This window comes from Cebus imitator, unplaced genomic scaffold (assembly GCF_001604975.1).
Source record: "Cebus imitator isolate Cc_AM_T3 unplaced genomic scaffold, Cebus_imitator-1.0 Scaffold259, whole genome shotgun sequence".
In the NCBI taxonomy this organism is placed as follows: Eukaryota; Metazoa; Chordata; class Mammalia; order Primates; family Cebidae; genus Cebus; species Cebus imitator.
This window is the reverse complement of record NW_016107574.1, coordinates 64341-136429: the sequence shown is the minus strand read 5'-3', so window position 1 is coordinate 136429 and position 72089 is coordinate 64341.

Here is a 72089-nt window from a genome sequence, read left to right as displayed (position 1 = left end):
AACCAAAATCAGGCAAGGACACAACAACAACAAAAAGCTAAGGCCAATATCCTTGATAAACTTAGCTGCAAAAATTCTCAACAGAATACTAGCAAACTGAATGCAACAGCTCATCAAAAAGATCACAATCAAGTGGATTTTACTCCAGGCTTGCAAGGATGGTTCAACGTATGCAAATTAATAAACATAATTCACTGCATAAACAGGACTAGAAACAAAAATCATATGATCATCGCAGTACATTCAGAAGACATTCAGTAAAATCCAACATCTCTTTATAATAAAAAAGCCCTCAACAAACTAGGCATCAAAGGAACATAGTTCGGAGTAATGAATGCCATAATTAACAAGCCCATAGCCAGCATCATTACCAATGGGGAAAAGTCAAAAGCATTATCCCTAAGAACTCAAATGAGACAACGATATCCTGTTTGACCATTGCTCTTCAACATGATACTGGAAATCCTAGCCAGAGCAATCAGTCAAAAAAAGAAATAAAAGGCATCCAAATTGCAAAAGAGGTAGTCAAATGATCTCTATTTGCTGATGAAATTGTGTAGGTAAAAAACGCTAAAGACTTCCAAAGATTCCTAAATTTGATAAGCAACTTGAGCAAGGATACAAAATCAACATATAAAACTCAGTAGCATTTCTATACTTCACTATTCACGCTGAGAACCAGATTAAGAACTCAGTCCCATTTACAACAGCCACAAAAAAATATAAAAACCTGGGAATACATTTAACCAAGGAGGTAAAAGATCTCGACAAAGAAAACTACGAAACACTAATGAAAGAAATGGTATATGGCATGAAAAAAGTGGAAAAACATCCCATATTAATGGATTGGAAGAATTAATATTGTTAAAATGACCATAATGTCCAAAGTAATCTACAGACTCACTGTAATCCCTATCAAATTATCAGCATCTTCTTCTTTTTTTTTATAGAATTAGAAAAAATAATAGTACAGTTCATATGGAACCAAAAAAAAAAAGCCTGAATAGAGAAAGCAATCCTAAGCAATAAGAACAAATCTGAAAGCATCACATTGCCTGACTTCAAATTATACTACAAGCTTATAGTAACTAAAATATCATGGTACTGGTACAAAAATTGACACATATATCCATGGAATGGAATAGAGAACCAAGAAATGAAGAACCTGGAAATAAAGCCACATACCTACTACCAACTGATCTTGTACCCATCGTTTACAAAATAACATATGGAGAAAGGATAAAATAAAAATATGGAGAAAGGATGCCCTATTTAATAAATGGTGCTGAGAAAATTGGCTAGCCATATGCAAAAGAATGAAACTGGACTCCTATCTCTTACTATATAAAAAATTAAGATGGATTAAAGACTTACATGTATGACCTGAAACTATAAAAATCATAGAAATAAACCTAGGAAAAACTCTTCTGGACATTGGCCCCAGCAAAGAATTTATGATGAAGACCCCAAAAACAAATACAACAAAACAAAAATATACAAATGGAACTTAATTAAATTTCAAAGCTCTGCACAGCAAAAGAAGCAGTCAACAGAATAAACAGAAAGGGAGAAAATATTTGCAAACTATGTGTCTGACAAAGGTCTAGTATCCAGAATCTGTGAGAAACTTAAATTTACAAGCAAAAGCCAACAACCCCATTAAAAATTGGGCAAAGGATATGAATAGATATTTCTCAAGACACGCAAGCAGCCAACGAACATATTGAATAAATGCCAAACATCACTAATCATTAAAAAATGCAAATTATTTCCACAATAAGATATCTTAGTCAGGATGGCTATTATTAAAAAGTCAAAAAACAGCAGATGTTGGTGAGGATGTGAAGAAAAGAGAACATTGATATACTATTGGTGGAAATGAAAATTAGTTTAACCTATATGGAAAACAGTATGGAGATTTCTCCATGAACTGAATTACCTGGCAATCCTACTAGTAGGTGTCTACCCAAAGGAAAAGAACTCATTGTATCAAAAAGACACTGCACTTGTGTGTTCATCCCAACACTACTCACAATAGTAAAGTCATGTAACCAACTTAAGTGTTTATCAAGAGTTGACTTGATAAAGAAAAGATGGAGGCCAGGTATGGTGGCTCATGCCTGTAATCCTAGCACTTTGGGAGGCCAAGACAGGCGGATCACTTGAGGTCAGAAGTTTGAGACCAGCCTGCCAAACATGGTGAAACCTCGTCTCTACTAAAAATCCAAAAATTAGCTGGATGTGGTGGTGTGTGCCTATAATCCCAGGTACTTGGGAGGCTGAGACAGGAGAATCACTTGAACCTGAGAGGTGGTGGTTGCAGTGAGCCCAGCTTGTACCACTGCACTCCAGCCTGGGAGACAAAGTGAGACTGCATCTCAAAAAAAANAAAAAAAAAAAAGGTGGTATATGTATCGTATGGAATATTATACAACCATAAAAAATGAATGAATATCATTTGCAGCAACATGGATGCAGCTGGAGCCCATTATCCTAAGTAAACTAACTCAGAAACAGAAAATCAAGTGCTCCAAGTTGTCACTTATAAGTGGGAGCTAAACAATATGTTCATATGAACACAAAGTTGGAAATAGACATTGGAGAGTCCAGCGAGAGTAGGGAGAGCTGAAAAAACTATGGTGTACAATGTTTGCTATTTGCATAATGGTTACACTAGAAGCCCAGTTGCCACCAGTATGCAATGTACTCATGTATATTGCACACTTGTGCCCCCAAAAGTACAATAAAATAAAATTAAAGCAAAACAAAGTATACGTAACTTAAAGGTACCAATATTCTTTTTTTTTTTTTTTTTTTGAGATGGAGTCTCACTGTCACCAGGCTGGAATGCAGTGGCATGCTCTCAGCTCACTGCAACCTCTGCCTCACATGTTCAAGCGATTCTCCTGCCTCAGCCTCCCAAGTAGCTGGGACTACAGGGGTGAGCTGCCATGCACAGCTAATTTTTGTATTTTTAGTAGAGATGGTGTTTTACCATGTTGGCCAGTATGGTCTCCGTCTTTTGACTTTGTGATCTTCCTGCCTCGGCCTCCCAAAGTGCTGGGATTACAGGCGTAAGCCACTGTGCCTGGCACCAATATTCATTTTAATGTGGGTTTCATTTCTCAGGAGCAGATGACTCATGGAAAATAATAATTAAAAAACCTTTCCCTCTCTTTCCCTCAAGAAAAAAAATAAATAAAAGAGAAAAGAAAATACACTTTCCATTTTGTTACAGAATGTAAAGTATAGATTATCTTTTATTAACACTGGTACATATTTTAAGAACCTGCTTGAGCAATAATAGCAACCTGAAACCAATACTTGCAATATTCATTTTACAAACTAACTTTGCTGAGTGTTCCAAATTCCTACTGTACAAGGTGGTCAGGGCCTTGGTTGATTATAGTCCCAGACTTTGCTGTCCTGTAAGTCCCAAATAAGCACCACTTATGCAGTAGATAATGCATGGTCAATTCTCATTAACAGTAATAATATGAATGACTGTAAGTCATTAATTTTGATAAGATGGGATTTGTATCACTTCAAAGATTCAATGGAAGTCACAGGAGACATAGAAGTATTCCTACTTTGGTTTTTTTAATGAATAAAAATGTTAACACACTTACAGTCCAGCTGACAACCAGGCACCACAGGCCCAGGAGAAAAATATAATGAAGTGCTGAAATTCAAGCCATAGATATTGATAAAATGCTTGAAAACCTACATCTGATGAAGAACTGTCTCTAAAATTTATAGAGATATTTTACAGTTCATAAATGGAAAACGAGTCTATTAAAATGGGAAAACTGTAACAGAAATTTCCTCCAAAGACTTTTTATGAAAGTCCAATAAGCACATTAAAAGATGTTCAACATCATTAGTCATTGCAGGAAGACATTGTAAATCTATGATGAGACACTATTATGCACTCACCAGGAGGGCTAAAATTTTAACAGACTGACAATACCAAGTGTTAACTACGATTTGGAGCAACTAGAACTCTCCTACATTGCTGGTGCTTATTTATGGTACAATAGTTGCTTATGGTGCTTGTGATACAGTTATTGGTACAATAATCTTGAGAAAGCGTTTGGTAGTTCTTTTTAATAATGCTAAACATGTACATTTGTTATATGATCCAACAATCCCGTGTCTATGTATTTGCCCAAGAGAAGTAAAAATACATGTCCGTAGAAAGACTTTACTTAGATGTTCTTTGAAACTTTATTCATTATCATAAAAAACTGATATACTATTGCTGGAAATGTAAATTAGTTCAACCTCTATGGAAAACAACCATTAATAAAATAACCAAAATAACCATTAATAGGTAAATGGATAGAGAGATTGTTGTATATCTGTACTGTGATATACTATTCAGCAATAAAAAGAGCAACAACTTATACATCTAACAACATAGATATCCCTTAATAGTCATTATAAATTAAGAAAAAACTAGACAGAAAAGACTGCATACCACATGATCTCATTTATGTGATTGTCTATAAAAGGCAAAAGTATACCAATAGAAAGAAAGAAAACGGTTACCTGGGGCCGGGTTTGGCCTGAGAGAATTGACTCAAATGGGTATGAGGGAGCTTCTTGAGGGTGACAGAATTGTTCTATATCTTGACTATCCATAACTCTAGACACCTTTAAACATTCATCAGACTACACAATAAAAGTTGTGAATTTTATTGTAAGTACCTCAGTATATCCAATTTGAAATAAATCATTCATGTTGCCTAAGTGTTATCTGGTTTGGTGACCTCCCTTCACAGTGTTACCTCTTGACTCTTTATCTCAGTTTCTTAGGAGAAATTCTATAGTTTCCTTTCAACCCTTAGGCTTAAATTTATGGAGACCTTCATGATTTGAAGAATAAATTATTTAGGAGCATAAGATCCTGGGGGTTGTGGGTGGTGAGTTCAGAAGTGTCAGAACAAAGCTGGGGTACATTTAAGAATATTCTCATATTTTAAATGTTTATTAAAATCCAATAATAACTGCACCCTAAAGAATATATCAATGATATTTTGTACATGCTGAATGGTTAATAAATTTCCCTTCATTATCACTTGCTTATTAGGAAAATTTCAAGATCCTTTTCTCTTGTAGTTTAATGAGATATTTGTAAATTTATCTAGCTTTGTGGCAGAAAACATTCATGTTATATAATTTTTAGGAGTCTAGTTCTTCAGGTGGTTGTGCAATGCTATAGTATACTATAATTTGGAGGCATTAATTCCTACCTCCTAGAAGCTCCCTCCTAGAGTTCAATAGTCCCATAAGGACAGTGACATGGATTCTTGAGACAAAAAATCTTTGGCTATTTATGGCAGCTTTACTAGTTAGGTCTTTCTACAGCTGCTCTTTAAGCAGTTAGGGAGATCATTTTGTCTTGGTTTTTCTTATTCATTTATTTTTCCATCCACTTATTCTTTCAAAATATATCAAGCGCCTACCTTGTGTCAGATACTGAGGTAGGACTATGATGGTGAGTGAAACAGACAAGGACCCTGACTTCATGAAAGTCACATGGCAAGAGGAAAAACAGACCTTAAACAACTATTTGCACAACTTTTAAAATGGGTCAAGAATGACAAGAAAGATGCTTTGAGATCACACAGGAGTGAACTGGACCAAGTCTGGGGTGCCATGAAAGTCATGGATAAGATGTTAAACTTGAGATATAATGTGGAAGAAGGAAAGGAGCTGCTCTCATGACCCAAATATTTCTTGTTAAGTTCCATGGCCAAGCAATTGGGGATCAACTTTAACGTTAGTTTTGGCAGTGACAGATCACATCAAAACCATAGTACCAACCAAAACTGAGGTGTTTTTTTTTTTTTTTCCAGAGTGAAAATTCTTCTGCTAAAATATAGGCATACCATGTTTTATTGAGCTTTGTTTTATTTTGCTTTGGAAATATTGCAATTTTTCAAATTGAAGGTTTGTGACAATCCTGAGTCCAGAAATCCTATTGACACCATTTTTTCGATAGCATGTACTCATTTTATCTCTCTGTGCCACATTTTGATAATTCTCACAATATGTCAAACTTTTACATTAGTGTTATATCTTTTATAGTGATTTGACTATTTACTGTTAATATTGTGATTGTTTTGGGGCACCATGAACTACACCCATATAAGACAGTGAACTTAATAGATAAATATGTGTCTGGCTGCTCCATCAACTAGCTGTTCCCCTGTCTCTTTCCATGTCCTCAGGCCTTGCCATTCCCAGAGACGCAGGATATTGAAATTAGATCAACTAATAACCCTTCAGTGGCCTCCAAGTGTTCAAGTGAAAGGAAGAGTTGCATGTCTCTTACTTTAAATCAAAAGCTAAAGATGGTTGAGTTTAGTGAGGAAGGCATGTTGAAAGCTGAGACAGGCCCAAAGCAAGACCTCTTGTGCCAAACAGCCAAGTTGTGAATACAAAGGAAAAGTTCTTGAAGGAAATTTAAAGTGCTACTTCAGTGAACACACCAGTGACAAGAGTGCAAAAGAGTCTTCATGTTGGTAAGGAGAAAATTTGAGTGGTCTGGATAGAAAATCAAACTAGTCCCAACATACCCTTAAGCCAAAGCCTAATCCAGATTAAGACCCTGACTTTCTCCAATTCTGTGTGAAGGCTGAGAGAAGTGAGGAAGCTGAGAAAGAAAAGGTTCAAGTTAGCAGAGGTTGTTTCATGAGGTTAAAGGAAAGAAGCCACGTTATAACAAAAAAGTGCAAGGTGAAGCCACGAGTGCTAATCTAGAAGCTGCAGCAAGTTATCTGGAGGAGGGAGCTAAGATGATTGATGGAGGTGGCTACAATAAGCAACAGATGTTCAACTTATGTGAAATAGTCTTCTGTTGGAAGAAGAGGATTTTCCCAGCTAGAGATAAGTAAATGCCTGACTGCAAATCTTGAAACGACAGGTTGACTCTCTTGTTAGGGGCTAATGCAGCTGGTGACTTTAAGTTAAAGCCATTGTTCATTTACCATTTCAAAAATCCTAAGGCCTTTGAAAATTATGCTAAATCTTCCCTGCCTGTGCTCTATAAATGGAACAACAAAGCCTGGATGACAGCACATCTGTTTATAGCATGGTTTACCGAATATTTTAAGCCCTACTCAGAAAAAAAAAAGATTCCTCCCAAAATATTACTTCTCATTGACAATGTGCCTGGTCACCCAAGAGCTCTGATGAAGACATACAAGGAGATGAATGTTGTTTTCATGCCTGTTAACATCCATTCTGAAGTCCATGGATCAAGGAGTAATTTTGACTTTCAAGTCTTATTGAAAAAACACATTTTGTAAGGCTATTGCTGTCACAGACAGTGAGTCCTCTGATGGATCTGGGAAAGGAAAATGGAAAACCTTCTGAAAAGAATTCACTATCCTAGATGTCACTAAAAACATTTATGATTTATGGGCAGAGGTCAAAAGGTCAACATTAACAGCAGTTTGGAAGAATTGGATTTCAGCCCTAATGGATGACCCCAAGGGGTGTAAGACTTCACTAGAGAAAGTAACCGCACATGTGGTGGAAATCGAGGGAGATACAGAATTAGAAGTGCAGCCTGAAATTGTGACTGAATTGCTATAATCTCATGACAAAACCTGAACAGATGAGGTATTGCTTTTTATAAATGAGCAAAGAAAGTAGTTTCTTGAAAGGTAGCCTACTCTTGGTGAAGGTGCTGTGAATATTGAAATGACAGCAGAAGACACAGAATGTGACATAAACTTACTTGATAAAGCAGTAGCAGGATTTAAGAGGATTAACTCTAATTTTGAAAGAAGTTCTCCTGTGGGTCAAATGTTATCAAACAGTATCACATGATACAGAGAAATATTTCATGAGAGGAAGAGTCAATCAGTGTTTTAGATTTTATTTTTGTCTTATTTTAAGGAATTTCCACAGCTATGACCACCCTCATCAATCTGTAGCCATCAACACTGAGGCAAGATGCTCAGAAAAAGTTTATGACTCAGTGAAGGCTCAGATAATCTTTAGAATTTTTTAACATTTAAAGTATTTTAAAAATTAATGTATATACAGCTTTTATTAGACACAATGCTATTGAACATTTATCATGTACTAGATTGTAGTATAGTACAAATATTACTCTAGTACAAAGGTTACTTTTATATGCACTGGGGAACAAAAAAACTTGTGTAACTTGCTTTATTGCAATCTTCACTTTATTGCAGTGGTCTGGAACAGAACTCACAATATTACCAAGGTATGCCTCTATCTACTCAGACTCCCTTGCAGCTAAGGAATGCCATGTGACACAAATCTGACCAATGAGACATAACCTGAAATATGCTGAAGATTTCTGATCAAGTTTTGCCTCTCCTAATGTAGATGCCACTTGTTCCTTCTTTACGTTTCCCTTCTTTTGTGAATAAAAGAACACGAACCCAAGACTATAGGTAGAGCAACCATCTTACATCCACAGTGGAGCAAGAACAAGAAAAAAGCCCTACATGGAGGCACCCAGTGGGTTCTTGGCACACTGAGAACATTTCAGATTACGTCTCACCCTACATAGCTTACCTCTAGACTCTATTTATTGAAAAATAGAGACCTTTCTTTGGTTAAGCCATGTAATTGTGTTTCTATGGCAAGGAACCAAATGCTTTAGGTTAAAGCAGTTTAGGAGAGAGAAAATAATATCCTGGGTTAGGATGGCCACTGTGGAAATGGGGAGGAGCAAAGAAGTTCCAGAGCCATTTAGGAGACAAAATCCAAACCTTCACAGGAGACCTCTGCTTTTCTCCTTTCCTTATAGAAACTTCTGGAAGGCTAGTTTAAGGCCTGCCTCATTCTCCCCACTTCAATTGATTTCTTACAAGGCTTTATTTCCCAAACTTCTCCATCTGCTACACTTCATTTTCTTTTTCAATTCCCGACCCCTAATTCCCTCTTTTTCTAAATATCTCCAACAGGGATATTTACATATCTCTACTGGGGACAGATATCTAAATACCTCCAGAGCAGGTAAACATTTGGGGTCAAACAAACACCGGTTTGAGTCATTTTGGACAAATGTCTTAACCACCAAGATACTAGCTTCTGATCTGTAAAATGGGATTTAGCGTATTGACCTGATATGATTTGAATGAGATAATAACATTTTTCCTGACGCCAAGGCCACACCCCACATTGGTTAAGTCAGAGTCTTTGAAGGTAGGATCCAGGCATCGGTATTTAAAAAACTTCCAGGTAATTAAAAAGTGTAACTGAAATTAAGACCCACTGGTTCCTAGAGGGTTTGCTTCATGACAGACCTTGTGTTAAGCATTTTATACATATCATTATTACTCATTTGGACTGGCAGTTCACATAGCCTGAATCCAAAATCCTCCAAAAATATTCATAAGTGAAACCACATGTGCTCAGATTTCCTTTGCCTACACAGACACCACCAGATTGCCACTCTTCTTTTGCATGTAACTGTCACAAGAAATGTTGCTTTGGTTTCTTCCTTCTTTGCTTGGTGTGAAGATCTGTTAGGACAGCTTTGAAGGAGAAATCATTTTCCTGCCATTTCTCATGAGTTAGTTGCAACGGGAACCTCAAAACAAAGAGAGAGTGGTTTGATCCAGTAAATTGATGGAGACTTAGAAGATGGCTGCTGGAGTCCTTGGGAGTCATCTTGGCATCCCTCTAACCTCCTCCTCCTCTCCCAGAGCCTGTGGAGAACTTCCACAGTTGTTCCCACCATTACATGAGCCTCCTGGGGACTTGCCTCATTTAAGGCCAAAGCCCAAAAGGCACTCCATACAGCAGCAAACCAACAGTGGCATCTGCTAACCACAGACCTACCCTGTGGGGCTTCCACTTGGCCTCTGGCTTGGCCGTCATGTTCTTAGTGCAAATATTTTCTTAGCTGCAGGCTCAGGGACTGACCTTTCCCATATCACAGGACATCTTCATCAAAGAGATGAGACTGGGGACTTGAGTGTTTAAATTGGTAGAAATGAGAACAGGGGGTGGAGGAGATGTTTTCTTGTTTCCTCATGGTGACAGGTCCTCTGGTTTATTTTGTTTGGTTTCTTAAGAGAAATACTTCTAAGTTACCCTAATGGTGCTTGGCCTTTTTACATGACCTTTTCAGATCATTCTTGGCAGTGGTCCTCTTGCATGAAGAAGCACTCATGCATGGATGATCACAAACGTGGTCTGAGGACCATTAGTGCCAGAATTACTGGCATGGGCAGGAAGGCTGTTAAAATGCAGATTCTTAGGGGAGGCCCCAGACATACAGATGCAGAGCTTCTGTGTGTAGGTTCGGGGAGGCCCAGGAGTTTCCATTTTTAATCAGCATCCTGAGTGACTCTGAAGCGCAATACCGCTTAGGAACCACTGGTTCTAAATAAGCTTGATATTCTGACCTTGGTGAGGTATTTTAGCTCTTGGGTTAATATTGTCTTTCATCCTTTTCTCTTTGGGGAAAAGTATTCCAGGCATGAAGCAAGAAGTGGATAAAGTTCTTCAGGGCTTGTATCTCCCACTGCCCCCAGCTCATCACAACCCATGAAAGATGCTTGGTGGATACTGCCCTGCATTGACTGTAGTTGCAGCCCATCTTAAGCTTGCTTAGGGTCAGTTTCCACTTGGGAACCTAGTGTTTGGAAAGTGCTGAGCTGAGGCCAGGTCAGGGGACTGGCACAATCTAATGATGCCAAGAACAAAGTTTCCTTTGAAAAGAAGATTTTTAAAAAACAGATTAAGGGCAGCAGGCTTACTGGGCTGCAGCCAAGCTCTAGCTTAGCCTTATTTTAGCTTAAATGGTTGAATTATTTCTCATAATTTTTGATACATTTGAAACAGTGAATGGTAATAAGGGCCTCTTTTTTCCCCTTTCTTTTTCTATGCTGACTTTGAATTCAAATTACTGCAAATAAAAATAATTTCATTTGTCCTGAGATGGAAAAAACATCTATTTGCTCAGAACATTTTCTTGGTATTTGTTGCTGACCACGATAAGTTACAGCTGATAGTCGAGGCAAAGTTCTAGTTCTAGGCTTGTCGGCCAGATCAATATGGGGCTAATTGCAGCAGAAGACGGTTGTGTGTTGCTGTGCGCACTGCTGCCTGAGATTGGCTAGATTCTGCTCTGTGACTGCTCAGGGTGGATGGGACAAAAAGCCTTGGTTTACCCAAATATTTGGCTGGATTTTGAATACTGCCTCTTCTTGCCAGCTGTGATCTCTGCAGCTGGGTCCCTTGAAGGTTGAACCCTGACCTCTCCCAGGAGGAGTTAATCCCTTTGAGCCTCTGTTCTGCAAGAAGAAGCCTGTCTGAAAAGTTTTCCATGCAGTTTTTTTTTTTTTGAGTAGGGTTTCTTTCACCTGGTGTGATACATCTGAGATTCATCCATGCTGTCATGTGTATCAGTACTGCCTTTCTTCTTACTGTTGAGTAGGATTCCATGGTAAGAATGCAATGCAGTATAGTTTTTCACTAGTTTGCTATTTGAATAATTTTTTTTTTGACAAAGTTTCACTCTTGTACAGGCTGGAGTGCAGTAGCACAATCTCAGCTTACTGCAACCTCCACCTCCTGGGTTCAAGCAATTCTCCTGCCTCAGCCTCCCGAGTAGCTGAGATTACATGTACACACACACACACACACACACACACACACACACACACACACAGAGCCAGGCATGGTGGTACATGTGTATTTCTAGTAGAGACTGCATTTCACCATGTTGGCCAGGCTGGTCTTGAACTCCTGACCTCAAGTGCTCCACCGGCCTTAGCCTCCCAAAGTGCTGGGATTACAGGCGTGAGCCACTGCACCCAGCCTGTTTTTGTTTTTTGTTGCTAAATATTTGTCATAATTATTTTGTGAGCTGCATTTTCATTTGAGAGTGGGATTCCTGAGGAGCATTTGTGAGGATGTTGTTGGTTGAGTGCTTCTTCCATTAACTTAAGTGGAAGAGAATAGGGCTTCAGCAGGACCAGTTGGAGGGTTTGACACACATCTCTGAGGTTGAGGGAACACAATGATGTTTAGTGAAAGTATTTGGCTGAGGTATGGGTAAGAAAAGATATGGTAAGCTCCTTTGGTTGTTAGTGTTTCTTAGAATGCCATTGCCCTCTTTCTGTGTGCAAAGCAAGTTCTGGTTCAAATGGGAAGTGTAGGTTCTCAGGGTTGTCAATGCATCTGCTTACTTTCTCATAGGTACAACAAACTTCCTTTGTGTTTGTTTTTAGTCTTACTGAACTGTGCAGCCATCTGTGCTCATGAGGTATGTGTGCATTGAGATGCTATATGTATGTGGGACAGTAGGAAGGGTGGATGAGTGTATAGCACACATCTCCTCTACTCACTCGCCTGCTCCTTGGACCTACTGAATGGAAGAAACAGCATTTCCAACTATGGGGATTTGCTAATGCTGAGATACATCTTTGTGGCTCCTGTGGCTGTCATGTTTTGGAGGAAATAAAGCAGGTTTGGGTGCATGCTCACAATCTTTATTTCTTCCATGTGTCTTTTGCAATTTTCATTATAGACTTGACTAGCAGCTATAAAGTAGAGCATCTTCCTGGTTTCTTGGAACAAAAATAAAATTTCTGGTGTAAACATGGCGTAGAAAACCCAGGATCTGAGCTCAGACACTGCTCACACATTGTGTGGTTTTGGGCAAATCACTTCTCTCTGAGGCTCAGTTTTCTTCCCCTCAGTATATAAATTAAATGGTATTTACTCGCAGGGCAATTAGGAGGATTCTGACAAGGTGAATGAACCTGGCACAGAAGAAACATAATTGTTAAAACCCTGGAGAAGCCTGCATGACACACGCCTGCCATCTGCTTCGTCTCTTTTTCTTGCTGGGATTTTTCTCTCTTCTTGCCTACCTGTCCTCCCCAATGGGCCCTGAGGGCGTGGTACTTAGTGGTCCCTCAGTCACAGCTTCTATAGGTGTCATCTGCTCAGAAGGCTGGAGATGAGTGTGTGGGTTCTTGATAGAGCAGGTGCAAAGCACTTCATCTACAATTAAAAAAAAAAAAAACCTTTATGTAGATCAGAGAAGTGTTAGCTGACATTATTTGGTGAGCTGAAGACCCACTCCCAGGCCCATGTCCCCTTTGACTTTGCCACTGCTGCCACCTCTACAGAGGCACCGTGCTAAGTACCAGGGGACCTGGTTCTGCTCTGTCTCTGCACCAGCTTGTTTCATATTTCGGTGCAAGTCATATGACCCTCTGAACTTCAATTTCCATATGTGTAAAATTCCACTTCCAGGGAATTTGGAAGCTATAATGTACTATATCAACATAAAACATTATTATTACTATTACATAACCCTGTATAACTTTAGTGTTTCATTTCATTCAAAATACCTCCTTCCTCCTCCTTTTAAAAATAGAGAAAATAAATCCAAAAATGTTAATTTCTAATTGTGAAATTTCTAGTACCTTAGCACTAGGATAATCTAGCTACTTGAGAATGGGGAGAACTTCTTGATTCCCTAAAAGGGTGTCATTTAGACAGTTGAGTATTTTGCTTATGTCTCAGGCTGTCTCTGAATCACACTCCTGGAGACTCGCTTCAGGCCTGTGGGCGGCTTAGAAATTTGTTTTAGAAATAAGGTTTATGTGTCGATTGCACTTCCTCTGTGGCTCTCGCATTGTCTATTTTTGACAATATTTGCATGAAACCAGATATTTGATTTTGAGAACATCTGTTCTCACAGTTCATTTCCCACCTGAATCAATGCTCTTCCGCCTGGGCTGAAAGAGCTGCTTCACTCAGCAGTATTGGTGCTGCAGGGCAGAGAGAGGGGAGTGGCATGGTAGGGCAAGAGGTGTTGTGAATACAAACAATTTTGCTGGGGCATCCAGCCTTAGAGGAAGGCTGACGAGTGTGGAAGCCTTGGGGAATAAATGTTGTTTGCCCAAAACTTGAAAATAGGCTCTTATTCTTTTTGAGAACCCTGACTTAAGATGATTCAGCTATTTTGGTTAAAAATCTTTCTTAAATGTGGCATCCTTCCTGGCTCCCTAAATTAGAGTGTATGGAATTTATTGAGTGCCTTTTGTATACCGGGCTTTGTTTTTATTTTTTGCCTTCTAAAAAGGAAGGTTGGGAGCACAGAGGCTGATATCTGAACTTGAACACTGATACTACATTATGCTGTTTGTGATGCTTTTGGGTTTGTCAAGGGCCAGTAGCTTTATCCTAATACTGAATGTCCTGTCCCAAGGACCATAGCTAGAGGGAGCTGGCTCTGGAGAAGTGGTCGAAAAAGAGGCTCTGTGGCATTCACTGGGCCATACAGAGGCTGGGGCATTCCTTGCAGGGTTCCATAGCCTGGACTGAAGTCTTCACAGCAATAGGAAATCACTCAAGGGTTTTAAGGAATATGACATGATCAGATATATGTTTTGAAGGATCACTCAGACTGCAAGTAAAGAAGGTGTTGTGGGGATAGAGGCAGATCCTGCTGTTCTGACCTAGCCAGGAGGATGTGTGAATTTCCTTGTGACCCTGTGTCTGTCCTTTCTACCTTTCATGATTATTGTTTACCCTTTTGCTCCCGATGGATGACTATGTATGTGCCTGGGCAGGCCGTACTGAGACCTTCCAGTCAGACTTTGTTCTTCTACTTTTCCATGGAAACTCCCTTTTACCTTTATGAGGCGCTTTCCATCTTGCTTTGAGTCAGGGTCAATAGTTGACAATCCCGCATTCCCAGTGGATTACCATTTCCTTGAGGGTAGGGGCAGCAGTCTGACTCATCTTTGTCTTTCCCACGGAGGTCAGCTCACGTTCATGGCAGTATTAATTAGATTGTGAATGGTCCTATAGACATTGAGTGGCATTTTAAACCACAGGAGTCAATGGGTAAATTTGAAATGTGCAATTAGTCTGTTTTCACTGCTATAAAGAACTACCTGAGATTCAGTAATTTATAAAGAAAAGTTTAATTGACTCACAGTTCTGCATGGCTGGGGACGCCTTAGGAAACTTGCTATCATGGCAGAAGGTGAAGGAGAAACAAGGCACATCTTACCTGGGGACAGGAGTGAGAGATTGAGGGGGAACTGCCAAACACTTTTAAACTATCAGATCTTGTGAGAACTCACTTTCATGAGAACAGCATGGATACAACTGTCCCCATGATCCAGTCACTTCCCATCAGTTCCCTGCCTCAACATGTGGGGATTACAATTCAAGATGAGATTTGGGTGGGGACACAGAGCCAAATCATATCAGAGTGAAATGAATAAATGAATGAATATGTGATAAATGAATGGGTGAAGTTAATGAGAACATTTTTATAAATTCGTTATTAATAAGCTATTATGAGGCAGATAGAACTGTGTGTAAATTTAGAGTAAATTGCCTAGATGTAAATTCCTTATACTCTAGCATGTTGGATTGGTAATACCATTTTGTGGCTGCCTGGAAGTCTTGGTTTACCTCCTGCCTTTTAGATATGTTCTTGGCTAATGAAACTGTTAGAGAACTGAATGCTTCTATTTTGGAGGTTGATTGGTAGGATATTGAAGGATGCTTGTTAGTAAGTTACTCCCAGGACTGTTCTCGTATGCAGGATTAAAGAAAGCAACCATCTGCTTGATGTAACATGAGGGAACTCTGGAGGAAACTCTACCTTCTCCACAAAACAAGGCCCCACATTTTTACTACTGCATTCTTTAGTGACGTCTCTGATTTTTAAATGCATGGCCTAATTTTTTCCTGGAAGAGGTCACACTGTACCTCAGACATGTTTCCCAAGGTACAAATGGCTGATATAAAATCATTTCTTGAGAGAACTGAGGGCCCACTGGAGTGGGGAGCACAGAGAGAAGGAGATTATTGAGTATGGATGATGAACTCCTCAAAGGGATCATCCTGCGTGACTTCCCGATTTGAATAGTGTTTCGGTTAGGATTGTCTAGGTTAGGGGTCAGGAAATATTTTCTGTAAAGGGCAAAGTAGTGAATATTTTTAGGCTCTGTTAACCATGTGGTGTCTGTCACAACTACTCAACACTGTCCTTGTCATGTGAAAGAGGCCATGGACAATAAATAAATGAATGCAGGTAGCTGTGTTCCAATACAGAATTAGTTATTAATACAAAAGCAGACTAGGGACTGGATTTGGCCTGATAGAAGTAGTTTGTTCACCCTGGTCTAAGTTATTCTTCGTTAAAAAACAAATAAGGAAAAAACCCTCATCTCTCATAGATTAACCCCAAAAAAGATTATTTCTGGCTGTACTAAAAGTCTGCTTTAGGTCAAAGAATGACTCTTCTCTCATGCTACTCAGGGCCCTAGACTGACAGGGCCTCCATATCAACAGTGCTTCCATAATCACCCTGCAGAGAGACAAGAGATAGTTGCACTGCACATTGGCTCTTAAATTTCCACTTGGAAGTGACGCATGTCACTTTCATTCACTTTTCATTGGGCAATGCAAGTCAAAGGGTCATATAGAATTTCAGGAAGGGGCAGGGAAGGGTAATCTTACTGTGTGCACAAAGGGAAAACCGGAATTCTAGGGTAGGTGAATTGTATTAATTACTACCACAGATGGGAACCCCAAAATTCGCAAGAACACCCATATTCTCTTCTTGCTCCAACTGAGGGGGCAACTGTTTCATCCTGTCCTTTATTCAGCATCCTTAGGTCAGCTTATCTCCCTCAGGCCTGGCAAGAGTCAGCATTTCCACAACATTCCCATGGCTTTCTGAATGCTTAGATATTCAGGATTATATCCGACCCTATTCAGGTATTATCCAAGCCAAAGCTTGCCTGGCATTCTCAATTCCCAGAGCCCATTAGAATTAGAGGATAAGTTACCCCACTGTTAAGCACACTAACCTATCTAAAAACCTTCACTTCCCAGTTTCTTAAATGGTGACTCACAACTCAAATTTCAGACCCTTAGAAAGGAATAGGGCAGAAGGATTTTTTCGGCCTTTCTGGCCTTTCAGTATTTCTCCAATGAAAAGTCTGAGATCTATCTATGTCTATATATATCTATATGTGCACTATATAGCAATGTTTGGGCAAGGCCTTCTATAATCAGGTACCAGAATCCCTCTCCTTGTATGTTTCTTAGTATGTCCCATACTTTACTGCACACTTCAGCCATGCTCTGAGATATACAATGCCCTACCTGTCTTCATGTTATTGCCCATGATGTTCCTTCTTCCTAGAAGGCCACCCTATCCTGGTGAACTCATGCTTACCAGACCTAGGTCAGATATGTTAATGATATTTCAGGTTTTGGGTGGGTGGTGAGTTTATTAGTGTTCATTATATTACTAAAATTAATAACACTGATAAAAGAAGGCTATTATCAACCAATGGTGATAGCATATTATGAATTTAGCATTATGATTAATCTAATTCTCAGAACCTGAGGTCAAATAAAAAATAAATACATGAATAAAATTCTATAGAGCTGGGATTGGCAAACTGTGGCCTGAGGGCTAAGTTATACACACGTACATACACACACACACACACACACACACACACACACACACACACACCTGAGGGGTGGGGGAATTAGCTCACATGATTATAGAGGTTCCATGATCTCCCACCTACAAACTAGAGACCCAGGAAGGATGGAGATACAGTTCTAGTCTGAATTCATAGGCCTGAGAACTGGAAGAGCTGTTAGTGTAAGTCTTACTCCAAAGGCAGGGGAAGACTGATATTCCAGCTCAGCAGTGACGCAGAGAGAGTGGTTTCCCTTCCCCATCTTTTTCTTCTATTCAGGCCCTCAATGGGATTGGATGACATCTACCATGTTGGGGAGGGCAATGCGATTTACCCAGTCCACCTATTTAAATGCTAATCTTGTCTGAAAACACTCTCAAATACACACCCAGAAATAGTGTTTAACAAGATATCTTGGCACCCTATAATCTGGTCAAATTGACACTTGAAGTTGATCATCAGACAGTGAAGGTAGGGTGCCTAAAATTCACAAGGAGAAGGCAGGAGGGGAACTCCCAGGTAAAACAACAAAAGTCATTGCAGGAAGCACACAGATCCATCTCTCCCAATAAAGCTCCCTTTGATCTTCCCTGCTCCCATCCTGTCTTACAGTGATGTGTGAGGAGGGAATAGAAATTTAGTAGGATATTGAGGAAGTTTTAGCTGAGAGAGCAACTTTCAATGTTTTATGAGTGAAGCTTGGAACAGCATACCCCTGGGCTCTCATATTTAACCCAAATATTACTTCTTAAATCATTTGCTAACTCTTTCCATCTTAAATTATCACAGAACCCCTGAATGATTGCAATAACTTGAAAAATAGGACATACATAGCAGGTAACTCAAAAGTTAAAAAGATGCCAGAAGTAGGTGAGAGTTTTACAATTATCTTTCCTTTACCTATAAATGCATTTTTACTAGTATGGGAAATTACACTCAAATGCTGAAACTTGAATTTAAATAAGTCCAATGACTTATACACAACATATCAAGAGAGGAAAGGACAGGCCTTCATCTTGTCAGCTTTGGTTTTTTAGTGATGCAACGGTCCTCCCAGAGGAGATACCCCTGCCCTTACAGCCAGACAGAATTATGCTCCTATAGCTTGATCTACTCTCTCACACACAGAAAGCCGGCCCCTGGTGACGTCCAGAGCAATAATCCATGACCTTCTAGCAGAGAAGACGGTGAAATGTTTTCTTAAACAAGTAAAATCTTGTACCCAAGAATGGGTATAAGGATGTGGGTTAAAAGATGAAAGAGGAGAGGTAATGATTTAACTGCAAAGTTTGAGTTTAATATAGAGATGAGTTTTCTTCTTCCATAAGAGTATCACCTCATGTACAGTGATCTGTCTTCATTTCTAGCACAGAACCTGCTACACACTTTTAAGTTGCCATCAGGGACAGGAACTAAAGTGGAACATGAATCAGAAACCAGAATGAATATACTCATTTGCTAAATCCCACAGCAAATCCAAATATTAACTTTCTAATTGAATTGAACAATTTTTTTCAAACCAGTGAACCAGCTCATACTGGAACTAAAGCTATATATTTTCCAAAACTACTAAATGGAAAAAAAGCTACTAAAAGGAAAAAGAGAGGAAACTGAAGAAGTCTCAGAGACATCTACCCCAAAGAAATAAAAATGTATGTCCATACAAAGACCTCCAAGTAAATGTTCACAGCAGCATTATTCAGAATAGCCAAAAGCAAAAAGAAAAAAAAAAAAAAAAAACAACTAAAACTCAGATATTCACCAATTGCTGAAGGGGTAAACAAAATGAAATATTTTAATAATATGGGATATTCTTTAATAATAAAGAGAAAATATTGATATATGCTACAACATGTATGACCTTCAAACACATTTTGTTGAAGTCCTGTTTTGTTATCTTGTTTAAGAAATCTTTGCCTACTCCAAGGTGATAAGGATTTTCCTCCTATAATTTTTCTAGAAGTTCTATACATTTTTTCCATTAGGCCTGTTCTTGAATTAATATTTATACATGGCATGGATAAAGGAGTGAGGTTAAAAGTATTTATTTTCCTATTCATTTTGAAAGACCAGGCCAGTCCAGGGGCTCACGCCTATAATCCCAGCACTTTGGAAGGTTGAGGCGGGCAGATTATGAGGTCAGGAGATCAAGACCATCCTGGTCAACATGGTGAAACCTCATCTCTACTAAAAATACAAAAATTAGCTGGGCATGGTGGTGCATGCCTGTAATCCCAGCTACTCGGAAGGCTGAGGAAGAATAGTTTGAGTCAGGGAGTTGGAGGTTGCAGTAAACTGAGATTGCACCACTGCACCATTCCAGTCTGGTGACAGAGTGAGACTTCATCTCAAAAAAAAAAAAATTAAAATTAAAAAAAAAAATAAACCAACATTTATCTCATTGCATTGCAGTTATTTCTTTATTGCAAAGCAAATGAATATATATGTATGGTCTGTTTCCAGACTATCTATTCTGACTCATGAGTTCATTTGCCTGTCATGCACTAACAATACATTGATATAATAGCATTTTAAGAAGTCTTGCAATTAGGTAGTGTGTCTTGCAAATTTTTTCTTTAAAATTATTTAACATATTTTAGATTATATGCATTTTTTTCTGTAAACTTTATAACAAGCTTGTCAGTTTCCTCTAAACCTTGAGATTTTGATCGGAATTAAATCTATAGATATATTTGGGAAGAAGTGACATTTCAATAATACTGACTGTTACAATTTATGAGAATAGTATATTTATCTTTAATTTCTCTTAGCATTTTTTTATTGTTTTCAGTGTAGAGCATTATACATGTTTCTTTACTTTATTATGAGATATTTGACATTTTTAAATGCTACTGGAAAGGATATTTTTTAAAATTTTATTTCCGCTATTTTTCTTCTTAACATATACTAACACAGTTTATTTTTGTACAGTGACCTCGGTCCTGCAACATTGTTAAATTTCTCATTCTAATGCTGTGTTTTATACATTCTTCAGAACTTTTACATACCCAATCATGTCTTTTGCACAAAGTGACATTTAAACATTTTTCTTTTCATAGTTTCATGCCTTTCATGACTTTCTGTTTGCTTTATTCACTAGCTAGGACTTCTAGCACAATCATAAATACATAGGGTGATAGCGTAAGCAAGATCCTTCTCTTGCTTCTGACATCAAGGGGAACGTTTTATGTACTTAATCCTTAAATTTGATAAGGTGAAAATTTTATACTTTAACTGAGGTATAAAATACACCTATTTGAAGTGTACAATTCAATGAGTTTGACTATTATGTACACTGATAAAACTATCACTACAATCAAGGTAATGACCATTTCTATTATCTCCAAAAGATTTGATGGTAGGCAGAGTTCTAAGAATGATCCCTAGTGGAGCTTATCCATGTACAATTCCCTCTTTGTTGAGTATGAATGGAACCTGAGACATTCTGAGATGCTATTCCCATGAATATATGATACAATGCTGTATAGCAAAAGGGCAACTATTCAGCTTGACCTGACCTAAACACCAAGTGAGCCCTTTAAAAGGACAACATTCTATCTGATTGGGAACATCAGAAAAAGATCAGAGGAATTTAAAGCAACAGAAGGACACAACATACCCCTGTTGGTTTGAAGATGGAGGAGGCCACATGAAAAGGAACTGCAGTTGAAGTTCCTGATGAAGCTTAGAGAGACTCCTGGCTGACAGCCAGCAAGGAAACAGGAACGCTAGTTCTACAAATAAAAGGCAGTCCCAACAACCTGAATAAGCTGGAAGCAGATTCTTTCCCAGGACTTCCAGATAAAAGTTCAACTTCACCAAAATCTTGATTTTAACCTCAAACAACCCTAAACAAAGAACTCAATGGGAACTTTAACCTGTGGAACTGTGAGATACTAAAAGCTACTATATTTGTGGTAATTTCTAATGTAGCATAAAAAAACTAATATACTTTTGACACCTGGATGTGAGTGTTGCCATAACAAATATGTGAAATGTGTGAATGACTTTGGAATTGGACAGATGTTGAAAGAATTTTGAGGTGCATGACAACAAAAGCCTAGATCACCTTGAAAAGGCTTTAGTAGCAATAATGACTTGGAGAATGCTGAGGGTGTGGAAGGAAGTAAGGGACATGCTGGTAGCTGGAGGAAGGGATATGCTACTCTACAGTGGCAGAAATCTTAGTGATTGTCTCCAACACTTAAATAGAAAGCAAACTTCTAGATTATGAACTCGGATATTTAGCTGAAAAGCTTTTTGAGCAAAATGTCGAAGGTGCAGCCTAGTTTATTCTTGCTGCTTCTCATAAAATGCAAGAGGAGAGAGAGAAATTGTGTGAAAAACTGTTAAACCAAAGGGAGCAAGATCCCAATAATTGGGAAATTGTTTGCAGGTCCAGGTGTCAAAAGAAGCTGCAATTTAAAAATGGATTCTGAAAGCATGGCAGAAAGAATAGGCTAAAGGTGTAGTTATACCAACGTTCACTGGAACTTCAGAAAGATCCAAATGCCAGAGTATTCAGCAGCACAAAAGCCCTTCCAGGAGATTCAGGGTGTTCCTTGTGTATCTTCTACAGCAAACAATAAGGCATCTATTGAAGCTTAAGGGCATTTTTCCTCAACTATCTCAGGAAAGGCCAGAGGTAGAGAAGAAATCTTACTTATGGATAAATGCTTTAGCAGTGCCTATGGAATTTCATTCTCTTTGTGAACCTAGAAATGTGATAAGATGTCACTCCCAGGATAGTGTTACATTAATGGCACAATTGACCTTAAAATAGATTATTCAAGTGGCTCAGATGTTTTTTATTATACTTTAAGTTCTGGGGTACATGTGCAGAATGTGCAGGTTTGTTATATAGTTATAAATGTGCCATGGTGGTTTACTGCACCCATCAACCCATCATCTACATTAGGTATTTCTCCTAATGCTATCCTTCCCCTAGCCCCTAAATCCTCAACAGGCCCCTGTGTGATGTTCCCTTCCCTGTGTCCATGTGCTCTTAGTGAGAACATGCAGTGTTTGCTTTTCTGTTCTTGTGTTAGTTTGCTGAGGATGATGACTTCTAGATTCATGCATGTGCCTTCAAAAGACATGAACTCATCCTTTTAATGGCTGCATAGTATTCCATGGTGTTTATGTGCCACATTTACTTTATCCAGTCTATCATTGATGGGCATTGGGGTTGGTTCCAAGTCTTCGCTATTTGAATAGTGCCGCAATAAACATACGTGTGCTTGTGTCTTTATAGTAGAATGATTTATAATCCTTTGGGTATATACCCAGTAATGGGATTGCTGGGTCAAATAGTATTTCTATTTCTACGTCTTTGAGGAATTGCCACACTGTCTTCCTCAATGGTTGAACTAATTTACAGTCCTACCAACAGTGTAAAATCATTCCTAGTTCTTTACATCCTCTCCTACATCTGTTGTTTCCTGACTTTTCAGTGATTGACATTCTAACTGGCGTGAGATAGCATCTCACTGTGGTTTTGATTTGCATTTCTCTAATGACCAGTGAGGATGAGTTTTTTTCCATATGTTTATTGGCTGCTTAAATGTCTTTTTTTGAGAGGTGTCTGTTCATATCCTTCTCCCACTTTTTGATGGCATTGTTTTTTTTTTTATTTTTTTTATTTTTGTAAATTCGTTTAAGATCTTTGTAGATTCAGGGTATTTGCCCATTGTCAGATGGATAGATTGCAAAAGTTTCCCCCCATTCTGTTGGTTGCCTGCTCACTCTGATGATAGTTTATTTTGCTGTGCAGAAGCTCTTTAGTTTAATTAGATCCCATTGGTCTATTTTGGCTTTTGTTGCCATTGCTTTTGGTGTTTTAGTTATGACGTATTTGCCCATTCCTGTGTCCTGAATGGTATTGCCTAGGTTTTCTTCTAGGGTTTTTATGGTTTTAGGTCTTACGTTTAAGTCTTTAACCCATCTTGAATTAATTTTTATATAAGATATAAGGAAGGGATCCAGTTTCAGCTTTCTGCATATGGCTAGCCAGTTTTCCCAACACTGTTTATTAAATAGGGAATCCTTTTCCCATTGCTTGTTTTTGTCAGGTTTGTCAAAGATCAGATGGTTGTAGATGTATGGTGTTGATTCTGAGGCCTCAGTTCTGTTCCATTTGTTTATATTTCTGTTTTGGTACCAGTATCATGCTGTTTTGGTACCAGTACCATGCTGTTTTGGTTACTGCAGCCTTGTAGAATAGTTTGAAGTCGGGTAGTGTGATACCTCCAGCTTTGTTCTTTTTGCTTAGGATTGTCTTGGCTATGTGGGCTCTTTTTAGGTTCCATATGAAATTGAAAGTAGTTTTTTTCTAATTCCGTGAAGAAAGTCAATGGTAGCTTGATGGGAATAGCATTGAATCTATAAATTACTTTGTTCAGTATTGCCATTTTCATGATATTGACTCTTCCTATCCATGAGCATGGAATGTTTTTCCATTTGTTTGTGTTCTCGCTTATTTCCTTGAGCAGTGGTTTGTAGTTCTCCTTGAAGAGGTCCTTTACATCCCTTTAAGTTGTGTTCCTAGGTATTTAATTCTCTTTGTAGCAATTGTGAACGGGAGTTTGCTCATGATTTGGCTCTCTGTTTGTCTTTTATTGGTGTGTAGAAATGCTTTTGATTTCTGCACACTGATTTTGTATCCTGAGACTTTGCTGAAGTTGTTTATCAGCTTAAGAACATTTTGGATATTGGCCTGAAGTTTTCTTTTCTTGTTGAGTCTCTGCCGGGTTTTGGAATCAGGATGATGTTAGTGTCATAAAATGATTTGGGAAGGTGAGGCCAACAAACATATGAAAAAATGCTCATCATCACTGGTCATCAGAGAAATGCAAATCAAAACTACATTGAGATACCATCTCACGCCAGTTAGAATGGCGATCATTAAAAAATCTGGAGACAACAGATGCTGGAGAGGATGTGGAGAAATAGGAACACTTTTACACTGTTGGTGGGAGTGTAAATTAGTTCAACCATTGTGGAAGACAGTATGGAGATTCCTCAAGGACCTAGAAATAGAAATTCCATTTGACCCAGCAATCCCATTACTGGGTATATATCCAAAGGATTACAAACCGTTCTACTATAAGGACACGTGCACACGAATGTTCATTTCAGCACTGTTTACAATAGCAAAGACCTGGAACCAACCCAAATGCCCATCGATGATAGACTGGTCAGGGAAAATGTGGCACATATACACCATGGAATATTATGCAGCCATCAAAAACGATGAGTTAGGGTCCTTTGTAGGGACATGGATGAACCTGGAAACCATCATTCTCAGCAAACTGACAGGAGAGCAGAAGATCAAACACCGTATGTTCTCACTCATAGGCGGGTGTTGAACAATGAGAACACATGGACACAGGGAGGGGTGCACTACACACTGGGGTCAGTTGGGGGGAAATAGGGGAGGGAGGGTGGGAGGTGGGAAGCTGGGGAGAGATAGCAAGGGGAGAAATGCCAGATGTAGGTGATGGGGAGGAAGGCAGCAAATCACACTGCCATGTGTGTTCCTATGCAACAATTCTGCATGTTCTTCACATGTACCCCAAAACCTAAAATGCAATAAAATAAATAAATGGGAAAAAAAAAGAACATTTTGGGCTGAGATGATGGGGTTTTCTAAATATACAATCAGGTCTTCTGCAAACAGAGGCAATGTGACTTCCTCTCTTCCTATTCGAATATATTTTATTTCTCTCTCTTGCTTGATTGCCCTGGCCATATCTTCCAATACTGTGCTGAATAGGAGTGGTGAGAGAGGGCATCTTTGTCTTGTGCTGGTTTTCAAAGGGAGTGCTTCCAGTTTTTGCCCATTTGGTATAATATTGGCTGTGGGTTTGCCATAAATATCTCTTATTATTTTGGGATATGTTCCCTCAACACCTAGTTTATTGAGAGTTTTTAGCATGAAGGGGTGTTCAATTTTATCAAAGGCCTTTTCTGCATCTATTGAGATAATCATGTGGTTTTAACCTTTGGTTCTGCTTATGTGATGGATTACATTTATTGATTTGCATTTTTTGAACCAGCCTTGCATTCCAGGGATGAAGTCGACTTGATTATGGTGGATACGTTTTTTGATGTGTTGCAGGATTCAGTTTGCCAGTATTTTATTGAGGACTTTTGCATTGATATTCATCATGGATATTGGCCTGAAATTTTCTTTTTTAGTTATGTCTCTGCCATATTTTGGTATCAGGATCATGCTGGCCTCATAAAATGAGTTAGGGAGGAGTCCCTGTTTTTCTGTTATTTGGAATAATTTCAGAAGAAATAATTCCTCTTTGTACCTCTGGTAGAATTCAGCTGTGAATCCATCTGGTCCTGAACTGTTTTTGGTTGGTAGGCTATTAATTACTGCCTCAATTTCAGACCTTGTTATTGGTCTATTCAGGGATTCCACTTTCCCGATTTAGACTTGGGAGGATGTATGTGTCCAGGAATTTTTCCATTTCTTCTAGCTTTTCAAGTTTATTTGCATAGAGGTGTTTATATTATTTTCTGATGGTAGTTTGTATTTCTGCGGGATTAGTGGTGTTATCCCCTTTATCATTTTTTACTGCATCTATTTGATTCTTCTCTCTTTTCTTCTTTGTTCATCTTGCTAGTGGGCTATTTTGTTGATCTTTTCAAAATACCAGCTACTGGATTCATTGATTGTTTGAAGGGTTTTTCATGTCTCTTTCTCCTTCAGTTCTACTCTGATCTAAGTTATTTCTTGTCTTCAGTTAGCTTTTGAATTTGTTTGCTCTTGCTTCTCTAGTTCTTTTAATTGTGACATTAGGGTGTTAATTTTAGATCTTTCCTCCTTTTGCTTGTGGGCATTTAGTGCTATAAATTTCCCTTTAAACACTGCTTTAGCTGTGTCACAGAGATTCTGATATGTTGTGTCTTTGTTCTCATTGGTTTAAAAAACTTAGTTATTTCCTCCTTCATTTTGCTGTTTATCCAGTAGTGATTCAGGAGCAGGTTTTTCAGTTTCCATGTAGTTGTGCAGTTTTAGTGAGTTTCTTAATCCTGAGTTCTAATTGATTGTGCTGTGGTCTGAGAGACTGTTATGATTTCTGTTCTTTTGCATTTGTCAAGGAGTGTTTTATTTTCAATTATGTGGTCAATTTTACAGTAAGTGTGACAAGGTGCTGAGAAGATGTATTTTCTGTTGGTTTGGGGTGGAGCATTCTGTGGATGTCTGTTAGGTCCCCTTGGTCCAGAGCTGAATTCAAGTCCTGAATATCCTTGTTAATTTTCTGTCTCATTGATCTATCTAATATTGACAGTGGGGCATTAAAGTCTCCCACTATTATTGTGTGGAAGTCTCAGTCTCTTTGTAGGTCTCTAAGAAATTGCTTTATGAATCTGGGTGCTCCTGTATTGGGTATGTATATACTTAGAAGAGTTAGCTCTTCTTGTTGCATTGATCCCTTTACCATTATGTAATGCCCTTCTTTGTCTCTTTTGATCTTTGTTGGTTTAAAGTTTGTTTTATCAGAGACTAGGATTGCAACCCCTGCTTTTTTTTTCTTTCCATTTGTTTGGTAAATATTCCTCCATCCCTTTATTTTGAGCCTATGTGTGTCTTTGCATGTGAGATGGGTCTCCTGAATACAGCACATCAATGAGTCTTGACTTTTTATCCAACTTGCCAGTCTGTGTTTTTTAATTGGGGCATTTAGCTCATTTATATTTAAGGTTAATATCATTATATGTGAATTGGATCCTGTCATTATGATGTTAGCCGGTTATTTTGTCTGTTGATACAGTTTCTTCATAGTGTCAATGGTCTTTACAATTTGGTATGTTTTTGCAGTGGCTTGTACTGGTTTATCCTTTTCATGTTTAATGCTTCCTTCATGAACTCTAGTAAGGCAGGCCTGGTGGTGACAAAATCTCTCAGCATTTGCTTGTCTGTAAAGGATTTCATTTCTCCTTTGCTTCTGAAGGTTGGTTTGGCTGGATGTGAACTTCTGGGTTGCAAATTCTTTTCTTTAAGAATGTTGAATATTGTCCCCCACTCCCTTCTGGCTTGTAGGGCTACTGCAGAGAAATCTACTGTTAGTCTGATAGGCTTCCCTTTGTGGGTAACTTGACGTTTCTCTCTGGCTGCCCTTAACAGTTTTTCTTTCATTTCAACTTTTGTGATTCTGACAACATCCAGAATACTTTGTATGGTTTAAGTATTCTATATGAATTCTGCTCTGTTTTATGGTTCACATTATTGTCTATTTTTGTGAATATTTCTTGTAGATTTGAAAACAATGTGTATTCTGTTTCAGCTGGTAAAGAGTTTTATCGTTGTTAATTAGTTTAAACTGATTGGTAGTATTGTTCGTGTTTTCTGTGTGTTTACTGATTTCTTTTTCTCTTAATGACCCATCAATTACTGAGAGAGGAGTGTTTAAGTCTCTAAGTATAATAGTGGGTTTGTATATTTCTCTTATTTGTATCAGTTTTTGTTTCATGCATTTTAAAGCTCTGTTATTAGGCACATATAACAACTTTTAGAGTTGTTATATCTTCTTGAATAATTGAACCCGTCATTATTATGACATGCCCTTTATCTCTGGTAATAATCCTTGTTGTCAGTTCCGCTTTTCTCATATCAATTTGCTGCTCTGAGTGCTTTTCCACTGAGTCTAGCTCAAGAGAATTCCAGAAATCTACGAACTTTAGTTTCAAAACTAACTTCATGTGTAAATTATCATTTTTGTGTTGATACTTAAACAAATTAAAACAAATTCAAAAGGAGAATTGGGGCAGAGAGGACTTACTTATGTTTAATCACTTTAGGCAAAAATATTAATCTGTAATAAATGTGTAAATGAGATTAATAGATAAGCTTTTGGCACTAATACAACAAAATCTTTCTTTCTTTCAGAACATAGAAAGCAGTCTGCCAAAACATTTCTTGAGATATTTCATTTTGCCAGTAAATTAGTCAAGTTCCTAAATGTATATATTTTTTGTGATCTGTGTTTTTCTAAAATTCAGTATCCTGCAGAGACCTGGTATATCACATTGGACAGCAATGAGCTAAGATGAACTCAATGGTGTGGCAATTGCTCTGTCCCTATAGATGACTAGTTATAAGCTTGATTTAGAAGCTGCTTTGCTTGTTTCTTTTAATTCTCCTTTGCTATGGATGATGAAGATGAAGCTGGCTGAGATCAGAGCTTCTGTTAAGAAAGATGTACTCACTAAAGGTTAGAGTGTTTTTGGTTACAATGGATGGTCCTCCAGTCAATGTCAAATTGACTTACTACTTCTATTTTCCAAGCATCAAATCTTTAAGAACGAGTAGTAGTTCTTAGCTGTCTTCTACTGTATCAGGCAGTGGAAGAAACTGTAAAAGGTTTGTTGAAGCACCTCTCTAGTTTCTGTCTTCTAATTATTTTCTTTCTTCAGACACCATCTCTATTCTCAGGGATGCTTCTCCTGACTACCTTAGCAAACTATCCCAAATCTCAAAACAGTCTGTGATTTTATCCGACATTTATGATTCAGCACTCAATTAGGTATAACCTTTTGCATTCTAGTGTTGATCCCTGGTTTATTCCTCCAAACATAATGAAAGCTAGTTAATTACTGAGATCAAGTCTTTAGAAGTAGAGATTTCTATTGAATGAGTAAATGAACCAAAATTTAAGCTGTTGGGTTGGGGAAAACGTTTGTGCAGGTGCTATATGTGAAAAACTGTCTGCAAAATTCGTTTTAGATATTTTGGTAGTAATAAATAGAATTTCTTAAATTTATATATTCCAGGAAAATCAAGGCATAAGATCTTTTGACATATTTTCCCCATATTTGCCCTAGAATAAAGAATGTGGTAATGCTAATATATTTTGGTGTTTAAGTTTTTATTGCAGTTGAGCTTTGAGTTAGGGGACATGGTAGCTGCTGATTCAACTATCAGTGAACCTCCTTATTGAAGAATGACATTGCCAAGACATCACCAAGTTTCAGAATCTGAAAACTGAATATAATGATTTCTAATTCAGCTAATCATCAAAATCACCTGCAGAACTTTACAAAAATTTAAATCATCATGCCAAGAGATTCTGTTCAACAGTATTTGGAGCAAACCTAAAAACTGAATTTTGAAATGTTCCCAGATAATCCTGTTGATCAGCCAAGTTTGGGAATCTCAAGCTTAAATGTCAAGGACTTAGTCCATCTGCAGGCTCATCTCATGAGTATAGATAGCCTAGCCAAGGTAAGCAGGGCAGTTGCACTAGCTGGGCAGTGTATCCCTTATGTGAAGAGAAGCAATGTGGAGGTGAACTAATTTTCTTTCTTGGTGTTTGCCCAGCTAAGGAAGCAGAATTTACTTGTGTTAAAAATTTTAGCTCCTTGGTCGATTCTGTAAGACATCAGTGCTAGTGCTCATGTTCCAAGACTTTGCAGCTCTTGATGCAAGAGTGAAAAAAAAAATCCAATAAAAATTTTGAATAAAAAAGGCAACAGAACAAAAATCATTTTAAAACAGACTTTTATGCGAATATATAAGAAGATGAATAGGAAATCATTTGAATGTGTTATCTGGGACAGTTAAGAAAAAGCGTAAGCATTGTCATTTTTTAAAGGGCATTTTTTGTGTCCCATTGTCAATTATCTCGGTCAATTCAGGCTTCCATCCTTGGGATGGTTGGTTGTCTTCATCTGCTTTAGCCCTAGACCCTGGTACGCAGGTTGAAAGAGATCTAGAGGTTCTGGTTGGTTCCATACTCATTGTGTGAGCTGTGCCGAAACAATTCTTCCTGCTTCGTTTCAAGCTTTCACAATCAACTGAAGCACCCTTCTGGTCTGCAGAGGAGAGGTAATCTGACGTGCCAATCAGATGAAGAGTTTAAGATTATTGGTGTCTGACTCTTGTGAACTCTGAGAAATAATAATCATTTGAGCTGGGCCCAGAGAGATAGATGGGCATTATCTTGAAGGGTAGACATGCTGGGTTGTTATAAGGTATTTTTTGTAGCATTGGTTTATGCTTCAAATGGCATCATAGAGCATGTGGGTCATTTTGAACTACATTCAACAGTATTTTTCAATGCGCCTTATGAAACACAAACCCTATGTGCTGTTTGCAGCTTAAAATTATCATGAGGTCCCATTTCAAGGAGCTGAAAGTGCATTACCCCTAGGTAGTCTCCCCCACCAACTTGTAAACAACAAGTTGTACACAGCATTCTTATTCCAGAATTTAACACTGTGTCTGGTTAGAGAAGCTGCTCAATGAACCAGTCCAGTGATTCTCAACCAAGTACGATTGACTTTGCTCCCCAGGGGACACTTGGCAATGTCGGAGTCATTTCTGGTTGTCACATATTGGTAGTGAGAAAATGGGAGTATGTTATTGACATATAGTAGGCAGAGGCAGGGTTGTTCATAAACATATTACAATGCGCAGATGGCTCCCCACGACAAATAATTATCCCAAATTTTAATAGTGCTGAGGTTGAGAAGCACTGCAGTAGATTAAGTATATAGTTAATCCCAATCTACCCTTTGGATGCCCATAAAGGTATGAAATTGTCTATTCCATGGGCCGTTTGTCTCCAACAGTGGGAATTTACTGTGCAATTCAATCAAAAGGTGGAAAGAAATGAGATGGAAAGAGAGCGAGGGCCGGGTAGTGAACTGAGAAAGAAGATCGTGTATTCCAAGTTGAAGTAACAGTGTTTTTCAATTATTTATAGTTTTTAATGATCTATACCTTATTTACCTCCAGCAGTATAGATAAATGACAGCGATTCCCATGGTAAATTGAACCTAATGTTATTCCTCATACAATGTGAATGTAGTGGAGACCTAGAAGAAGAAAGCTTTGTAGTTACCAAAAATGCAGTTATTCGTTTTTAACATAATGTTTACATGGTCTGAGCTTGGTGTCATATTTGATGTCTTAGCTAATCATTATTAATTGATAAGTTATTTAGTGTTTTCAAGGGGCTAGGTCCTGTGCTTAGCATTTACATTTACATGCAATATTGCCCTGAAGCCTCCTAATTACTCACTGAAAGTGTAGAGTAAACTGAGGCTCAGGGAGGTTTAGCGTTTTACAGTGATTAACAAAGTTTGCCTCCACCATTTCCCAGAATGAGTGAGCAGGTGGAAGAAGTGGAAAGAGAGTTTAGATCCTGGCCTCCTAGTTCTCCCTAAAGAATATCTTTACACTGAAAAAAATGCTCTCAAGAGAAATTTATTGAGATCTAATTTGATAACATTAATTACAGTTTTAAACAGCAAGTTTAAAGATGTTAAAGACCAAGATTTTAAAAGGTTACTGTCCAGAATAATTTTCTCTCCCCCTGCCCCTATCCCCCACCATATACCGTGATTAGCACATTATAGTGGAGAACATATAGGAGGTCATGAGGTCATTTCAGAACATCAGGGTCACACTTGCCCCTGGGATTTCTGGCTCTGAAACTTGTGCACCTGCTTTCTCAACTGGAAACAGGGGTGCTTTACCAACTGCTTTGCCTCCCTCATGTAGGGGAGATGCAGATCAAATGAGATAACGTTCATAAATGTCCTTTTGTAACCTTCAGTGTACTGCACATCCCTGTCAGATTGGTTTATTTTCCTTAAATGCCTGCGGTGGATACATTTACAAATTGATGTGCTGGTTTCCATGGTGCAGCTAGGGATACATCAGGGACTCAAACCTGCCCCAACAAACTGTTGGCCACCTAGAAAAGGCCCTATGGGGACAGTGGTGCAGGAGAAACCCAGGGACAGAGTTGCTGGGCTCTAGGAGTGTCTCAGGGTATGGGCCTCCCTTTGAAAAGACCGTATTAGGACAGAGGCATCTGAGCCCCTTCAAAACTTTTGCTCTTTGAACTCGGAGCATTTTTAAGTTTATTCTTTGGTAAAGTTCATCAACCCCTACTAACATGTCAGATTTCTCACTGCCCTGGTTCTTTGAAGACCAAAAATTTTTTAAAATTAGAAAGAAGTACCTGAGAAATCCTGACATGCTTTGGAACTCTGCTCCCATACACTTTATTGATTTATAAAAACGGTGAATGTCCATTACAAAAGATTTAAATAATGCAGACAAGCTAAAGAAAAAGCTATGGATATTCTCAAATCCCACCACCCAGAAATTACCAATGAGCATCATTACAGGTGTAGCCTGCTGATTCTATGTGGAGATGGTAGGGTGAGCAAGAGAGAAAACATAAAAGAAAAGATGGTAGCGAGATGGATAGATGGGGTCAGAGAAGTGGAAAGACCTCCCCTATGTGACATAGATGGTGCTGGTCCTGGTCACAGTGGGATTCTATCCCGTGTGAAGGGCCACTTCTTATTTAAAAAGCAAAATTATGATGAATGATTGAAATATAAAATGAACATGTGTTAAAGATTTTATTTAGTTCACCCATTAATAAGAGAACTGGTAAGTTGTTGCAATCAGAAAATCCAAAGAACATACACATTTAAAGATCGGAAAAGTGGGAAAGGAAGAGATATGTCATTCTACTGGGAAAAATTCAATTGCATGTGTATAGCAGAAAATTATTTTGCATTGCTATCATTTATCTATAATGTACAGAGTTTTAAAGTTTCTCAAAGGCAATGAAAGGCTAGAATCAGATAATCTTGAAGGGTATGAGCAAAACACTGCATAATTTTCCTTTGGAGACACTCAATAATATGTTTTGCTTACTCCAAATTTTCTTAAACCCAGATGTTACTGCTGCAAGCCCGGGGCCTTTTCTCACATCAGCTGTGGTGTTCTGAGGTTTTTGTTTCTTACCCTTGCCAGAAAAAAGTTTCTGAGCACTGCAGGTACAACCTCAAGAGTCAGGAAGGACTAAAGGATTTCTCTGTGATTTTTTTCTTCTTTATCTTTAAAAAATCATATTGAGATACCATCTCACGCCAGTTAGAATGGCGATCATTAAAAAATCTGGAGACAACAGATGCTGGAGAGGATGTGGAGAAATAGGAACACTTTTACACCGTTGGTGGGAGTGTAAATTAGTTCAACCATTGTGGAAGACAGTGTGGCGATTCCTCAAGGACATAGAAATAGAGAGGATTACATATATCCAAAGGATTACAAATCGTTCTACTATAAGGACACGTGCACACGAATGTTCATTGCAGCACTGTTTACAATAGCAAAGACCTGGAACCAACCCAAATGCCCATCGACGATAGACTGGATAGGGAAAATGTGGCACATATACACCATGGAATATTATGCAGCCATCAAAAACGATGAGTTTGTGTCCTTTGTAGGGACATGGAGGAACCTGGAAACCATCATTCTCAGCAAACTGACAGAAGAGCAGAAGATCAAACACCGCATGTTCTCACTCATAGGCGGGTGTTGAACAATGAGAACACATGGACACAGGGAGGGGAGCACTACACACTGGGGACAGTTGGGGGGAAATAGGGGAGGGACGGTGGTGGGTGGGAAGCTGGGGAGAGATAGCAAGGGGAGAAATGCCAGATGTAGGTGATGGGGAGGAAGGCAGCAAATCACACTGCCACGTGTGTTCCTATGCAACAATTTTGCATGTTCTTCACATGTACCCCAAAACCTAAAATGCAATAAAATAAATGGGAAAAAAATCATATGATTTAAGAAGTGAAAAAATATCCAAAAATATATAAGGGAAAGGTTGTAATTTCTACTCTACTCCCCTTCTCCTCCCATGTCTCTTGCCCCCGGGGAAAATTAATATGGTTTAAGATACATCCATCTATACCTTCCTCATATTCAACAATCACACGTAAATCTTTAAGCACATATATAGGTATTCTCGTTGTGAGAGTTTACATAACTGGGAATTTGGGAATATACCATATATGTCTGTATCTTGCTTCTTTCATTTAAATGTTGCATGGAGGCTATCTCATGTGCACAGATACTGATGGAATGTGTGCAATGGTATCCCATGACATAGATACCCCTTCCCAGTCTCAGTCTTGGGGATTCATTCTCATTAAGTAAGGAGCAAATGCAAATAGTTGTGGAAGAGGAGTGGAATTGTCCTTCTTGCAGTAGCCTTGGTGGGGCAGGGGGGAGAAGGAGGTCAAGTTTGCCATTTGAATTGGATTGTAGGGTGGCATAGTTAAACATCTTTGTCCAGGTAGAACACACACCAACAACTTCCAATCGTTATGATGCTTCAGAATATACCAGGCTGTGAGTAGGGAGCATTGCTCATTAGTTTTAAAGAAAACAACTCTTTCCTTGATAATAAAAATCAAATAATTTTCAAAGAAATTATATATTTACTAGTGGGAAAATGAATTCCTCTACCTTGTCTTCCAAGAAATACTGAAAATCTACCACAGCAGTCTTAGGAGGACATCAAAGCAATGCTTGCTGCATACAGCAAATTAAACATTCATGTTCTGTTGAAAGCCTCCCCTGCATCATTAAAAAAATAAAAACTGGAAGTTGTTTGTGCGTTGAAAATTAGTTATTAGAAAGGAACTTCCTCATTGCTAGTAGAAACTTAACGCTATCCAGATTCAAGGAAAAATGTTAGGTGGTAGAATGGGAAACAAGAGAAGTATAAGAAAACCATTCCTGAAAGATAATGCTGTGAAAGTCACTTCTTTTGTAATATTTTTTCCTAAGCTGAAGGGAGGCAAACGCTTAAAGCATCGTGATCCTGTTAACCTGGAGGACATAAAACCAGGACCCCTGAGAGGAGGGAAGCAGCCAGCAAGAGGGGCCTTAAGACAAAGGGCTTCTGAATTGCTCATTTCTACTCATCCATAGGCCTCAGAGCCCTAAGTTTTAAAGAACATGCTGCTTTACACTCTCAGTGGCACATTTCTGTTCTACTGGCCTTTTGTTTCAATCTGTCAATCAACATATGTTTTATTGATCATGGGCTAAGTGCCAGGAGCTATGGAGGTTGCAGCTTCCAGATACAGTAAGCTCCTTAAGGGCAGAAACCATCCTGTCATAGACAAAGAGCGTAAAAATATAAACAATATACCAGGCAACATGAAAGGCATTTTTAATAGTGAGCAAAAGCTTTCCACTTCTTGAAAATTTTGCAGGTTTTCCGTTGAGGGGAATTCTGAGAGGTACAGAAAAGTGTTTTGCATGTAGCAGAAACTTAACACATGTGTGAGGTTTAGAGGGAGAGACCCTTGTGAAGCTGGCTCTTCATAAACGTCATGGTGAAGCATTATGGTGTCCTGGTGCCATTGTAATAAAAATAGTAACGATGTGACGGTGGGAATTATGAGTAGCTCATAGTTATTCATCTCATCATTTCATTTAATTCTTTAAAGCACCCCATGAATTGGATATTTTTATTTCCTTTTTAGAGATGAGAAAACAGAGGCCCAGGCCATTCGGGGAGCAAGTGAGAATGTAGCAGAGTGATCGGAAACCACAGACTTTAGACCACAGAAACACACATATAGGTGAAAAATTTGGGTCAATTACTTCTTGCAACTGGGGAATACACATCATGCGAAACTGCGAGGTTTCTCAGTAACAGGATGTTAGAAAGAAGCTATAGTAAGATTTAGGATTTGCACGGGTAATTTTGGGAGTGTCCAAGGAACTGGATATTCTCTCTGGATTCTGCAATTCTGTGACAAACTATCTTAATAAATCTTATCTATAGGGAGGGCACATTAGAGTGAAAATAAAGTTGCAACTGGCAAAGAACTAGCAGCCACTCATTTAGCCAAGGGAAAAGGGGGTATCTGTATTTTGTGTTGTGAAATGACCCTGTCTGAGTGGGTGTTTTGTGAGATTGTGACAAGCAGGAGAACAATATGATTGTACTGTAAGCATCAGATATATTTGTACTATCACAGAAGCTCAGGTATGAGTTCCCTGATGGAAAGGGCTGCCTTTTTTTTCCTTCTAATTTTTGAGTGGTTTGTGCAGTTGACTTAAATGGCTCAGCCCATTACACAAACATCTGTACAGTAGACCTGTCATGAAGATTAGATGTCACACAGACTAAAGGACCTAGCATCTAGCATACAGGGTGATCTCCATCACTGGGCTATTCCTGGAGGAAAACCTGAGATCACAGGAGGACAGACAGATTTTCTATCACCCAGATGATGGAGAGGGCATCTAGAGAAGAACAGCAGGAGCAGAGGTAGGAATATGGAGAATATCCTGTACCTAGAAATTCTCACTAATTGGCTAGTCTTGCATTTCAACTTCTTTGAGAGGTTGAGAGCTATATTCATAAGGGTCTTTTTTTTTTTTTTTTTTTTTTTTTTCTTAAAGGCAAAGACATCCTTTGTGGTTTTACCAGCAATGTTCTCTTTGTTTTTCTTGGCACATGAAGTACAGTGTTAGCGCCTGGAGACTAATTGATTTTAAGAAAATGTGTGGCTTTTTAAAAATTTTCTTTCCATCATCTACATTGGCAAAATAAAGCTGAGCTCATCATCTAATCTTTTCCTTTGATATGGTTATAGACAACATTTATATCTCAGGTTTGCAGAAAGCCCTGATATAGCAAAAATCTTTGCTGCATAATTAATTTTTTCCAGCACATCAGGTGATGATTAGAACTCAGCTATAGCTTCAAGCAAATAATTTGCTTTTATATGTGAAGATATGGAAATAGCTGTTCAGTTTTTAAGTGGATCTTATCTGTTTTATTCAAATAAATAAATGTTATATAATTTGTTTTGGGCATTTTCAGTTAGCAGGTTTTAAATATCCTTCAAGTGATAGGTAGCTGGGGATGGGTGTCCTTCCATCCTTTGAAGGTAGGTGCATTTCAGTACAGCTGTTATCGTGTTGGAGAACATAGAACATTTTGCCACTTTAAGAGCAGTTACTGTTCTTATGAACAATATCATTAAAGGAAGTGACAGTGTTTAGCAACACCAGCAATATAAGAACTGCAAAAAATGCAGTATGATCCTGGATGACAAATACTTCCCTTCCAAAGAAAAGGCGAAGACCTCTAAGCATGAAAATACCTAAATCCTGGAAGAGAAAACCTTAGAAAAATCTCACTGCTCCCTTAGCACTGATTTTCCACATCATAAAGTGGCAGCTAGACCAATCCAAACAAGTGAAAAAAGAGGACGTGAGGAGCGTTTCTGGAGGTTTTAGCTTCTCTGAACACCATGGAATTCAGGAATTGTTTAACTTGATTTGTGCCATTTCAGGTAAACTAATTTTGCCAAGAAACTTGCCCAAGATAAGAGTCCTTGTTTGTGAAATGGAGATAATAGGTTTGTAATCATGTTCTTGTCATCAGGGGAATCTGAGATTTAGAATCCATTTGTCTCTAGAAAAGTTTTATTAGTATTTGGTTGGATCCAGCACTTAATCCTCAAGGATTCACATACATTTTGTCCTGTATGAGCTCAGTGATTTACATTATGGCGATGGAAATTAAAATCCAAAGAGATAACCAGATTAACCAGGATTGACCACATAATATCTGTGTAGGATGCTGAAATCTATCCCCTCTAGCTTGCTGTTTTTCTCTAGTTACATATCATGCTTATTAATGTTTAATTATACGTTTTGAGTTAGTTTTCCTATGATTTATAGTTAGCACCTAGAGACAGAATCAATCTAATGTTTACTGACTTACTTGAAATCTGATTTTGTTATGTTTTATGAAGTTTGAGCTCCACCATTGGAGTTTCTGCACTAGAAATATTTGAAGGATGGAGCACAGTGCACTGTTAAATGGGCTTACAATCAGGTAGGATGAATACACATTAGCAGCTCTATTAATTGGGTACTTTTAAGTTGCAAGTGAGAGAATCCTAACTCTATTACTTATTTCCATGTGTCCCCAAACTCTGTGGGAGACTGAGAGTACAATAGGGCTTCGAGGACCACTGGACCCCAGATCCCAGATACGCTAGTGACAGCAATGGAAGGACCATGAGCTCTGGAGGCAGTCTTGGTTCAAATGCTGGATCTGCACCTGTGTGAGCTCAGCTTGGTGAAGAAATGTACCCATGTTCAGTTTCCTCTGTAAAATGGGAGTTGTAGCTATGTCCTCGTAATGTAGGTATTTAATGATATAAAATTGGTTTCCGTTGTTAAAGGTTGAGGGCTGGTGGGCTGGGAAGGCCAGGGATGGCAGGCAATTCCCGATTTTCCTGTACTGAGAAACAGCACTGTTAGGAATGAAGGACACAACTCAAGGTCAACTATCATCAGACTTTGGTTTTCATTCAGCTTCTCAGCAGCCATGTGATTTTATTCTGATGTTGTAGGAGGAATGAATCCTTAACCTGGAGATTTCAGAAAATAGTAGGAAAGGAGGGAAAAGCCATTTTCACAGCGAATGAGGAACACTGTTATACAAAGGTGGCTATGTGGAGGGAAAAAGCTGACTCCACAAGATAGCTGGAAAGCCCCAGGGCCTTTAGACAATTTTACTCCGAGATGAGAAAATAAATAAATGAACAAAAAAGACCCTAGGAGAGGTAGCAACTAAAATACCATGGGATCTAGTGTTAAACACTGAGAAATTTGTAAAGGATTATTTTCCTTGTAAGTACTTTCAACCTTTAAGGGAACAAATCTACCTAGACTTTTAAACATAAAAATACAACAAAATACTTCCAATTACTTTTATAAAAATAGCATTAGCACTAACACAAGTCCAAAGAACACATAAAAATATCATATGTATTAGAGCTATTTTGTTTGGGATTTGGATATCTATAATCATCAGCAAACAGAACCCAGCAGTACATTAAGGGAAAAATCACCATGACAAGGAAGAGTTCTATGACTTCATTAATTGTTTAATATTAGGAAATCAATGGTTATAATTCAATTTAATAACAGCAAAAGAAAAGGTATAATACAACCTGATATATGCTGAAAAGCACTTGATAAAAATTAACATCCATTCTTGATACAAAAACTTTCAATCAAATATCGATGAATATGCTCATAGCATTCATTATAAGACATACATTTATAATCCATAGCTAGCCTCAAGCTCAATGTTCAAATTCCCATTAAGATCAGAAACATAAAAAGAATGTTCATTGTCATAAATATTATCTGGTGGTGTTTTATCCTAGATGTGCCAATTCCATTAGAAAAAGGAAGAGGCCGGGCGCGGTGGCTCACGCCTGTAATCCCAGCACTTTGGGAGGCCGAGGCAGGTGGATCACGAGGTCAAGAGATTGAGACCATCCTGGTGAATATGGTGAAACCCCGTCTCTACTAAAAATACAAAAAATTAGCTGGGCATGGTGGCACGTGCCTGTAATCCCAGCTGCTCAGGAGGCTGAGGCAGGAGAATTGCCTGAACCCAGGAGGCGGAGGTTGCAGTGAGTGGAGATCGCACCATTGCACTCCAGCCTGGGTAACAAGAGCGAAACTCCGTCTCAAAAAAATTAAAAAAAAGAGAAAGAAAATGAGTGGTGGCGACATCTTGATGATCTGCAGACTAAAATACTGTGAAGCTGTTATGAAGACAGTAGGATTCTCTATGTGCTGAATTATAACAATGTCCACTCCATATTGGGGAAAGATAGGATATGTCTGGTCACTAGAATATGATATCCTTTCTGTAAAATCAGGGTACATAATTGTGTGTTGGGGGAAGCAAAATGCGTTAAAAAAAACTCATTATTTTTTTACTCATGGTTATACTTAGCAAGATATTAACTGTTCTACTTCTGAATTATGGGTTTATAGGACACCGTTAGTTCCTTCTCTGCGCCTTTTGAAAATTGCTCGACTCATGTTTTAAACAATACACATGATGATAATAATTGTTAACTTTTATTTATGTATCAAGCATGTGCTTTTGGATTATGCTTCCTCTCAATCTTCACGTTATTTTCTATCTCTTTCTGTATTTTCCAGATGGGAAAACAGGTTCAAAGAAGGATAAGTAACTTGTACAGGGTAAAAGGCATTCTGACTTCAAATTCATGTCTCTTAACCACTCCTCTATTGCTTTTATTATTAGAAAAAGAAATCATTGTCATTTCCAAAAAATATATATTACATGTAGAGAGATGTAAATATACACACACATATGCATAAATACATTCTCTTATAAATGGTATATATAAAGATATAAAATATCTTTATCAAAATGATGTATATATATTTTTAAAACATATTTATATAAATCTGTATGTGTATATATACATATGTATGTATACCCGCAAATATATATAAAAGATATAAAAAGCTGATATAATAGTGCCTGGAAAATGGTCAATAAATTGTGTTTATTCAACTTCCTAAACCCTCCATGCTTGGAATATGAGCAAAAACTATGTTTATTTAGCATTGTATCCCCTAGCAGCAAGGAGGTGTCTTTAACAGAGCATTAATATTAAACAAAGATCTTTTATACATGTAAATATAATAAACAATAGAAAATTGGATTACACTGCATGCCCAGCAGTGAGCTCTTCCTGCCATGCCCCCACAGCCTACTGTCCTCTGCAATGAGCACTGACCTTTCTCTAAGCTGTAGATGGAGTCACAGCAGGGGTCAACGAGGCCATGGTGTGGATTCCGGGGCCTGGCATTGGCCAGCCTGCTCTATGCTATGAGTAGGAGAAGCCTCTAGAGAGAGGCTGGCTTTTGGATATAAAAGGATGTGCATTTCCTCTTCACAGAAATCTGGCCTTGCAACAGCCTAAATGAAGACCTCATCCTTTCTGCTCAATGTCATTGTTCATCGACACTTGGAGGAGGCTGAGCATATAACCAGGCCATGGAATGGGTGAGTGCTATTTATGGATCCCAGGTGGTGCCCACAGTCCTGAAGGCGCTAGTTGAGTTTTCTGGAAAAATACCATGGTTTCTTCAGCGAGAATACAGCCCCCCATATTTTTCCTCTGGTACTGGCTCCTAAGCTCAGAGAGTATACAGAGAGGGTCATGCTGAAATGAGCACTGACCACAGAGAAAACGAGATAGCCCAACAAATGTTCCATTCTTGTGGTGACAGGATGGAAACTGCCAACCTGTCTGCAGGCGCCTCTCTAGCTGGAAGGAGGCACCAGAACACACACATGCTCTACTGTGTGACATGCTGCTGTTTCTTGAAAACCTGTGTGAGAGGTCAGTGCCATCAAGTGGCTGAAAGGGGAGTGGGCAAAGGGAAGGGTATCTGCAATACAGTGGCTTCCTAATACTTCCCCTTTCCTTCCTGCATTACCTGACATCTCTCAGGATTCCCTGTGCTGTCCTGGGCTGACTACAGGGTACTGGATTAATCTCTTCTTTTAAGTTAGCTCTCAGGTGTCCTTTACACCTTAACCTTTCCATCTATTGGGTCTAGACTTCCCTGCTCAAATTGATTCATCTCATCGTGAGGAAGAACTCAGTGACTACAGACCAAAGACTCCTTCACTAGGTAGGAAAGACTAAGAATAAATCAGTGTGTTTTGCACTGAGCTCTGGTTTAACTCAAGGAACTAACTGGTAATGGAGGAGTTTCAGGCAGGTGGGAGAGATGGATGGATAGCCTTTTTTTATTAGCATTTTTCTAATCAGTTAAGATAAGTGACCACAATGTGCAGATACCACATTCTACAATATGAGGAAACACCCAATCTTTATGTCCTATTTGTGCCCTCAAGGAGGTGAAAAGTCAGCAAGGGACCTAGATCATAAACATATGGATTAAAAATATAGTCACACAAGTATTTAAAAATGATAGAATCGCATAAGATGTGACATAAGTATGCAGAGCCAGTCAGGGAAATAAAAGATGGACTGGGAATAATGGTCACTGAGTATCTGCGGTATGCCAGATACTATCAAGCACTCCCATAAATTCTTTTTTATGTAATCCTCCCTAAACTCTTTTTTATTTCATGGATCTCAAAAGAAAACACCCAAACTCTTTCTTTTTTCTTTCTTCTTTTATTTACAGAAGTTTAAGAAGTACAAGTGCAATTTTATTACATGGATATATTGCGTAGTGGTGAGGTCTGGGCTTTTAGCCTATCACCTGAATAGCATAACTGATTTTTAAATGGTGCTTGAGTCAACATTTTGCAATGTTGAAGTATCACTATTGATGGTTCTAATCTCCCCTACTGTTTAGAAGCCAACACTTTTCAAAGTGTGCCATGTATGAATGGCATTTGGATAAATACATGTATTAAAATTTAACAGTAATGTCCTTTAAAACGAACGGCCAAATTTGTGCTAATCCCCAAACACTCTAACCGTCTGCCTAAAGCGTAGTCTGTAAGTTAGCAGCATTAGCATGACTGGGTGCTTATCAGAAATGCAGACTCTTTGGTCCCTCCTGCGGCCAGCCAATTTTACAAGAACTTCAAGGGACTTCCTTGAAGTTTAGGAAGCACCCAGATGGAACACAGGAGTAATTTTGCCTCAGGTATCGAATTCTTCTTCCTCCAAGTCTTCTTGACTCTTGTATAGCACACAGTACTAAGTGGTTAACCAGTTGGCCAAGCCGTTAAGATTAAAATGTACAAATTTGAAATAAAAGATTCAGTGAGTAGTTAGGACCAGGAATAAAAGAAAGGGAATGAGAGTAAGAAAAGAGAAAGCTATGAATACACAAATACGCATAAATACACACATACACACACACCTGCATTATTAGAGTACTATAATGATGTCCTAATTACCATCCTGAATCAAGTTCAGTGCCATCTACATCATTATTCTGACAAATATTTATGAGCCCTTATTGATTAAATCAAGTTTGCCTATGATTTGGCCTCTTTTTTTTTTTTTTTTGAGATGGAGTCTTGCTCTGTCGCCCAGGCTGGAGTGCAATGGTGCGATCTCGGCTCACTCCAACTTCTGCCTCCCAGGTTCAGATGATTCTCCTGCCTCAGCCTCCCAGGTAGCTGAGATTACAGGTGCCCACCACCACACCTGGCTAATTTTTTGTATTTGTAGCAGAAATGGGGTTTCACCATGTTGCTCAGGCTGGTCTTGGACTCTAGAGCTCAGGCAGTCTACCCGCTGTGGCCTTCCAAAGTGCTAGGATTACAGGCATGAGCCATCGCGCCTGGCCCAGCCTCATTTTTAAGAAGCTAGAGGAGTTAATCTCAAAATGAAAAGTAATGTCGAACTTAGGATTCAAATACTTTGAAACATGTTAAATGTGTGCTAAATGAATTTTCTCGAAATCTAAGATTGGCCATTTTATGCTGAGATAGTTGGCACCTTACGCCCCCACCCAAGCCCACACACCCACCTCACCCTCCACACAAATGGGTAATTAAAATTTTATTTTAATTGACCTGAAACCTTTTCAATGATCTTAGAAGAAATAAGGGAGACAAATAGGGGGAAGAAAAACAGAAAAATATTTTTAAAAATATTATTATCAGTTTTTGCTGTTACTTGCTGATCTAAATTTATGGATGAAGATGACAATTATATTTCTTAAATAGCTACATAATACAGACCATCTTGAGATAGTCTTCAGTATTCTGTGGCTTCCTTCTCTGAGGATCAGAAAGCCTCTGTGGCTTCCTTCTCTGAGGATCAGAAAGCCTTGCATAATCAATGACACTAGTCGTTGCAGTCCTACATGTCCTTAGAAGACTTTTAAGACCTCAGTTCTGTGTGGCTTTGGTGTAGTCTGCAAGATCTGTGTTAAAAGCTTAGAGATAGAGGGCTCGTGTACATAGACAATTACGCACAAAGAAGTGACGCATTTGGCATTTTAATTTCCTTCCATAGCTAGTCACCTTGTCTCTTTGAGAGTGTGTCTTTGTAACCTGGGAACTAGCTATATTTTTTATTTGAATGGTACTGAGAAAATATGCTATGTAAAGCTAAATAGTCCCAGAGAAGGTTCAGGAATGCTGCTAAATATAAAACACGAGTTAAAAAATTGTAGGATACAAGACCAATATGTAAAAATCAGTTGTATTTCTGGGATTTATTCCATTCCGTTGGTCTATGTGCCTGTTTTTATGCCAATACTAAACTTCTTTTGTTTTTTAAAATATACTATAATAATATAGTTTAAAATCAGGAAGTGTAATGCCTCCAATTTTGTCCTTCTTTTTCAAGATTGTCTTAGCTATTAGGGGGTCTTTTTTTGGTTCCATTTGAATTTTATGACTTTTCTTTGTGTGAAAATTGCCATTGGAATTTTGATTGAGATTGCATCGAATCTGTAGCTCTTTCTGTGTAGTATCAACATTTTAACAATATTAATTCTTCCAATCATAAACAAGATATATATATTTCCATTTAATTGTGTCTTCCTCAGTTTCTTTCATCAATGTCTTGTAGGTTTCCATATACAGACCTGTCACCTACTTGATTACATTTATTCCTGGTAATTTTTTATGTTATTGAAAATATGATTGTTTTCTGATTTCTTTTTCAGATAGTTCATTGTTATTGTATAGAAATGCAACTGTTTTTTGGTTGACTTTATATCTTACAACTTCACTGAATTCATTTATTGGTTCTAATAGTATTTTTGGTGAAGTCTTTGGGATTGTCTCTATGTAAGATCGTGTCATCTGCAAATAGAGACTATTTAACTTTTTTCTTTCCCATCTGGGTGCCTTTTTTGTCTCATTGCTCGGGTTAGGACTTCCAGCACTGTTTAAGAAATGTCTCTTCAATAGATAGTATTTATAATTACTGAATATCTACCCACAAGAGATAATAACTGGATATCTACATGCAAAGGAAGATAACTGGATTCTTGTCTATACCATACACAAAAACTAACTTGAAATGGATTAAAGACTTCAATATAAGATCTGAAATAGTAAAACTCCTAGAAGAAGAAAACACAGGAAATTGATCTTAGCAATGATTTTAGGGGGAGATATGACACCAAAAGCAGAAATTAACAAGTGGTACCACATCAAACTGAAAACCTGTGAGCAGCAAAGGAAACAACCAACAACATAAGAAGGGAACCTACTGACTGGGAGAAACTCTGTGAATGAAATACACACATGTCGAGGAAAAATGTTGAAATGAGAGAGTCCTCTGAACAAGAACATGGGACTAAGCTTACCATCAGTTAGAACCCCTTAGAATGTAACCATTGTGCCAACACTCTCCAGTTTCTCCTCAATGCTACAAGTGGTAGAGGATGTATACTTGGTGTTATTTCTCTTTTAGACAAACTAGGGGAGAAAACCTTGTAGCTGTCTCTTTGGGCTTTACTTAGAGATGGAGAATTACGGGAATTACCCGTATGCTTTGCAACCATTGCCCAAGCTGTGGGACAATAGCTTTTCCCTTCACTTACACTTTCTCAGGCTTCTCTATTCCTTAAGGTGATTCTGGCTTCCCTTCATCAAAGATACTTTACAGGAAGTTTATTGAGGCAAAGGGTGACAATTAGGTGTTCTTTTTTTGCTAACTCAGATTGATTGTTACTGGCTGAGCGATTACTATGTTATTTAAGAAGGATTCCAGGGTTTGATGGTATTTCATAAATGCATGTCTGAGGGCATAGGCATGAACCATGTGTGTTCAATATTTACCATTTCTAGTCTAGGCTTAGAAGGTGAAAGATCCCTTGACAGACTAGTGGGACACTGGTTTGTTAGTCCTAAACCGTATCACCACCAGAAGCAGCCCCATGCACTGTTTTCTTCTTTCTCCCTCTGTTCAGCACCTCTACATCTACATTTGAGGGTGATGTGCAAGTTTTGGTCTGAAGAGTTGTTTCCAATTACCTCATCAGATATGATTTTGTTTGATGTCTTCTCATTCTTATAATCTGTGCAGTGGGCATCTCTTAAAAACTCAATGGTTTCCTAAGTAAGAAAAGACCAAGATTTGTTAGTCTGCCTGGCTAGCTTTCTTTTGAAATAATCAGGTTGCCTCCTCCCTAAAGAGTGGCTTCCCAGCTGGGAAGTCATCACCTGTCACTCTTGAGTCAGTTACTGAAAAACACTTTGTCCTGCTCATACTGTGAGCTATGATTGTAACCCAAATTCCCCTGGTGTAGAGACTCTGCTGACAGGTGAGGAATGTTTACATGCCTACCTCCAACCTTTCAGTAAAATCCTCTGTTGAGATTGAAGCTAAGGTCTCTAATTACCAGCTTGGGCCATTTTTGTAGGATTGTTTCTCTTTGGCCTTACGAAAAAGTGACAAGATACAAAAAGATGAGTTAAAACCCTAATAAATTACACAAATCAGCTCTAAAATGAGCTCCAGATTTTCTGGCCTTCAGTGAAAAGTTGTGTTTAGTGGGAATTGAACTGGTTTTTCTAGATAGTCCTAGGTCAGAACTTTCTCACTAACTGGTGACCTGGGTAAGTCATTAGCCTCCCTAAGCCTTTATTTTCTCAGTTGTAAATTGGAAACAATAATAATTACCTCCTTGGGTTGGCGTAAATATTCTGGGTACTCAAGACCTCTCGATAGTTTTCATACTCCTAATGCAATAGGTACCCAGCAAATGCCCTTTTACATTCTTCTTCCCTTGTGTTTAATGGAAGGTCTTATTATGATTTATTTTGATTTGATTTTAATCCTAATAATTGTTCTCAGGTATTGTACTGTTGCCATGGGTTTTTCTATGTAAAAATCACATGTTCATAAACCTGAGGAGAAAGTGAGACCTTAGTGACATCAGGACCCGGAGATCAGTTGGAAAGAGAGGTGGGTGCAGTTCAGAAGCCTCCAGTTTGCATGAATCTTTAAGGGATTGCCAGATTATTAGACTCAGGGCCTCATTTATTCAAAGGCGGCTGAAATATGACAAGAGAAAAAGTACTTGGAAATGTTTAGAAATACGTCCTCTAAACAAGGCTGGACTCAAGCCAAATTGGGATATAGGTGTTAGTGCATTCATTCATTAATCTAGTCAATCATTCATGTCCCAGATACTTACTTAGTGTTTCCTGTGTACCAGGCATTATATCAGTTCTTGTGTCAAAGAGTTCATGATAGAGTGAATCAAGAGTAATTATAATACCATGTGGTATGTATCTCTAGTTAACTAAAATGGTGAAGATAAAGCTACCTTTATGAAGTATTTTAAGGTTCTAAAACCAGCCCTCTCTCATTAGTATTTGTCTCCCACCAACATCTATTCTCTTTTTTTTTTTTTTCCTGGATGTCAAAAAAGTATATCCAGAGAGTGATGGCATGTTCCAACCATGCTTTCAGGTTGGTGTCACTGAGTTCTCCCTACTAGAGTTTGAGCAAAATTGTTGAGTGCAACTTCTGTGTCTTTTATTTAAAAGGAAATCCCTTGCTACCAATTTCCACTATTTATTCTCCACTGGCTGGAAAGACAATGCCAGACAACCTTGGAAAGCATATGTTGAGGATAACAGAGACTTCCTGTTTGCCTGATTCCCTGGATGACCTTGTGAAGCAGAGTGAGCCAGCTGTCCTGGCACATGGGAAAGCAATGAACTTCCAAGTACTTTAAGCCACTGAATTAGGGGGATCTTTTTATATAGCTTCTACTGTAATAAATTAACTAATCATAAATTTGTTGAGGTAACAAGGTAACTTAGAAGAATATGAACCAAATTCCTAGGTATATAGCTGTCAAACAAACTCTGGGTCCAAGCTCCAACTCTAGAATGATTTTATATGTAAGATTTTATACACTGCAAAATTGAAATAACTTCTCAAGTCTCCAGGATATAAACGGTTCAAGGTTTAATCTTTTTCTAAGGCTTTATCTCTTTGCTAATCTAAGATATGCAAAAGCAGTGAAAAAACAAGTGAGCATGGAACACATTTCTCTTGGAGATGGGGCTGTTGGAGACATACAGTTTATGGACAACAATGGCAGCAACAAGAAAGCCAATGTCTGACCATTCAAAGTCATACTTGAGAAAATAGTGCCAGAAAAAGAAGAAGAAAGGCTCTCTTTGGGATTCATCTTGTTTATTCAACCCAGGCAACTCAGGAGCTACCAACTCTGGACATGTAGCCTCATCCTATCCCATTCAGCTGAAGTCTCCTTGTTTGCACTGTGCCATATCCTTTGAGTTAGCTTTTCTGTGACTGTCAAGAGCCAATGGCCATTGCAATCTATACAAATGGGAGAAGATCCTTTCCATTTATGCACCATTCATTCATCAAATAGTTACTAAGTGTGTATTTTATGTCAGGAAGATTTAGATGTCTGTTTTAAGAGGGGACATGACCAAGAAACCCTGTTCCAGAAATACAGGACTAGAATGTGCAAGAAACACAAAACATAGGTACAAGAAAGATAAGAAAGACAGCAGTAACCAACAAGAACTACACAGGAGTGTGGAGGCACAGCACAAGGCGGGCGTCTGCTGTCAGTCAGCAGCTTGTGTCTACTGTGATAAAGGCACATGATTAATTACACACGGTGTCTATATGTATGTTCCCTCACTTGCTAATTGCAATTAGCTGCAGAAGCAATGAACATATTGCTCTTGGTGAATGTCAGGACATTTCACTGGATTTCCCTCGGTTCTCTGTGAAGCCACAATTAACTTCACTAATTATTCCCTTTACCACATGTGCTTCGCTTAATGAAGAACCAAACTAATGAATGCTGATCTTTTAAAAACTTTTTTTTTCCCCAAAAGCCAACTTGGCTACCATCCAACAATGGCTCCTTAGACAAAATTGTGAGTGTCAAACTCATCCAAAGCTGGGAGGAGAGAGGAAGCAATTTTCAGGTTCTAAAATTTCTTCATTCCTTATTCAGGGAGGGAGAGGCTCTCTGCACTGACTATAAGCCATGTTGCATTTTTGGCTGGATGTGTTTTAGAAGTTTATGTAGCTGCCCAGTCAGGCATCTCTGCAGCAACCCCTCCTTAGCAACTGGTAGAGGTGGCAAGTTGACACACCAGAGATCTCCAGTGTGCCAAGCAGTAGGCTTGGAAGGCAGGCCCCCTGCAAATGAACAAAAACCCGACTCTGATGCCAGCAACATACCCAGAGTTGAGCAGGGTGCCTTCCTGTGTTTTATGATATAGATAACATTGATTCAAATGTTTTCTTCTTGAATTTTTATGAATCTCTTCCCTTGCCTTCCCCGTGACCCCCGTGTGTGTAGGGGATGGCTTGGGGTTTGGGTTCTTATGTTCACATACCTTTGCTTTTACCCCCCATTATGATGATTCAGATATGAAACTCAGCACCCTTTATGATTTACACACACACACACACACACACACACACACACACGCTTACATTCCCAAAGCATTCATGAGAATCAGAATTGGGGAGCAAGATAGTAGATGGATGTGTTAGTTCATTTGCACATTGATATAAAGAAATACCTGAGACTGGGTAATTTATAAGAAAAGAAGTTTAATTGGCTCACGACTCTGCAGGCTATACAGCATCTGCTTCTGGGAAGGCCTCAGGAAGCTTCCAATCATGGCAGAAGGCAAAGAGGGAGCAGGCGCATCACATAGTGAAAGCAGGAGCAAGAAAGTGACGGGGGAGGTGCTACGCACTGTGAAAGGACTGAGCTCATGAGAACTCACTACTGTGAGGATGGTACCAAGAGGGATGGTGCTACACCGTTCATGAGGAATCCACCCCATGATCCAATCACCTCCCACCAGTCCCCGCCTCCAGCACTGAGGAATACATTTCACTATGAGATTTGGGTGGTGACACATAACCAGACTGTATCAGGGGATTCATATCAAATCATCCCAAACCAGCTCACATGGAAAAGTTGGCATCACCACCTTAAGAAATCCTTCAGGCTCCTCTCTCCATGGAGCTCTTTATCCCATTGAGTTTCAGCTGGGCCCACCTTGTGAGGAAGAACATATTTCCTTCCTTCTTATTTTCTGCAAATCAGTTTAATAATTCTCCTCTGAAACCTTCGTGATTCTGCACCTCAAGTGTAATCACCACTTTTTTCCCCCAGAGACAAGGAAAAAGAGAGAGAGGCAAGAGAATATTCTCTTCAACAGGAATTCTTGTGCCAGTTGCCAAGACAATACTTCTTTTCATTTCATCATTACTGCAATATATCCTCCTATTACTTAAAATCCCTGGAGCCCCAGAGAGTCTTCCAATACTCCACCACCTCTCTAGAGTATTGTGACAGCCTTGTAAGTCAGGCCGGGTAGCCACATTTTACCAATAAGGAAACTAAGCATTCAGGTGATGAATACCCATATGTACATAGCTTATTTTTGGTAAAGTGTTTTTTCTCCCTTGTCTTGCTTTCAGATAGCTATTTCTTGGAGGTGCTAGAGAGATTGGGAAGTAATAACCCATCTAATTGGCCCCTTCTCTCCCTTGTTCTCCATCTTGCCTTAAAGCAATGCTCTGAAATATTATATATGAAGCGGAATGTGAGAGAAGCCAACCTGTGTTGTGATATTTGCAATGCTTCTCAATCTTGACCCTATGGAAATTTTGTTGCCAGATAATTCTTTGTTATGGAAGAGGGAGGGTGTTCTATGTGCCATGTAGGATGTTTAGTAACAGGCTTGGCCCCTACCCACTAGATGCAAGTGGAACCCCTGCTCCCAACTCCATAGTTGTGTCAATCAAGAATTCCTCCAGATTTTACAAATGTCTCCTTGGTTGAGAACCACTGGATTATTGTTACACACCCATTGTGATGACCATTTATAATCTTTAGGACTGGGACTGTGGATAGTCAGTTATGTTGAACATTGCAGAAAGGAGATGCCAACCATGCCCAGCATAGAGAGAAAAAAGGAAAGTTGGAATGTTGTATTTCCTTTTCAATGGAAAGAGGTGATGTGCTTTCACTTTGGTGGGACAAGGAGAGGGAAATATGACGATTCTTTCCCATGGCATGAGCTCTTCTGATGGGTTATTGCTGCTGATAGCCCTTGTTTTTATAACTAATAGTCAAAGCAATGCCAAGCACCACCAGTCAGTCACTTAGGGAAAAGATGGAGTATTTGAATAGCATGCCACTGTGAAGGCATAAATTGTTAAAAGAGCAAATGTAAGCTGGACGGTAATCCTGGTATTTCATGTTAATTGTTTTTCCCAGGCAGGAGACCTCCTGTGATTTACATTCTGGTGCATAATGGGCGGTGGGGCTGAGCCAGATAGCTCTTACCTCCAGAGAAGACCAGTGGGGATGTGACAGCTGCCTAGATAATGAAAGGGGAAGCAGGGTGCTTTGCTGCTTAGAAGCTCTGTTTTATTCTCGAGCACTAGGGTGCTGTCACATGCCTAGGAAAGGCCAGGGAGAAGAGAAGAGAGCACTTAGCTGAAGGAGGACTGACGAATAGGTGGCAAAATCCCTTCCCATCCAATACCTCAAGACCGACTTGCAAGCAAAGAGCAGGGAGGGCACCAGACAAGCCCTTGAGGTTTGGCTTCCCTGACCCTTTCTGCAGCTGGGACCCAGCCATACGTGGTGGGGACAGGATTGGGAATTAGGGACTTCAGAAAGGTTTTTTATTTTCTTTCTTAACTTTCATTTTAGGTTCAGGGTACATGTTCATGTTTTTTATAGGGGTAAACTGCATGTCACTGGGTTTTTGTGTACAAATGATTTTGTCACCCAGGTAGTGAGCATAATCCTTGATGGGTGGTTTTTTTCGATCCTCCCCTTCCTCCCACCAACAACCTTCAAGTAGGCCCTGGTGTCTATTGTACCTCTGTTGGTGTCCATGTGTACTCAGTGTTCAGCTCCTACTTACAAGTGAGAGCATGAGATATTTGGTTTTCTGTTCCCGCGTTAGTTCGCTTAGGAAAATGATCCCCAACTGCATCCATGTTGCTGCAAAGGACATGATTTCGTTCTTTTTTTCTTTTTTTATGTCTGTGTAGTATTCTGTGGTGTGTATGTATCACATTTTCTTTATCCACTTTATCACTGATGGACATCTAGGTTGATTCCATGTCTTTGCTATTGTGAACAGTGCTGCAATGGACATACACGCATGTGTGTCTTTTTGGTAGAATGATTTGTATTCCTTTGGATATATACCCAGTAATAGGATTGCTGGGTTGAATGTAGTTCTATTTTCAGTATTTTGAGAACTCTCCAACCTGCTTTCTACAGTAGCTGAACTAATTTACATTCCCAACAGCAGAGTATAAACATTCCCTTTTCTCTGCAACTTCACTAGCATCTGTTATTTTCTGACTTTTAAATAATAGGCATTCTGACTGATGTGAGAGAAACACAATGAAAAAAGAAAGTATCAGGTCAATATCCCTGATGAACATAGACACAAATATCCTCAAAAAAATACTAATAAATCAAATACAGCAACACTTCAAAAAGCTAATCCACCATAATCAAGCAGGCATTATTCCTAAGATGCAAGATTGGTTCAACATATGCAAATAAATAAATGTCATTCATCAGATAACAGAACTAAGATAAAAACCATATAATCATCTCAATAAAGGCAGAAGAGGTCTTTGATAAAATTCAACATCTCTTCATGTTAAAAAAAAACAACAAACTAAGCATTGAAGGAACATACCTATAAATAATAAGAGCTATTGATGACAGACCCACAGTCAAAGTGAATGGGCAAAGGCTGGAACCATTCCCCCTGAGAACCAGAACAAGACAAGGATGACCACTTTTACCTCTCCTCTTTAGTGCTGAAAGTCCTAGCCAGAGCAATCAGGCAAAAGAAAGAAGTAAAAGGCATCCAGATAGAAAGGGAGGAAGTCAAACCTATCTCTCTTTGCAGATAATAGGAGTCTATGCCTAGAAAATCTCATAGTCTCTGCCCGAAGAGTACTAGAACAGATAAACAACTTCAGTAAAGTTTCAGGGTACAAAATAAATGTAAAAAAAATTAGTAGCATTTCTATACATCAAAAATTCCCAAGCTGGGAGCCAAATTAAGAAAGCAATCCCATTCACAAGAGTCACAAAAAAAATAAAATATATAGCAATACAGCTAAATAGGGGTGGGGGGAGGTAAAAGGTCTCTACATTGAAAATTACAAAACATTGCTCAAAGAAATCAGAGAGGTCACAAACAAATGGAAAAACAGTGTTTTTAAATACAGACCAGGGAAACTTTTGATCAGCACAGAGTATGGTTTTTATCCTTGCTTACCTGGTACATCTAAGGGGCAGTTGTGAAGAGAAAATAGGTAAAGGTTGGTTGTCTCCCAAGTTATAGATTTCTTTGTTTCAGTCTTTCTGAGGGCACTTTGCCCAGAAGCTATTCTTCCTATCTCTAAGCCACAGGGATGAGATAATCTGCTCCTTCCCTTAGTGGGGCTCTGCCAATGGGTTACCTTTAAACTTGAGCAGAATCGGGAGGGGGCATGGTCAGAGGAGGCCTTGGCAGTTGGTCAAACAGGGCAGGAAAAGAAGTTTATATGTAGACATGATTGGGCCCAGGAGCCATCAGCATCAGCAGGACCCTTGGAGAAGCTGTGGCGTTGACAAGGCAAGATGAGCTCATCAGGCAGTTTTGTGTCCACTTGGCAAAAGCTACAGCTGTTTTCAGAAATCTCATCACTGTAGGGTTCTGGGTCAGAGTGGAACCAGAGAGAACTTTGTGTGGATTTAGAAGATGGTAGTGAAACAGCTGCCATTCCTTGTGGAAAGCAGTCGTGGCCATCTGTAGTGACAGGGGACCCTGGTACTCATGGGTCCTGGCTTGGCTTGTGCTGCCCGCCTCTCTGGTCAGCTCATCTTGCTGACGGCCAGCCCCTCTCACTGATAGTGCCCCAGGCCCACTACCAGCCACTTGGTACAGATCCACAAAGGATTAGCTCCACCAAACTTCTCCACCAGCTTCTCCTTTGAGGTCTTTGAGCCAGGCATCCTTGGCCTCTCGAACTCTCCTGCAGCGCTAACTTGTTCACCTGCGTGAGGTAAACTTTAGGCAGGCTGGTTAGCAGCCATCTCTTTCATTCTCCGAGTTCACTTTCTCAGCTCCTCCCATAACTACATAAGGCCTTGTTCTGTAAAAAGACCTTTTCTTTTTGTGCTGTGCAGAGTATTTTGTTTTCCCACTTGAGACTGACTGACCCAGTGGAGGCGGCTCCTCAGGAGTTTGGTTTCCCGTTAGAATCAAGTCTCATCTGGTCCAAGGAGAATAGGCTGTCTTAAAAGTTGATATTGAGCAGCCCAGAAAAGAGTTCTGGGGAATGAATGATCCCAGCATTCACTCCCTCACTCCCTCATTCATTCACACTTCAATTAATAGGAAGGGAAGGGCTGTGCCAGGGAATGTACTAGAAATACAATTAATTGGTGACTAAAACAGATGTGGCTATCTTCTTCAGAGACTTTAGAGCTTAAATCAGAGGACAGAAAATTAAAAAGTAATAAATATATGGTTATAAATTATTTTTGTTTATCACATGGCCCTTATCACAAACAATAAGGTAATCGAGAATAGTGTAGGTGAGGATGAGACCCCTTTAAATTAGGGTGCTTGGAAAGGCCCTTCTGAGGAGTTGATGTTTAAGGGAATATTTGAAGGGTGAGATGAATTCAGCTACAGAAAATGTTGATTCCACACTGAGGGAACAGTGTGTGAGAAGGTCCTGAGTTAGGGCAGATGTATCCCAGCACACAGATGGAGAACAGCAGGGAATTTTCTTGTGCAATAGTGACAAGCTCTCTCACTGGAAAAATAGTAGCTTCCAGCCAAAATAGAGTGGGGCCCAAGAACCCCAGAACTCGTGAAGCCAATTGGTATAGGACCACATGAAAGCAGAAAACAGACCTAGAAGTCAGAGCGGGCAATAATCAGGAAGAGAGGGTCAGGATTGTGCGTAGGACCAGGGCTGTTGCTGGTCCATGTACTGCGATTGTGGAAAGCAAAAAGGGTACCCTTTCCTCTGAGCGGTTAAAGCCTGGGACCAACATTATTGGTTTCACAGGTGAAGCCTGGGCTGGATTTCAGCTCCTACATAAGCACAGTCCAGCCTGGATTTTCATATTTAGAGCCTGGATCAAGACTAGGAGATTATGTTAGGTATTAAGCTGCCTGAGACCAGAAGAGTTTCTGAATCTCTTGCTAAAGAGAGATTTGGCGAGTGAAGAGTCTGCATCCAGTTACGTGAAGAGCAGCTAGCTGTTGGTGTACCTAAACGAACTATTAAGTCAGCTGGTGCTTCTGATCTGTTATTGTTCATTTTCACTTCTTTGGTTATTTTTAAAGGCTTTTTAGTTGCTATTAACCAGATGTGCAAAAACAAGATAATCCCCTGACCATTGCCTCAGGATCTTGGTGCCAGGCCTCAAGGGGCACAGACACAAGTTACACAGCTGGGGCTATCTCAGGTTTGAGTGAAGCTGTCAGTTTTCTGTAGTGGGGAAGAGGGGAAAGGGAAAAGGAGTCGCATTTATTGAACTCTTACTGCACGTCAGGTTGTGCTGGCCACTTTACCTACAGTTGTCATTTAACTCACATAACCATCCATGAGACATAAGACAGGCACTTTCAACCCCATTCGACATAGAAAGGCTCTGAAGGTCAGATAAATTAAATAACCTACCCATGTCTCCAACAGTAAGTGCTGAATGGTGTGTGGTCCCAGGTCTGTTCCCTCAGGAGCCTGTGTGAGGAAAGTGAAAGCAGATGCCTTTGGAGTTGCTGTCACCAATGCAGTCTGGAAATAGACTCAGATGGTGGCCAGCTTGGACATTGTGTAGATTCCTCTTGCCACCTGTGCCAATGAAGTACCTGTCTTTATATCTCTAGGATGAGTAATCCTGCATTGGAAATTAAGGAAGAGGAATTTTCTGCTGCAAGCAGCCTTTGTTTGCTCTCCCATGAGTAGATCAGTCTAACCATTCATCGTCCAGGGTCTCCAATATGCTCTGAGGACATGGTTGCCTGTCAGGGAGCTGAGCCATGTAGGAATCCTAGTGTCACCTTGGGAACAAGTCCTGGAGCTTATCAATATATTTCCAATTAACATTGAACCTGGGCTTTGTACATCTGACCTGAGACTAAATTCAGCTTCTTGGCTTTCCTGAGGAGGAGAAAAGGGAGGCCACATCTCTGAGCAGAAAATACATCTTTGAGCAGGAAAGGCCCAACCCTGATGGATCCTCACTCTCTAGACTATCAAAAGGAGAAGAGACACCTGTGTACAGTGCACACACACACAACCCTCCAAAACAGAGGGCACCCCCTGAGAAGGCCTAGAGCTGGCATTTTGACTTTATGTTAGTTTTGATTGTTTTATCAAGTCTGTAACAAAGATTCTCCAGGGCAAGAATCTGAAAGTAGGGTTTCCTTGCTTCCAGGCAAACAATCTCAAATCTGAGAATTAAAATCTCTCTCTCTCTCTCTCTCTCTCTCTGTGTGTGTGTGTGTGTGTGTGTGTGTGTGTGTGTGTGTGTTATATCCATGCAGGAGAGAACCATCTATATTTGAATTAAAAGAAGTCTGGCATAGATACCAATCAAACACTCATAGGTTTCTTGTCTTTCATAATAATGCCTACCCAGAGATCAGGAGCTTTAAAAGGCTGCCCAAGTGGTGAAGAGCCATGCTCTGGTTCTCATGGCTACATATAGATGAGACCAGGGATTCTCACTTTTATTCTTCCTTTCTTAAGGTTTTGAAACAATGTCTACCTGTTAAGTGCCAGCTCTTCAGAGAGACCCTAAGCTGGAAGCAAGTACTCAGGCATGAGGAGAGCCCCATTTGGCCAGTCATTTCAAATGATAGGCTGTGTGACCCAGGGAGAGTGTTGAGTCAGATTACTGCCTTTTGGTGAATTGAAAACATGGCAGCAGAGAAGGAGTGATTAACACAAGTTATAGCAGGTTGGCAGGTACGGACAAAGAGGCTGACTTGGGAGACAAAACTGAAAAGTTGATTTTATCCTAGCTGTCATTGCTTATGGACATGGCAAAGCTTTTGCCTGGAGCCTAATCAATGTTAGCAACCTTCTGCCTCCCTCCAAATTCTTCATCAGCATGGTGATACTGACTCACAAAGACCTCTCCTTGCTACCTAGAATACCGTAGTTCTCTTACTGGTTTCCTTTCTTAACTCCTTGCTCCATTCCCTCCAAAGAGCATTGGTCACAGTGATAGAATCCAACTTACCCTAAACTGCTCAGTAAAGGGAGCCCAAATCATGTAACTAGGAAATTTCGGGATGATTGGATTTAGAATTTAAGATAGCTTCATACCTACAGCCCATCAGCTCAGCAACCCTAGTGGAGTCCTCTTTCTCAATATTATAGCACCTATACCTGGTGCCCTTGGCTCTGAACAGCCTGGCTTGGGTGATGTACATGCTTGCAGCCAGAGACAATCACTGTGGCCAGATGAAGCTATTGATGAAAACAGTCAAACTCTGTAAAATATTTGAAGAGATTTGTTCTGAGCTAAATGTGAGTGACCACGGTCTGTGACACAGCCCTTAGGAGGTCCTAACAACATGTGCCCAAGGTGGTCAGGGTACAGTTTATGAAATATTTGAAGAGATTTGTTCTGAGTCAAATGTAAGTCACCATAGCCCGTGACACAGTCCTCAGGAGGTCCTGAGAATATGTGCCCAAGGTGGGGTACAGCTTGGTTTCATATATTTTGGGGAGGCATGAGACATCAATCAAATACATTTAAGAAATACACTGGTTTGGTTCAGAAATGCAGGACAACTCAAAGCGGGGGCTTTCAGGATATAGGTAAATTAAAACATTTTTTGTTTGACAATTGGTTGAGTTTATCTGAAGACCTGGGATAAATAGAAAGGAAATGTTTAGGTTAAGTAAGACAAAGTATTGTGGAGACCAAGTTATATTGTGCAGAGGAAGCTCTCAGCTGACTTCAGAGGCAACAGGTTGTAAAGTGTTTCTTATCAAACTTAAAAGTGTGCCTGGCACTTAGTTGATTATCTCCTGGATCTGGAAAGGAAGGAAGGGGAAAAAAAGGTGGGGGGAAAGGGGGATTCTCTATAGAATGTGGATTTTTCCCACATGGGATGGCTTTGTAGGGCCATTTCAAGATATGACACAGAAACATGTTTTGGGGTAAAATATTTTGACTTACTTTCTTGTTATGCCAGAGTCAGATTGGAAAACAAGTCATGATATACAGGGTTAAATAAAACCCATCTGATGAGAATTTGTGGTTTGTAGGGCATGACACCTCAGACACCTTAGATAGGAATTTGGGCAAGATGAAAAAAAAATCGAAGTTTAGTCCTCAAAGTTAAACGCTTGTTGATCAAGCCTGGGCTTTCTGCCTACTAGAATCTGAGAACAGAAGCCTCCCCAAATGACAGGGACTGAGAATGGGAGAGAAATGCAATTATCAGAGGGAAAAATTGATTTCAGGCAAAGAAAAACCATAAATGTTTACTACAGTATCATTTTTTTTTAAATTTATCATTTTATATATTTTTAAAAAACAGACAAAAATGTCTATGACCCCCCAACAAGTTTTTAAGCTCCATAGAAATACAGTGTTTGTCCATTTTGTTCACTAATAGACTGTTAGTGTCTATCATAGTGTGTGACAAATGGTAAATATTTAATAAACATTAGCTGGATAAGTGGATGCATGCCTGCATGCCTGCCCGGGAACTTGGAATCCCTTGTATGGTCTTAGAAGAGCACAATGATGAGCCTTGTGCAAAGAAGAGGAAGAGAAGGGTCAAATTTGTCACTTCTTTAAAGGTTCTTTTGTAATTTTAAAATGTTGGTGAATTTTCTTGGCTTGTATCCCTATATGTTTAGAAGATCGGAAGGTTCTTAAAGAGGCTCTTCAAGACTCTAGCTGAAAAACAGGAGATACCTGCCTACCTTTATTTTCATCTCTGCACATCTCTGAGTAAGAAGGTTACCAGGGCTTCTTACCCGTGTGCTTCTCCTGCTCTCTCACTGCTTGGTAACTGTCTCTTGGGATTCTGTTCTTTCCAGCACAAAGGTCTGTAGAAAGGGGTGCAGTTAACAAAAATATCCCCTGTTGGCCCCAAAGGAAGCCCATAGGATCTTTTCTGATCAATGTAGGGGAGGGATGAGGTATAACAAAGTAATGAACCTGAGATTTCCCAGACTCTTTTCCATGCCCTCAGACACATGGTCTCTGAGCTGCACTTCTCAGTTTTTGAGAAGCTAAATGGCAACCACACTCCAGAAGTGGCTTCCTCAGGAATGCAAGTAAATTCATCTCCTGCTTCTGACTCTTCTTCTAAAAGAGCCTCTCTGAAACCTCTATTAAGATGGTTTACTGGATGATTTCTTGACTGCAGTGGGCATACGCACACCTAAGATCTTCCCATCTGGGTGACATTTTCCCACTGAGCCTCTCTACATGTAGAATTGAAGGTTCTGATTTAGGGGTTATTTCCCAGAAACTCCACACCCTCTCTCATAACACTTTTCTGTGTCTGCCAATCCTCATGGTCCTCAAGATGTTCTTGAGGTCCTGCCTCCATATTTCTGGCTCACTGTTGACCTCATGTCCTCCCCTCCCATTGGAAATGGGGACACAAGCTAACAGTACTGCTTCAACAGCTGGTACTCAGACCTTTTTTTTTTTTTTTTTTTCTGAGTCAGAGTCTTGCTCTGTCACCCAAGCTGGAATGCAGTGTCATGATCTAAGCTCATGGCAACCTCCACCTCCAGGGTTCAAGCAATTCTCCCACCTCAGCCTCTGGAGTAGCTGGGATTACAAGCACAAGCCACATGCACAGCTTTTTTTGTTTGTTTGTTTTTGTTTTTGTATTTTTAGTAGAGATGGGATTTCACCATGTTGGCCAGGCTGGTCTCAAACTTCTGACATTGTGATCAGCCCACCTCAGCTCCTCAAAGTCCTGGGATTACAGGTATGAGCCATTGCACCCAGCCTGGTACTCAGTTCTTAAAACCTTCCCTTGCCTCTAGATCTTTAAGTTAAATAAGACTAATTCTATAAACTATTTCACAGAAGAACTACAGTTTTTAACAGAGGGGTAAGGGAAGACTTCCCATGACCAAGTCACATTTGTACAAAGATTTAAAGACAATATATTAGGCAGGATCTCTGTAGGAAATGGTTGACTAAATCAAATGAGTGTCTGAACAGAGTTTAATAAAAATATGGCTCCCCCAAAATAAGAATACCTAGGAAGGAAATATAGGAAGCATGGTGAAGCCCTCAAAAACTATACCCAGCAAGAGTTGGAGGTACTCAATGACCATTACAGTCGTTGGAGACGGTTTGCTTGGCATGAGCTGTGCCTTGAATGGAGCATCACAGCCACTGCAAAATTGAGGCTGGAAGAGAGGGAGCTGAGGGAGGAAATGCCCTAACCTTCTTTCTGTCTTATATCTAATTTTTATCAATGCTTCCATTGAACCCGACCAGAAAACAGAAGGCAGAGGAGCTTGATGATGCTGTCCATAGAGGTCAGCCTCTTGAGACTGAGCAGTGGAAAGTGATATGGAGGGACAAAGAATAGAGACTATATCTAGCAAAGAGCATGAGCAAGCTAGCTGTATCCAGGCAGGAGAACCGTAAGTTCAATTGTTCTGAGATCTGAGCGAGCCCGGAGTGCTTGAGTAGCTGCAAGGAGGCGGATGTGCCTGGAGCAGAGTGAATGGAGGAGGAATTGTTTTTGAAGATTCAGAAGATATTTCTGGCTTTGACAGTGCCTTAAGTAAAAACTATTATGCAGCATGATGAATCTAGCCATTGCTACCTGGAATGTTATAATTAATAGAGATTTTGACTTATTGACAATGTTATTACATCATCCTTAATTTTCAAATTGCTAACTGCTGCATGTGGGTGTGGCAAGGTGAGAGGGCTGAGAAGCTCATAACCCCAGCTAGAATCACCTCCCTCTGCTCAGCTCCAGTTGATCAAGGGCAGAGGATTAAGGAGTGAGAAGTGGGCTAGACCAAGGCACTATATAGCTATTTCCAAACAAGTGAGCCAAGACCCTCCGACCCCATAGAACAGAATGGGAAGAAAATGGTGTTGAGGGGCAGTGCTTGGCACCTAAACTTCATATTTCTTTTGATTTTTAATAGATTCGTGTTTCTGATAACTCTTGCTTGTTAGTTGCTGGTCGAGGCATTCTAGAGGCAATCATTTCCCTGGCATTTCTCTTGAGTCTGTTCTGTTCTTCTTACAAGGCATTTCTTCTCTTCCCAGGAAACACACAGAAACTTGGCACAATTATTTATCAGTGGCTATTTAAACCTTTTTTGTTTTGTGCCCACAAATGTCTTCTGCATATGTGTGTGTGTGTTTTTCCTGCCTCCTCATAGACAGTAAGCTGCTCAAGAAGGAGGCAGTGCTTGTTGCAGACTAGAATATACCCACTAAAAACCCCTGGTTTTTAGTGCCAGGTCTAGAAACCGCTGGCTACTTCATAGAAAGCAACATGTTTGGGGTGTATTTTTTAGGAAGTCAGTATTAGTGGGCTGAACATGGAGTTATTGGGAAATGATTTGTGATGAAGGTTGGGATTAAGCTTCACTGTGGGAGATAAATAAAATTTTGATAGATCAAGGGGAGGAAAAGGGGTGTTTTTAGCCAGTGCTATAGAATAGATAGAGCAATGGCTTGCAATTGGGAAGAATTATGATTTATTGGAAGAAAGTGTGTGACTGGAGTATAGTCCACGTGTTAATGAGAAGCAGGAAGTAAGACTAGAGGGAAGAGTTGAAGATTTTCTACTCCCTTTTTTAGTAAGTGAAGGACATCAGGTCAGGAATGGGGCTGAGGCTTGATAGAACTAAACTAGAAGTGGTTTATTATGGTAGTTTATAACAAGAGGGCAATACAAGTTGCTGTTGTTAGAAAAATAGAGAGCCAAAGAGGTGATCAGAACAAAGTATGCAATCAAATGAGCTTCTCTAATGTGGGTTCCATCCACAGGACATCACAAAGAGGCCTCTGATCTTAGAAGGAAGGAAGAAATCTGGTTCTGAGGCAAAGAATAGAAGAACAAGATTAAATGGGTAAAGTGGAGAGAAGGAGAATAAGATTGGGGGATCCATTTGAAAGGCAAACGGGGACAGAGCTAGGGGACATCTCTAAGGCTGTGATATCAGTCTGGGACTTTCTTTTATGGAGGGTCTATTGATGCAAGATCTTTTTGGTGCCTATGCCAGCTGGACACCTCCATGTCTGGCCATGCCTCTGCCCAGGGCCTTACTTGGTTCTGGCATTGTCACAGGAGATGCCCTGCCCACTCGACCCGGTGGGCTACACTTGGCTTGTACTCCAGCTTGGATCACATGCTGGCCACAGGATCCATGTTCAGCTGGGATGGAAGTGCTGCATCTGCTTTGCTTTGGGCACCAGCATCTGGATGAGGGGAATGCAGTGATTCCTGAAAAGCTTGGAGTCCAAAGGGGGTGTTATTCCCACCATCTGCAGCTCAGTGGACAGGGGTGTGTTAACAGCTCTTTCAGTCCCATGGCCTCACTCTGGCCCATGGCACCTAGACTGGCCTAGCCCTGCCACTTCTTCCCATTATGTGGGGCAACTAAATGGCATTGGTGGAGGATGGAGGGCTACAGCATTACTGTCTTTTTCAGACCCACATTGGGTAAGTCTTGAGTTCTTGTCCTATGTCCTATGTCCAAGAAGAATGAGGCTATGCTGACAACCAGAGGGTGGGCAGGATGGCAGGATGGAGAGTTTTATTGAACAATGAAAATGTTTTAAGCAGAGAGGGACCTGAAGAGGGTAGCCCCCTACCTGAAGTCGAGTAGCTCTTTCAAGTGTGGCTGAGTCCAGGGCTTTTATGGGCTTAGAGTTGAGGAGTGTGTGCTGATTGGTTTGTGAGAATGCAAAAAATGCCAAAGAAAGGCACCAAAGAGGGGCACGATAGCATAAAAAACCAGTTAGGGAAGGGTAGGCATATATAAAATAGGTGAAGGGTGGGGATCAGTCAGAGGAAAGCATACCAAACAGGAAGAGAGGTTCTCAATCTGGTCTGTGGATTTACTAAAGACTTGTATCTTGATTATCAGGCTTTAACCTGCCTTTGGTTTGAAGGTTAGGTTTCACCAGTGACCTGCCCCTGTCTTCCTCCTGACACTATCACTATGACTTTGCCCATGGGTGGTAAACAAGTGGCTGCTAAGGGTTCCTGGCCATGGGTTACCCTGAATGCCAGGCTAAGATGTTTGACTCTTCTCCACTGAGTCATTCAGTAGCTCCAGAATTCTTGCCAAGACAGGAGTTCAGGTAACCATTGCCTATGCAACTGATCTGACACATCATCTCTGTGCCTAGGCTGTGCTGGCCACTATAAAGGACACAGAAATGGATGACTCATCACTCATCTTTTAGAATTTTAGTGCATTTTCTCATTCTCAGCTCACATCCGTTCTCTAGTTAGGCGTTTTGCAGAACCAACTGCTTAATTCCCTTCAGATATGTTAAGTCCTATGACTTGAATATTTGTATTTGGAAAGATGTCCTTGTTTCTTTCCTTTTCTTATATGAGCAGCCATCTTTCTGCAGTTGAAAGAGGAAAGGTGCAGACGTGGATCCTGGCTCTGTCTCTTCTATTTCATATCCTTTGGAAAGTTACTTTAATTTCATCTCAACCTTGTGAAAGAGACATTATGATTACATTGAATAGAGTTGGAAAGGGAGAGATTGAGAGTTAACATAATCGAATGTGCCTGACACTAGGCCAAAACATTGGTGCTCCTCACTGTGTTAGGAGAAAAGAAAGTAGGAAGGAGACTAATTGAAGTAGACACTGTACTTACATATAGGCAAAAATGAAACAAACAAAAAGTCAAACCAAGCTCTATCAATCTAAACCAAATTAAACCAAACCCAAACAAACAATAACAAAAACCCTTGTAGCCGAGTCACTTTGCAGCTATCCATTATCCAGTGAGACTAAAGGGGACTTTTCCTGCTATTATCCTCCTTTTCTCCTGTCACTGAATAGAAGACCTTCTGTTCTAGGTAACTGATCATTAATCAGCACGCAGCTTCTTCCCTTCAATTCTCTGTCTCCCAATTATCCAAAGAAATAATTTGGCTGAGTGATAAAGGCCTGCATGTTTGCTAATGAAAGGATGCTTCTGCTTCTATGGGATAGAAATGAGTATTCTATGAAATAGCATGTAAGCAGTCACTGTGGCAATTTGTGACCTGAAGCCCCTATGATTCTCAGTGAATCTCTGGTGTTTAATTATGCCAAGGGTTTCTAGAATCAGCCTCTAGCAGTTTCCTCTGAAAACACCATCAACTACTTGATGGAACCTAAGTAGATGGATCAGGGTAATAACAATTCAGAGAGCTGATTGGAGCCTGGGATAATAAGCCAAGACTGGAGTCAGGACTCGGGGCTCAGTTTAAGTCCCATGGGCCACATAGATTACATTTCCATTAGCACCATGGAATATTTGTTGTATGGAGAAAGAGCAACCACCTTGATCCCAGAAAATGTACCTGATATGGTTTGGCTGTGTCCCCATGCAAATCTCACCTTGCATTGTAATAATCCCCCCATGCCAAAGGTGGGGTGAGATGGAGATAATTGAATCAATGGAGTGGTTTCCCCTATACTGTTCTCATGGTAGTGAATAAGTCTCATAAGATCTGATGATTTTATGAATGGGAGTTGCCCTGCACAAGCTCTCTTGCTTGCCACCATGTAAGACATGCCTTTGCTTCTCCTTTGCCTTCCACCATGATCGTGATGCCTCCCCAGCATCATGTGGACAATAGTAAATAAATTCTAGTGGATACGCCCAGTGAAATGTTATACAGCCAACAGAGAAAATAACTATTTTGAAGTTTCTATAGTAATATGAAAAATGTTTGATACAATGTTGATCATAATGGGAAATGTTTGTTATCATACAGATGAGGAGAGAGCTTCATAGGAGAAAAGAATCAAATGCTCAAAAGTGTAGTGATAGGGTAGATTGATGGGTTGTTTTTTTTTATTTCCTATTTTATGAAGTTTCTATAATATGTTTATGTTATTTTTTCCCAGAGTCAGGCTATGATGGCAGACACACCAGATTTGAATCCCAACATCAAACACTTACAAGCAGTGTGATTGTAGAGTTTTCTTCTCTGTAAAATGGGAGTAATAACTGAATATACTTTATAAGGTTGACATGTAGATTAGAGAAAATAATGGATGTAGAGTGGTCCTATAGTGTCTGCTTGGTTGAAATTTATTAATGAAGAGCGATAATTACTACTTTTATAAGGAAGTTGAATGTATTACTGAACATTAATGACAAAAATCTGAATAATATCTATGGGTCTTTCTTGTTTTATGTTTTTATATTTCTTATTTTAAACATGATGTTTAAGTAGGCTTTTCATGACAGAGATGTATTCATAGATTAATGTGAGGCCCAAATGTTGTACCAAAATGATAGAGTTTTGAAAATAAATTTTCCTTGGGGAATAAAATATTATTTCTTTCTACTTAAAATCTGAACTGGTTCCTTCCTGGGGATGTGAAGAAACATACAGTTTTATATTTAGGGGATTTGGGAAGCTGTTAGGTTAGAAACTAGTCACTTCCCTTACTTTTTCTTTCTAATAGCTGCCCTTGGTTCTACATAAAAATAAAAAGATGGGTCATTATTTATGCACTTAAGAGCAATAGGAGAATCTTTTTGTTGCTGTATGTTTGGAGCAGCCCCAAATCTTGCATTTCCCAAAACTTTTGACAAACGGGGGATTTGAATGGCTGTTTTGTTGGTACAAGAAGCCTTACAATATCTCTCATGTATTTCTAGATACTGATATATAAAGGTTTCCAGGGAGTTAAATGATTCTTTCAGAATGACTTTTGAATGATACATGTGTAAGTAAATCAGATGGGTATTGATTAAATGTCCTCCCAACACAAAACAAATTGACCGGATGCACAAAGGGTTTTCTAAACCCCAGCGTTTGATATCTCTTAATAACATTTGGTTGCTGATTTTCAGCTAAGAGTTGAAAGGTGGAAATCTTACTTGGAAATGTCTTAGGGGAGCAAGGATCAAGGCAGAAAGGCAAGGAGTAATCTCTGAGGCAGGAGCTTCTGGACCTTTTCATCATGTCCATGTAGCTATTATGCAGTAAAAGAACAAAAAACGGAACTTGGAAAAAGTTACAAATTATATGTGCTAATTTCCCCCTCCATTCTGGTGAGATATCATGACAGCATTGTGTCTTGATTAGACTTGATTATAGAAAGGTTGGAGAGAGGCCAAGAGAAGTGGTTCCCCAAGGTGGTGATGGAGATGATTAAGCAGGCCACCTTAATATTGGTCTTGAATTTGGCAGGCCACCTTAAAATTGGTAACACTTGATTCAAGAATGAGTATGCATGAGAGCCTTTGATGCTTGGGTAATATTTTAAAACATGTTGCAGGTGTGAGACTCAACATCACCTGTTTGGATAAATATTCATTATCACCTTCAAACTGTATCAATATCCAGACACACTGTTGAAGCCTGTCTTATCCAGCAGCACCCAGCTTGGTAACAGAAGTCTAAGAAACTTCAGAAGCAATGCATGAGTTTTCTGCTCGAATCTGCTTTTGCTTCACCAAAGAATGCTATTTATGCATTTGTGCTGGTGGTGAGAATTAGAGGATTGGAGGCATAAGCATATAAAATATGTTTTTTGTTTTATCCTGTATTTTGTTTCTAATGCTGGACAGAGACCATGTGAAAGTCCTCTGGAGACAAAAACCCATCTCGTCCACTGTCCCTGGCAAAGAATTGTCAATGTATTCCTCAGGATTTATGCCACTCAGCAGCATTTGGAGAACATGGCAATGTTAGTGCTAATGGACTCCTCTTAAAACATTTTGGGTCAGCTGGGCACGGTGGCTCATGTCTGTAATTCCAGTACTTTGAGAGGCCAAGGTGGGCGGATCACCTGAGGTCAGGAGTTCAAGGCCGGCCTGACAAACATGGAGAAACCCCATGCCTACTAAAAATACAAAAAACTTAGCCAGGCATGGTGGTGCGCACATGCAGTCCCAGTTGTTTGGGAGGCTGAGGTAGGAGAATCGCCTGAACTTGGGAGGTGGTGGTTGTGGTGAGCCAAGATTGTGCCATTGCACTCCAGCTTGGGCAACAAGAGTGAAACTCCATCTCAAAAACAAAACAAAACAAAACAAAACATTTTGGGTCAGGCGCCTTCAGTACTGAGTTTATCGTAAGGTCCTTGATTCCTGGTTTTAATACTGGACCAAACACTCTAGGCATCTATTATTTGGAAGAATCTAAATATTTTGTTATGATGAATTGCCACCTGGGGAATTGACAACACCCTTTTCAATCCCTTGTGAACATACTTACTGGTTGGTCCAATAAGAGTGATTGGAAAATGGATGGCTTTTCTTTGAATGTCTCCAAGTAGGAAAACTATCTTTATATTAAATTGGTCCACTGATCCCTGATGACATAGAGAAACATGCACTGCCTCAGTATGGATTAGAGGATCTGAGCAGTGTCTGGCCACTCAAATCACCACGCTGTGCTGCCTTCTCCCCAGCCCCATCTCAGAGATCATATGGTCACAGCAGAAGGTGAGCAAAGGCTGAAACAGAGGGGAAGCACAGTACCCATAGGAAACTCTTCTATCACTCCAATGATACAACTTTCCAGGGCCAGGCTGTTGCCTTTTTGATTGTCTGTCTTGGCAGAACCTATGCTATTCTCTGATGAGGGACTCAAAAGCCGCAAGAAGCACCAAGAAAACTTCCTCTTATCTCCGTTATTATTTTTAGGGAGATGATGTGCCCACAATAGTATGGAGCTGAGTGCTGATGCAGGGAGTAGCTTGCACTAAGGATTTGCTGTTCGATCAAAGGGAAGGAGATGAGCAAATGTTGCCCAGGGAACAAACTTTCAAAAGGAAGATTCCCTTAGTATTTCTCCTTCTTGTCTTCATTTTAATGATGAAGGAGCAGGCCAGGGAAAGCTGATTTAAAGCTCTCTTTTCCGTATAATATAGCAGGGCGTGGTTGGGTGGTTGCAGAATGAGGATATTGCAGTGATCCTATTTGCCAAACCTTTATATTCAATCTTGTCTTCTATTTTATCCTCCTCTCTCCCTACTGATCTATTTTCCAGTTTGTAAACTGAATGGCACACAAAGCAAAAGGGCAGAGTGACATGAGAGGCACAAACCCTCATGTGACACATAAATAACTGATCAGAAGTGACATTTCAAGAACAGTTTAATCCTTTGTAAAGCTGGTTTCAAAGGTCAAAGCTAAAACACCTTGTATACTGGCCATGTTACATTGGACTTTTACATCTCATGGAACGTGATTTACATGCAATCTTTCCCAAATATTCAATGACCCGAATGTCTGATTTTATCAAACCCATAAAATAAAATGTGGTGTCTGTGATGCTGTGGGACCAGAGAGGGCTGACTGAGAGTCCTGATTTCACCAGTTACCAGCTGTGTGATCTGGGGTGAGTGACCTCATTCTGCCCTCTGCAGAATGAAGGGAATCCTCATAACAATTCACGGAGCAGACACTGCTGATAAGTAAGATAGGGTGGGCAACCGCTTAGTTCTGTGTTTAGCCGAGACAGTATCAATTTATGTTAAATGAGTACTTAGCAAATGCCTACCATGTACGAGACTTGTGTCACTTACAAAACTCTCTGGGGTATCAAAGTCTGTCTTAAAAAAAATTAAGGCTTTTGTTGTCACCGTTGACCTGAGAAGCTAGTGAAGCAAACCAGACGAAAGCCTTTTAATATTTATAACAAATTCAAGCTAATTTTGTGGATAGAGTTATTTGTGAGCAATTTCTCCAACATCTGTGAATGTTTTTAGTTCATTGAATATTCCACGGATGCCCTTCCAAATGACTAATTTTGGTGTCAGAATTTCTGTTTATTGCTTGTGTGGTGAAACTCCACACCTAACTGCCATCCAAAGGTGCCTCCATCTCTGTCTTCACTTTGTGCCTCCTGTTTGCTTCTTAGTGATGCTTGCATTAAGATAATGTCTTTTTTTTTTTGGAAAATTGAACTTGTAATAGATGATGGAGTGAGAGATGGGTCACATAACAAAATTAGGCTCATTTTTGGTGCATTCAAGTGCTAGCCTCTGCCCTGAATGGTAAATTACAAAAAATGAACAGGGTACCCTGAAGAGTTGATGGATTTCCTTCCTCAAATTGCTAAACAGTGGATGGAGTAAGGGTGATTTTCCTAGTGTTAAAACTGTTCCCTGCAGATAATTTTAGGTACCTTGGGAAGATATATTGACTACTTTCAGTCACCAGACAACCATTGCTAAGTAAGTACTTAAGTATTTACATGATCGTAAAGAAGCACCCTAGTACAAATAATTAGCAATTATCTTTGTGGGATGAAGACCTGGGAAGTTTTACTGAAAGAAATGTTCTGACTACAGTTTATAATTCTCTTGAACATGAACCTTTCCAAAAGTAAAGCTTGTACGTAAGAAATGGCTTGGTGATGCTGCACTGATCTTTAAATTCCCCTAATAGAACATAAGGCTTTATGAATTTCAAAGATGTTTCTTGAGCATTAACACATTAGTTGTTCACAACAACATTTGTCAAGTTGGGGTTGGTGGGGAGTTTAGGATGTTGCTTTATTAGCAGAAGACTTTATGGAAAGAATGGTGAATTTGGAATCAAGGAAACCTGAGCAGTGACTGGACTTGTCCTCTTCCTATTCATGTTGCTTTAAGCAATTCATTTGGGCCTCCGTTCTATTGCTTGTGAAAAAGTGGGAGTGGATTAGATCAGGGTTAGCACGTTCTTGGCAAGTGTGCTAGCTCCATCTCAACCTGTATCTTTAATGCACATTGCATCCTTAATGTACATTGTTACATTAAGTAACAATGGCAAGTGCGCTAGCTCCATCTCATCCTGCATCCTTAATGTACATCGTTAATTGGCCAGGGCATATTTTCACACTGAGCACCAGAGGCTTTAGAACAACTTCACTTCTGTGATTATATTCAGGTAATTTATGGGTTGAATTTTTCAACAGTTATGACTGAATTCTAACACGTATTATGTCACCATGGGCAAAATGAGGTAGTGGTAAGAAGGGTGGATCCTGTGTTCACATCTCAGCTTCATATCTTATTAGCTGGGTCATTTTACTTCTCCACTCCTCTGTTTCTACCTTGTAGAATGGTTGTGAAGTTTAGCTAAAGTAAGGTATCTAAAACACTTAACACAGTGACTGAGATATTTAAAAGATCTTAGTAAATGCTACCTATGAATATTCAATTCTTGTTTTCTGGTGAGTCAGTTAAGAGTTAATGAAGAAAACATTAGCTCAGATAATTGCAACCCCTTCCAAAGTGCTCCAGCATTGCTTAATAACATCGCATGCCAGAAACTACATTTTAAGAGTAGCTCTCACAACACTTAGGTTTTATTAGTGGTTATTAATTGACAAAATCCTAAGAAATGTGTTTTGTTTTATTTTTGGAAAGAAAGCTTTTGGTGTAGCTTGTCGTAATTTGTAAAACTCTCTCCTCCGCATTCTGCGTCTTATTTACATTCCAGGCTAGCATCTGCAAATTTTCACCCTGAATCATAAAACGGTCAAAATTTAAAAATAGGAAAAGGATTACTTGCATTTAGGAGCCTGGGTGGCCTTCTGCCTGTAGAATCCTTCATTGTGCTGATGTGGTTTTTTTTCCTAGCTCTTCTCTCAGTTTGACAAGGGAACCAAGACGGTGAGACAAAGGAAAAACAGAATCTCTCTTACTTGTGATTCTAAAAGTTCTTCCCCTAAATTCTTGCTTGGTAAAAAAGAGTGTGTATTTATACATTTGGTCTAATTACTGGTGAAAAGCTATCTGTGAGCTGTTTTTATGGGCCTCATTGAGGGGACATCCTGAGAACACTTCTCACTGAGTTTGAGCATTTCCATTCCATAGGGGAGCCTTCATTGTAGAAAAACAAAGACCCAGACACAAAGCCAGTTGATGAGACTTGGACTTCCTCTCTTCTGCTCCCTGCTGCCAACCCTGCTCATAGCCAGCCAGACCCCAGCGACTCTGGACATTCTCCAATGCTCAGCACCTGCCTATCAGGCATCATTTGAAATTACAGCGATGCCTTCTGTTATGTAGGAAAAGCTGACATCTTTCAGGGCAAAGGGTTTACATTGGAGGCTCCCTTCATAGATGAAGAAATGCAGAGGAACTTAGGGAAAGCTGTGTTGCTGAGTTCTGGGACCCACAAATGAAGAGTCTTCTATAGAAAAGCTTTGATTCTAAGCTGCTGGTGCTTCAGTGGGAAGCCCAGAGGAGCCCCCAATTTTGACAGATTTATTCTGAAAGATATGCTTGCCCACTGACTGAGCCTTGGTTGTCTTACTCCTGGTGAAGCTACTTCCCCTTGAGTTCCAGCCTCCCTTTATGAAGCATCACTAAGGTTACCTGGAATATAACATCCTATAGATAGGGTAATGAGAATGGCCATAAAACAGCAGGGATTTGGGCTTTTTTTTTTTCTTTTTTCAAACAAGAGCCATAGTGTACTTGCTGGAGGGTGGAATAGTTCCATAGAGACCTGTTTGCCTGCTGTTTACATAATGAAAACTGACGTTACTGACATCTTTACCCCAGAACTTGTGTGATTTTTATTTATTTATCACGTAGCTTCTTTATTTATAGTTCTAAGTAGATTTATGTTACCTTGGATATTGTTCAGTATGGTCAACACCTCTTATGGCACATGCTTGATTTGGGGGTCTGATTTGGATCTGTCTCCCCACCCAAATCTCATGTTCAATTGATATCCCCAGTGTTA